Raw genomic sequence first — 72,089 nt, forward strand, 5'->3', positions numbered from 1 at the left:
TTGTTCCTTTATCTAATAAAGGCAGTAGAGACAAAACGGTGAATTATAGGGCGGGGAGCCTTACATCAGTGGTAGTAAAATGAATGGAGAAGATTAAGCTTTGGATCTACTCACATCTAAAAAACGCATAGATTTATTCAGGATAGGCAGCATGACTTTGTGCAAGTGAGGTCATGTCTTACAACTCGATCAAGCTTTTTTTGAGGTAACAATGATGATTGATGAGGGTAGAGCAGAGGATGTTGAATACATTGACTTTAGTAAAGTATTTTACAAGGTCCATCACAGTGGGTTGAATCAGATGATTAAGACACATAAGATCCGTCAAAACATGTTAGATTAGTTGAAACTTGGTTTGGCCATAGAAGACAAAGGATACCAGTGAAGGAGTGTTATTCTGACAGGAGGTCTGTGACCATGGTGACCAACAAGGATCAATGCTGGGATCTCTGTTGTTTGATGATTTACAAAATCTGTCTATCTATATCAATCTATATACCATTACTAAAATTCTCATTTTGTCCTCTTCTGGTCTGCGTTGTCTTTAAATTTGCGCAAAAACGGCACCCTATATCGCTATGATTTTTCGCCACCTTATTCGCTGTTCTCCTCTGCTCCAAGCGCAACAAATTTTGAACAAATTTCTGTGTGTGTGTGTGTGGACTGTCTACCAAGTTCACAGATGACAAAAATTGGCAGTGTTGTGAATAGTGAGGAAGGTTGTCAAAAGATATGGACCTCTTGGAAAATAAATAGGTGGAGTTTAATCCAGACAAGTGTAAGGTGTTGCACTTGGGAGGTCAAATGTAAGAGAAACTCGTGCCACTATATGAGAAAGCAAAGCTCTGCAATGAAGTAGCAAACTTTAATTAACCATGTAAGGAGACCCATTTTCAAGAACGATGCAGTCCTTTGTCTTCCATTTTTTAGTGTAGACATGTCCAAAATGAATTCTTCTTCTGTCATTAGGTCTAGCACCATTTCTAGTTTTTGTTACAATGCTAAGAACTATATTCTGCATTTGGTAACTTCCCCTTTGCTCCACCTGTTAGACGCGAGTCTGGTTTGATTGTATTCATGAAGAGCATTATCTGATTTGATCTGATGGCATGCAAAACAAAGCTTTTCACTGCCACATGACAATAATAAATCTATACCCTGTGATTTCTGCATTTGCTTATACCCATTAAACCCGACAGAAAATTAAGTCTGCAATTTGTGGCCAAAGTATTATTTTAATTTAAAAGTAAATCATGGCTGTCAATCAATGACTCCTGCCCAGAAAATGAACTGTGTTTCATCTAATTCCTTGGAATTATTGTTGGAAGTTTTCAAATATGTCATATTTAACTTTATTTTTTTTTTAATTTTCCTTCACACTCACTTCTCTCCCCCACTCCCATTTAATTCAACCCTGGTCTCATTTATCTTCCTGTACCAAATTTAAATATTGAACTTGCCAACTCCAATTCACCCTCCTTCTCAGTTCTTCCAAGTTGCCTCTTAAGCCATTAATTTTAATAGTTGGGGTGATATTATCATTCCTCTGTGAAACAAGTGCCCAGCTTGCGTAAGCTTGGGAATTGTGTTTTAAATACAGGTATAACTAGCAGAGTGCAGAAAACCTGTACCTCTGCACATATTCTGTCCCCAAACATTTAGAGCAGATAATGAGAGGAAAGGTATCTCTCTCCTCTTCTCTCTTGCAAATCCTGGGTTATGCCAGAGTAGGATTCCAGCTGCTGATCACATTGCAGTATCTTGTTCGGTAAACAATATTTTAGACAAGATTAGCCTGAGAATATCAGTTCTATTCCATTACCAGACTTTGAGGTCAATACTACAGCATATGTACAATGGGGGTATATTTGGTTTATATTGAGTAGAGAGTAATAATTAGTTGTCTATTTTATCATCCACTCCAGTGTCCACAATCCCCATGACATTTGTCTAAAATGACCAATTCGACACATCCTTGGATCCCATCGAAAAGTAGGACTTAATGGGCCACCTACCGAGCCATAAGGGAAACTGAAAACCTCGGTGACTGCCAATCACCCCCCCCCCCCCCCCCCCCCCCCCCCCCCCCCCGGACACTTATTATTATTTATTCAAATCATTTGCTATGTCGCTCTTCCAGGGAGATGCTAAATGCATTTCGTTGTCTCTGTACTGTACACTGACAATGACAATTAAAATTGAATCTGAATCTGTACAAATGGTATGCATGGTGTTTGCATTTTTCTCTCAACCTAGTACATACCTTCACTGCACCCCCATCCACTTTGCATTTTTAATCCATGGCTCACATCACTTCTCCAAGTTTGGCTGGAGAATTATTTCAAGGTACATGTGGATCAGTTGGAAAATTGCAAATCTTTAGTCCTTGAACACACACTTCTGTTGCCCTACATATTGATAGCAGCTGCTCACACATTCCACCCTCTCACATCATGAAAGTCAAACGGATCATCATGCTCGCACCATGTTAGAAAAATGCTACCACGAAACGTAAAACAATCATCAAATATTTTTAAAGGCTAAAACATGGAAGGCACAATTATCTTTTAAATTAATATGGTTGAACCTACTTTTCTCCTAGTTCTTCTATGTAGACGTCAACTGGTCCATTGTCAGGGCTGATTGCCTGAATGTGTGCATTGTAGTATTTACCATTATCCAAACAGACCTGAAGAAGGTATTGCAATGGATATTAAAATATATTCATTTTGTTGCATTTTTCATCATTTAAGTAAAGCATGCATTTGCAATAACAAGCAACTCAAAAAGTTTCAAGAAATAATTAACTCAATAAAGGGCTTCAACAATGTCAATGTGATGAGAAAAGACGATTTAGACAAATGAGGAACAAGTTTTTAAGTTCATGTCATAGGAGCTGAATTAGGCCATTCGGACCATCGAATCTATTCTGCCTTCACGGTTGATCTATCTTTCCCTCTCAACCCCATTCTCCTGCCTTCTCACCGTAACCTTTGACATCCTCACTAATCAGGAACCTGTCGGGGTCAAGTAAAGAGCGTTCACATCGCGGCCCTGTTTCCACCAATCTTTCCACCACCACGCACAAGAAGCACAAGAAGCAACAAGACAGACACCATTGTATGCAGATGCCGAGAAGTGTGTTCAACTCTGGCTGAACAACTTCTAATCTTGTGTGTGGACTCGATAAGAAGAAGAAGTACCTGTAAATCTCCTCCTTAAAAGTACCTAAAGTTATGGACTCCACAGCTGTCTGTGGCAATATATTCCACGGATTCACCACCCCATGGTTAAAGAAATTCCTTGTCCTTTTCTGCTGCTGCTGTTCCCTCTGGTCCTAGACTCTCCCACTCGTGGAGAGATCTTCTCCACGTCCACTCTACCCAGGCCTTTCATTATTCGGTAAGTTTCCATAAAATTCCCCCCACTACCTTCTAAACGTCAACAAGTACAGGCACAGAGCCATCAAACGCTCATCATACGTTAAACCAATCATCCCCGGGATTATTCTCATAAACCTCCTCTCGACTCTTTCCAATGCCAGCGTATCCCTCCACTGATATGCGGCCCAAAACTACTCACAATACTCCAAATGCAGTCTGACCAGAGCATTACAAAGCCTCGGCATTATATACTGACTTTTATATCCTAGTCCTCTCAAAATGAACGCTATAATTGCATTTGCCTTCCTTGCCACTGATTCAACTTGCAAATAATCTTTAATAAACAAATAAACATGAACGGAATGAAGACCAAATTCACAAGGCATGTTTATCCTGTGCAGAAGAATTTGGAGCTTTGCATTCCCTGCAGAGGGCAGCAGAGTCCAGTGTAAATTCTGGGGCATAATTGATTTAGAGAGATTGATACTTGATTTGGAAGAATCACTGTTTAAGAATGGGTTAGAGTCCAAACCAGACGGTGTCAATATACACCAGCCCCACAGCAATGGGAAGGGGCAGGGTTTAGTTATAAACACACTTTTGTGTTTTTATGAGTCACTGACTTCAATTAGATGAAAGGAAGAGCAGCACAATAGAAAAAAAACATATACCAAATAAAGACTAACTCAGCGGGTCAGGCAGCATCTCTGGAGGACATAGATAGCAAACGTCACTTATCCATGTTCTCCATAGATACCTTCCGACCCAATGAGTTACTCCATCATTTAGCGTCTTTTTTCCAAACCAACATCTGCAGTTCCTTGTGTCTATATAATAACCAACTATAATTTTCCCATGAATTAATAGGTCATCCTAGAGATCCAGTGATCCAATGGCAAATTATTTTCTCTGCTTTAGATACTAATTTTAAGCACACTTTGCTCATGCTCACTGCCTTCATACTTACAGTGGCTTGCAAAAGTATACATACCCCTTGAACTTTTCTACATTTTGTCACGTTACAACCACAAACGTAAATGTATTTTATTGGGATTTTATGTGATAGACCAACACAAAGTGGTGCATAATTGTGAAGTGGAAGGAAAATGACACATGGTTTTCAAATTTTTTTACAAATAAAAAACTGAAAATGTGGCGTGCAAAAGTATTCAGCCCCCATGAGTCAATACTTTGTAGAACCACCTATCGCTGCAATTACAGCTGCAAGTGTTTTGGGTATGTCTCTACCAGCTTTGCACATCTAGCGACTGAAAATTTTGCCCATTCTTCTTTGCAAAATAGCTCAAGGTCAGTCAGATTGGATGGAGGGTGTCTGTGAACAGCAATTTTCAAGTCTTGCCAGAGATTCTCAATTGGATTTAGGTCTGGACTTTAACTGGGCCATTCTAACACATGAATATGCTTTGATCTAAACCATTCCATTGTAGCTCTGGCTGTATGTTAAGGGTCGTTGTCCTGCTGGAAGGTGAACCTCCGCCCCAGTCTCAAGTCTTTTGCAGACTCTAACAGGTTTTCTTCCAAGATTGCCCTGTATTTGGCTCCATCCATCTTCCCATCAACTCTGACCAGCTTCCCTGTCCCTGCTGAAGAAAAGCATCCCCACAGCATGATGCTGCCACCACCATGTTTCACAGTGGGGATGGTGTGTTCAGTGTTAGTTTTCCGCCACACATAGCGTTTTGCATTTAGGCCAAAAACTTCCAATTTTGTTCTCATCTGACCAGAGCACCTTCCTCCACATGTTTGCTGTGTCCCCCACATGGCTTGTGGCAAACTACAAACGGGACTTCTTATGGCTTTTTTTAAACAATGGCTTTCTTCTTGCCACTCTTCCATAAAGGCCCAATTTGTGGAGTGCACGACTAATAGTTGTCCTGTGGACAGATTCTCCCACCTGAGCTGTGGATCTCTGCAGCTCCTCCAGAGTTACCATGGGCCTCTTGGCTGCTTCTCTGATCAATGCTCTCCTTGCCCGGCCTGTCAGTTTAGGTGGACGGCCATGTCTTGGTAGGTTTGCAGTTGTGCCATACTCTTTCCATTTTCGGATGATGGATTGAACAGTGCTCCGTGAGATGTTCAAAGCTTGGGATATTTTTTTTATAACCTAACCCTGCTTTAAACTTCTCCACAACTTTATCCCTGACCTGTCTGGTGTGTTCCTTGGGTTTCTTGATGCTGTTTGTTCACTAATGTTCTCTAACAAACCTCTGAGGCCTTCACAGAACAGCTGTATTTATACTGAGATTAGATTACACACAAGTGGACTCTATTTACTAATTAGGTGACTTCTGAAGGCAATTGGTTGCACTGGATTTTATTTAGGGGTATCAGAGTAAAGGGGGCTGAATACTTTTGCACGCCACACTTTTCAGTTTTTTATTTGTAAAAAAATTTGAAAACCATGTATCATTTTCCTTCCACTTCACAATTATGCGCCACTTTGTGTTGTTCTATCACATAAAATCTCAATAAAGTACACTTATGTTTGTGGTTGTAACGTGAAAAAATGTGGAAAAGTTCAAGAGGTATGAATACTTTTGCAAGCCACTGTATATCACTGGGAGAGATATGTTGGATTTGCCATTCCATTTCTTTTTTCAATGCTCAAGGAAATGATAGGTCTATTAATCTCTTAACTCTGCCAATTTAGTCACTCTGTGACCAAATCCTTCCCACATGTTTGTTTCATATATCCTGTATTTATTGGAGGTGGCATTTAGTTAAAAATTCCATGACCATTTAATAAGTAAGATTAGATAAGTTCCATTTGAAAATGTAAGGTGGTTACATTCCATTCTATTTCGACTTCCTGCAAGAACTCCATTCATACCACGGTAGGAAGACGAGGTTATAAGGAATCAAGCAGAGAAATCACACTCAACGTCATTTCAGTGTCAATTCAAAGCACAACCCAATCACCATGTTCACACAAATAGTCACCAACCACTAAAGCAATACGTTGCAAGTACTTGTTCTGGAGTTAAGATTCTTTTGAACATTTTAACAATGTCAATTGAGCCAGAAGGAGGGGAAAAGAGAGAAGGGAAGAGGCCGGATTGTCATGACAACCCCGCCCAGCCTTACAATTGGACATAAGTTCAGGGTTTTAGAGCATCATCTGCAGCCAATGAAAGCTTAAGTTGGCAGCTAAATATCTGTGCCTCGAGTCACTGTTTGGACGTGTAACCCAATGTTCATGGTCCTATAACAAGGAATATTTGGGGCTACTGATCTTTGGATCCTGGTCCTTTAATCCCCGTCATTCTCTTATTCCTCACTCCTCCAACTTCAAGACCAAACAGGAGGTGCTACACATTCTAAAGATTCGTCACCATGTCAAAAATCAGAGAGTGGATATTTTTGCATCAATGCCTACCTTGCATTTATCCCCAACAACGTACTGCATGCCAGCAGCAATAGAGTAATCCCTTTCCTGCTGCGCTGGAAAGTGGAGATTAAATATTAATATTTAACAGCAACATGGTGTGAAATAGCTTACTTGGAATCAAAGGTTGCAAACTTAAAACATTTACCTTGCTTTGATTTCTGCCAAACTTCGTACTCAATATTTCTGTAAACATTCGGGTTGAACGCTCGGAGGACCTCGCCAGGAAAGGGATTCTGAGCTGCATTTTCACTTTTCTCTCGTTGCTTCTGAAAATGTAAGTGATAAAACATGCGTCTGAAGCAACTTTACATTTTCCCAAAATAATCACTTTCATTTATTTGGGCAATAAAAAATCCTTTAGTTTTGCAGATCTATTTCATTGTTCTTAGAACTTGCAGCTGCTGGGGTTCCTCCAGCAGTTAGCCTTTTGGCTCATCATTCCAACATCTGCAGTATTGTGCGTCTCTTCACTCACTCTGCCAGCTTGGACGCGGTTGGCAAATTATTCTATCCTTTCCCACCCCCCTCTCATGTACAGCAAAATCTAATGCACAAATCAACTTTCTGCATATTTTTTCGAAGGAGCTTTAAAAAAAAAAAAAATTGGAGATGAAGTTTGTGGCAATGGAATAAGCGCAGGAGTAAGACTCATTGACGAGTGTGTTAAACAGGGCCAGTGTTGAAAAAACAAAGATTCATCAGATATTTTTAGCAAGCAAAACCTACATTAAAACTCAATTAAATCAACGATCGGATCATTCAGGTTAGCATCCGCCTCATTGGGTAGCGATTCTAACACTCCTTCGCACAAACCAGGCCCCTGGTTCTTGCCCACCTAAACGCAGATCAGTACATTTAGGACTTTTATGGTGCCGGACAGCAGATTTTCCAGATTATTGGATGTTATTCAAATTAATACTCCAATATACTCTTAATTCACTTTTGTATAGGAGCAAGGAGGTCCTACTGCAGTTGTACAGGGCCCTAGTGAGACCACACCTGGAGTATCATGTGCAGTTCTGGTCTCCGAATTTGAGGAAGGACATTCTTGCTATTGAGGGAGTGCAGCGTAGGTTCACCAGCTTAATTCCCAGGATGACGGGATTGACATATGATGACAGAATGTATCGACTGGGCTTATATGCACTGGAATTTAGAAGGATGAGAGGGCATCTTATAGAAACACATAAAATTCTTAAGGTATTAGACAGGCTTGATGCAGGAAAAATGTTCCCAATGTGGAGGAAGTCCAGAACCAGGGGTCACAGTTTAAGAATTAAGGGGGTAGGCCATTGAGGACTGAGATGAGGAAAAACTTTTTCACCCAGAGAGTTGTGAATCTATGGAATTCGTGGCCACAGAAGACAGTGTTGGCTAATTCACTGGATGTTTTCAAGAGAGTTAAATATAGCTCTGAGGGATAATGGAATCAAAGGGATATGGGGAGAAAGCAGGAACGGGGTACTGATTTTGGATGATCAGCCATGCCATATTGAATCGAAGGATCGAATGGCTTATTCCTGCACCTATTTTCTATGTTTCTATGTTTCTATGTTTTTTAGATGTTACTCAGTAGAATGATACTGAGGCTTAAAGGATGGGCATGAGAAATAGAGCCCTGGCAAGGTCAAAGGGAGTGAGGAGTCCAGAGTCCAGTCAATGAGAGGCTAAACTGTCCCGATTTTCCCATAGAAGAATGGTTTTTTTTAGCATATCTTTGTCTTGATTTCAATTTAAAATAATATTGTATCTTGGGTTATATTTCTTTAATTTATTGTATCACAGCTTAAATTTGCTCATTGTACTGAAGCAATGAAATCGCAAAACGCACCACAGTATATTATTAATAGTGTAAACAATGATCCAAAAATTGAGTTGTTTCTTTTTATTAGAAACATAGAAAAATTCTCTTTTAAGGGGCCTTCTCTTCTATTTCTACTTTCCACTTTCTCTCTTCCTTTTTTTATTTTTTATATACACACTTCACGTTTTTCTACTCTCTACCATCTATTTTTCCACTTTTTCCCCTTTCTATTGTTTTCTTTTTCTTGTTCTGCTTACTTCCTTCTTATAACATAAAACTAGAGGTTGTACATAGAATGGATTACGGTATTACATAGTTGGCACCTAAAATTAGGTTCCACTGCACTGTTTTGTGCTGTATTAACTTCTTATAAAATAAACAAAAAAAAAAAAAAAAGAAACATAGAAACATAGAAATTAGGTGCAGGAGTAGGCCATTCGGCCCTTCGAGCCTGCACCGCCATTCAATATGATCATGGCTGATCATCCAACTCAGTATCATTATTTGACCTCTAGCTTATAAAAGAAAAAGCCTAAACATATTGAACACCAATCACAATTTTGTCCTGTAGGTGAAGCTCCCAAAAGCATCAAGATGAGGCATGGGTGGAAAGAGGGCCATGATTTGTACACAGATGTGACATGTTATTGTCTTTTGCTAATGTCCCTTGAAGTAATTAAAATATCAACAAGTAGTTGAGATGGTCAGAGATTAGGATCAAATCTGTGGCTGTACAAAGGTTCACTGACCTTTTTTCACAAAAGACAAAGAACGACTGGTCAATTTAATCTAAATCTACTTACATAATTTTCAGAAAAGAATGCAACATCATTTGATCAATGTATCACAGTTACTCTGCCAAAAGTAATAGTGATTGTCAAATGTTGGTATTTTATATGCTCAGCGTTTTAGATATTTAGATAAATTAACTATTTTAATGTTATAACTTTTAAAAACTCTCGCAGAATGTTTATTTATTAATCACCGGTATATTTCCTTATCATGTGAAGCCATAATATATCTTAATTTCTGTTTCATTACATTAAGAAACTTAATAAAGATGACTTAACTGATGCCAAGTTCATGACAGAATTTGACCATTTCTACTTACCAGTAACGAGCACAAGAAAATTGGGGATTAAAAAAAGCATTGGGTTTCCGAACTGTCCAATATATAGTCGTGCCAGATTGGCCCAGGTCTCTCACAAATCAGAGCGCTTATGGTCTTGAATGCATATCTTATGTCAATTTTCAATACAATATGAAGGAAATGCTGTTTAGAAGCGCATGCTGTTTTCCAGACATTACATTTCAAAAACACACAAAGTTTACAGTAATTGCACGAGTACCTTTCTGACTTTATTACACGACTGGGACTTGAATCCACTCATGTCACACTCATCGGCAGCTTTGCCCCTGTTAAAACATTTGAAAACGAAATTTACAGGCATGCTAGAATTTAAATGTTCATCTAAAGCAACGAAAGGACATTGTCATGAGCTTAGAGAAAATCCACAAAATAAAAAACTGGATGAAAAATATTTGAGAATTGTAAAATAAAATTTGCAAGCATGCAGTTTCACTCTGAGCTTGATTTCTATTCTATTTTTACAGGAGGTTGGAGCATGCGATGAAAAAGTCACATTTGTTAACATCAGATTCCACTAAAAGCATCACGTTGTGGCCATAATACAAATCTAAGAATCCAATTAACTTCCTCGTTATCACTCTGTGAATCATGCTGCTCTTGCCCAGTTCGCAGTGAGTCATTGTGTTTTCTAACTAAAGCTCACTGTAGGTTGAAATAATGATCACCATGGTAATTGTTTTGCAAATGTGAACTAGTTATTTTTCCCAAACAGAAAATCTGCATTGAATGAGCTGTAATCTCTCCAACAGCATACGCTTCTCTTAAGATAAACGTAAGTAATTCAGTTTTATGAATTAACTTGAAAGATTACTCGGGCTAAATTATCCATGGCATGTGTGTTTTGTTATTGATAATAGGAAATTCCTGGAGACTTTGGTCACCAATTTCAACAGCCTATATATACAGCCAGCCTACTTCTATTCATTCTTCACGATTATTTAGTGTTGCATTTTCAGCTGACCTAATGAAATGCCACAGATCACAAGCAAGCACTCACTAGAGTTTAAGGGCGAGGGTGAGCTTTTCAGAAATAACAATATACATTGGTAGAAAGAAAGAATGCAAGATACAGTAAAATTCAATAACCCACTATCTGATTGTTCAGAAATCCCCAAATTCAGCTCACCTGGCAATGTTTCATAGAAACATAGAAATTAGGTGCAGGAGTAGGCCATTCGGCCCTTCGAGCCTGCACCGCCATTCAATATGATCATGGCTCATCATCCAACTCAGTATCCCGTACCTGCCTTCTCTCCATACCCCCTGATCCCCTTAGCCACAAGGGCCACATCTAACTCCCTCTTAAATATAGCTATTCCTATGCTCCCTTTAAAGATACCAGGGTCCCTTTTCCCACCTCCCGATTCCCAGAGTCCAATTAAATTTACTGCAAAATGTATTATGCTGCTGTAACATCTTGAAGAAATTGAAAGTGTTACTATGTTAACAATAATAATATCCAATGGTTGAATTTTCCATTCCAGCACAACCAAAGTTCTGAGAGTATCATATTATCAGAGATGGACTCCGAAATAAACAAGAACAAAGCAGCTTAATCCAAGAGTAGCTAATGCAGAGTTAACATTTTCCAATACTTCCATGATACAATCCTGAATACAGACCAGACTAACAGAATAACATTTCCTCATGGAGTGCTCTTTAAGAAGAAAATAGGCCCAAATAGCAAGGCAGAGAAACTTTAAAAATCAAATGACATGAAACTTCCCTTACAATACATACTATTTCCCTAGAAATTATTTATTGTAAATAAGTCAATCACAACCATCTGTTTCCACTGTCACCATAGGAAACCTGTTCCACATTAACCACTCTGCAAAACTAGAGAATCAATGGTAATTTGATAGGTTAAGGAACTACACTGTGCTCACGTGGGTATATTTTCGTGCAATTGGATGATGCCTTAAAGAAAATTAATAATAGCCTTCCTTCACAACAAGGTTTGGTACAGGCAATTGTACCGATCATATTTCTGAGTGACCAACTTTCATTCAGTCTTCAGGAATTGCATATCTATTTGCTTCCTACTGTGGAACCGTTCCTTTGAATCCCCTTGTTTAAAACCCCAGTAATCACCCCGTTTTTTATTTTTAATTTGACTACTTACCGATGCAATTCCATTTCGGCGCCAGAATCAGAATCTTCACTGGAGTGGACATGCTCATTTGTTTTGCCGTTTGCATCCAGTGCTGATATCACGGGCTCAACATCAGTTTTTAGTACATCCTGGTATAGCATTTCATAGAGAATGGCTGCAAATCAAAAGTTTAACGCATAATATATCATATACTTATACACACACCAAAAACACAAAGCAAAACACAGCAGTTCTGATTACACCCAGCAATCAATCACCCACCAGTTATTTGGGAATGACTGCAATGGCACTTAATTATTAATGTTACTGGAAATATGCCTGCTTAGAATGTCATAAAATCCAGGCCATCTTACCATGAGAAAGGGTCGGTGCAGGTTTCCACCGTCTCTCCTCTCTCCCCAGATTTTCATTTGATCTCCAATGTAACAGGCTGTACATTAATACAGTTCTTTTTCAAATATGCTTCAGAAGGTCCTCTCTCTCACTCAGCACGTCACCTTTCCCACCCATGACAAAGGACACATCCTTGACCTGGTCTGCTCCACAAATCAACCGGTACTCGACCTCCATCCATGCCTCTTCCCCCTCTCTGATCATAAGCTTATACGGTTCACCATCCCTTCTCCGACACCTCGCCCTCGCTTCCTCCGAGAAATCACCTTCCGTAATCTAAAATCCATCGATTCCCACCATCTCTCTGACCTGCTCTCCACCACTCTCCCCCTGGACTCAACCCATATCTCACCTGATGATCTCACAAACCATCTCAACTCCACCTTGTCCACCTTAACATTCTGGCCCCCCTCAAAACAAGAACCGTAACTGTCAACACATCTTCACCCTGGTACACACCTGCACTTCGTAAGCTGAAACAGACTGGTCGCCGACTTGAACGACTCACAAAGAAATCATCTCTCACAGTCCACCTTGAAGCTTACAAACTCCACCCCACTGACTACAAAGATGCTCTCATTGCTGCAAAATCTGCCTACCTCTCCTCCATATTCACCGACCCCTGCCTAAACCACAGAACCCTCTTCTCCACAGTGGGCAACCTCCTCAAGCCTCGAGCCAACACTCTCCCTACCTCTACTCCGGATCTCTGCAACTCATTCCTCCACTTTTTCGCTGATAAAATCAGCACCATCTATCAATCTTTATCCCCTGTACCCGACTCCCCAGCATCTACTCCACCACCTACCAAGGCCCCTCCTTTCAACATCTCCACTGACCTCCTTACCCCTCCTCCACACTGCTTCATCTCCCAGTTTGACCTGGTCACCCCTACTGAAATCTCCAAACTCATCAGCTCTTCCAAACCCACTACCTGCTCCCTCGACCCTCTCCCCACTCCCTGCTGAAGTCCTGCCTCCCCGTTCTCTGCCCCTACCTCACTAATCTCTTCAACTCCTCATTGTCCCAAGGAATTGTCCCCTCCGCTTTCAAAACTGCTGCTGTCACACCAATCTTAAAGAAACCTGGTCTTGATTCCTCCTCTCTCATTAACTACCGCCCAATCTCAAACCTCCCCTTTCTTTCAAAAATCCTGGAGCGTATCGTTGCGTCACAACTTCATTCCCACCTCCTTGCGTATAACCTATTCGAACCCCTCCAATCTGGCTTTCACCCCCTCCATAGCACAGAAACTGCTCTCCTCAAAGTCCTCGACGACCTCCTCACCTCTGCTGACACTGGTTCCCTCAAAATCCTCATCCTCCTCAACCTGAGCGCAGCCTTCGATACAGTGAACCATAACATCCTGCTTACCAGACTTGGGGACCTCGGCATTGAAGGCTCTGCACTCAGCTGGCTCTGTTCCTACCTTTCCAACAGATCCCACTTCACCTCTCTCCATAACCACACCTCTGCTACAGCCACAGTCACTCAAGGCGTTCCCCAAGGCTCCGTACTCGGCCCCCTCCTCTTCATCATCTACATCCTCCCCCTTGGTCAGATACTCCGCCACTTCAACCTGGACTTCCACTGTTACGCCGATGACAACCAAATCTACCTCGGCACCAAATCGTCCCACAACCCCTCCCTCTCCCATATCAACTCCTGTTTGTCAGCTATAAAAACCTGGATGCAACATAACTTCCTCAAACTCAACATCGATAAAACAGAGTTCCTCCTCATAGGCTCCAAATCCACACTCATCAAAATCAATAACCCCACTCTCACCATTGACGGCACCACTGTCTCCCCATCTCCCCAGGCCCGCAACCTTGGTGTGAACTTTGATTCCACCCTCTCCCTTGAGCCTCACATCCGCCATGTCATTAAAACCTCCTTCTTTCACCTCCGCAACATCGCCAAACTCGGACCCTCTCTCACACCTCCCGCTGCTGAAAGACTCAACCATGCCTTCATCTCCTCCCGACTGGACTATTGCAACTCATTTCTCCTTGGCATCAGCTCCACCTACATCAACCGACTCCAACTGGTCCAGAACGCAGCCGCCCGACTCATCACCCACACCACATCCTGGCATCACATCACTCCAGTCCTCAAACAACTTCACTGGCTTCCCATCTCCCACCGGATCACCTACAAAATCCTGGTCCTCACCTACAAAGTCCTTCACCATCTAGCCCCCCCATATCTCACTGACCTCCTCTCCCCCTACCAACCCTCACGGTCCCTCAGATCCACATCAGCCGGTCTCCTCTCCATCCACAAATCTAACCTCCGCAGTTTTGGGGACAGAGCCTTCTCCAGGGCAGCTCCCAGGCTCTGGAACTCCCTCACCCAACTGATCCGCAATTCCGTGTCCCTCACCATCTTCCAGTCCCGCCTCTAGACCCATCTCTTCACCTCTGCCTATCCTTAGCCCCACGTCCCCCTCCCTTTTCATCTGTGCTTGAATTGCCTCATATTGTGTTTTGAATTGAATTCTGTCTTTAATTTGTGTACTAATCATGTCCCTACTATTTATTTCATTCCGCTTACATGTTTTTCCTCTACTTGCTAAATTTTTGTAAGGTGTCCTTGAGACTCTTGAAAGGCGCCCATAAATAAAATGTATTATTATTATTATTATTATCCTTTTGCAGACCCCACTCTGGTTGAATAAATTAATAACGAATCACTACAGAATGTATGACCACGCCAATTCCCAACTCCTGGGAGGAGTGGTTTAACCCTTGTGTATTTATGCTGGCTATGCCAGGTCAAAAAAACAGATCGTATAGCTCTGTAAAGTTAGGCATTCCTGTAGGAAGTAAAGCTGCACGCATGCCCCAGTTTGCATTGACAGTGCCGAAGTGGAGAGGGTCGAAAACTTCAATTACCTAGGAGTCAATATCGCCAACTTCTCCTGGACCACCCATATTGAAGCAAGGACCAAGAAGGCATACCAACACCTCTAATTCCTTCGAAGGCTTAGGAAGTTCGGCATGTCCCTGTGCACTGTGGAATGCATTTTATCGGGATGCATCGCAGCTTGGTTTGGGAACAGCTCCACCCAGGACTGCAAGAAATGCAGCAAATTGTGGACGCAGCCCAGCCATCACACAAACCAACCTCCCTTCTGTTGACTCCATTTATACCTCACGCTGCCTCGGCAAGGCCAGCAGCTCAATCAAGAACGAGTCGCAGCCTGATCACTCCCTCTTCTCCTCTCAGGCAAAAATGCACACCAACAGATTCAGGGACAGTTTCTTCCCAGCTGTTATCAGGCAAACGAATCACCCTACCACAACCAGAGAGATGTGCAGAACTACTATCTAACTCTTTGGTGACCCTCGGACAATCCTTGATCAAGCTTTGCTGGCTTTACCTTGCACTAAACGGTATTCCCTTATCATGCATCTATACACTGTAAATGGATCGATTGTAATCATGTATTGTCTTTCTGCTGACTGGTTCGCATGTAACAATAGCTTTTCACTGTACCTCGTTATATGTGACAATAAACCAAACTGAAATATCATACTGGAAATAGGTTCCATTTCAACACCGATAACAAAACCAATTTAAAATTTTTAGATAAAGGTAACATTTTGGAAAAAATTATTTAAAGATAATATTTTGAAAAAATAAGTTGAAGTCATTTCTCAGTTTTTTGGTTTGCAATTACCACACAGATTTGAAAAATGATCACACATTACAAACTTCAGGACACTTTAATTGTGAGACTGAAGTTCAGTGAACACATTCTTTAGGGATGGCTTGGATAGGGTACTGTCGAGTTAATGTCTAGGTTATCAATCTGGATAACAACATTTGCTGCAAGAGGGAAAATAGTGGGCTGCAAAACCAAGTTTTTACAAATCGTTAGAAATATGCTGCACCACAATATTTATTTCTGCAGCCTTTTCTATTGATTGTTCCTTTCAATAATTAATATATAGCCCAAAAGAGATTATTGAAATTCGTGGGCTGTAACAGATCAAGAGATTATAATTACAACAAAACCAGAAACAAATTGCAAAGGGACATTAATAAGACGGGAAAAAAATTGATTCACTTTTATACAAAGCCCGTGGGGCACATGCAGATATATAACATGATATACAGAAGTGGTCAACCTTCCCTGCTCTAGTACCATGGACTCTAAGTTATCATTAACTTACTGATATGTTTATTTTTAAAGTTTCTGGTCCCTTCCATAATTCATCTGGCAGGAGTGGTATGTGTAAGAACTAAAGGGCATGTCCAACTTACGTGTCCTTGGCACGCAAATTACGCGACCTCGAGTTTGCGTTTAGGCGCACGGGCATCGAATGGCCGCGCGGGGCCGGTCCCACTTAGAAGCGCGGAGGAGTATATAGTTGTGCGCGACATCGCGCAGGGCTCTGAAATTTTTGTAATGAACGAAATCTTCGCGTGCCAACGGCCTGTCGCGGAACTGACGGCCAAAGTGGGACAGGACCAAGACGCAACGTCTCACCTCCAACAGCAGCAGAAGGAGGCAAACAATCGTCGAGCTCGGCCTGGGGCTCACGGCCGTTGCAGTCCGCATCCGCCCCCACTTCTACTCCCAGAGTGGGGCCAAAAAAATTGAAGATGAACACACAATGCAGAAGTAACTCAGCGGGACCGGCAGCATCTCTGGAGAGAAGCAATGGGTGACGTTTCGGGTCAAGACATTTTCAGGCTGAAGAAGAGTCTCGACACGAAACGTCACCCATTGCTTCTCTCCGGAGACGGTTCCGGCCCCGCTGAGTTACTCCAGCTTTGTGTCCAACTTCAAATGACGTCACGCGCTCCAGATGGCTGTGCGTACGCATGAAATCGCGCCCGACCTTAGCAGGACCTTCACGGCTCAACGCGACCACGAGGTCGCGTCATTTGCATGCCAAGGACACGTAAGTGAGACAGGCCCTTAAAACTATTTAATTTTTGCTTTCAAGATCAGAGAGTTTATTTTAGTTTAGTTCGAGATACAATGTGGAAACAGGCCCTTCGGCCCACCGAGTCTGCGCCTACCAACAATCACCCATACATTAGTTCTACCCTTTCACACAGTTTACAGAATTAACCTACAAACCTGCATGTCTTTGGAATGTAGGAGGAAACCGGAGCACCCAGAGAAAACACACACGGGCACAGGGAGAACGTGCAAACTCCATACAGACAGCACCCGTAATCAGGATTGAACCCAGGTCTCTGGCGCTGTAAATCAGCAACTCTACTACTGTGCCACTGTTCTTCCATTTTCTAATCTTTTGCGGAATTAATGACTGACAGCTTTAAATGGAGTCTAAATTATGGAAAATATCGAAAATATTCTCAAACTAAAAAAAAAGGTACTTACATTGGCAAAGAGCTGCAGCATCTACAAATTTCCGAGGATAGACACTGTCATAATGGTTTCCATTTGAAAAGCATAACGAGATCTATTTGGAAGTTAGGAAAATAAAATCAGATATGCTTCCTGTAATCACATTCTAACACCATAAGGTACATTTGAAAGTTGACCAGGTAAGTTAAAATGTAATAGGAGTTCAAGATCCTTTCCCCACGTCCATTTCACATCTTTTTGTAGCAGATGATGAAGTGGCTTTAGCGCAGTTGCTAAATCTGGAAGGAACCGCGCACAGAATGCACCATCCCAAGGAATGATCGTAGCTCTGAAACACTGTTGGGTTTTGGAGCATTCACTATTGCTTCAACGTTCGCCTTCACAGGGCTAAGTCCGTTGGCGTCTACTTTGAGTCCAAGGTAGACCACCTCTGACTGCGCAAATGCACATTTTCATTTTTTTGCAGTTTGACATTGTGGCAGTTCAGTCGAGTGAAAACTTGCTCAAGGAATTGCAGATGTTCTACCATGCCCTCTATGAATATCAGTAGGTCATCCTGGTTGCACACAGAGTGCGGAATGCCTTGTAATATTTTATCCATGACAGACTGGAAGATTTTTTGGGAGGATTTCACACCATAGGGCAGCTTTGTATACGAATACAGGCCCTTATGTGTGTTGATAGTCAAGTACTGCTGATTTTCCTTGCTGACATTGAGTTGGGCGTAGGCGTGAGCTAAATCCAGTTTAGTGAAGACTAAGTTCTGCGTACAGATCTTGCGAGGTTGGTAACGGTTCATCATCAACGGCTTGGTTGATTGTGACTTTGTAGTCACCGCATAGTCAAACAGTTTTGTTGGCCTTGGGTACGGCCACAATTGGCGTTGCCCAGTTACTCTGGTCTGTCTTCACAAGTACTCCATTCCACTCTAACCTGTCAAGTACTTCATCTACTTTTTGCCTTGGTGCATATGGTACAGGTCTTGGTCAACAATACACAGGTTTCACATCTTGCTCGAGTCGAATGTGCGCAGAGTACCCTGTTATTCCCGTGTAACTGTCGGCAAAAATTTCTGCATGTTTGCTTATGACGTTTTCATGACGTGATTTGGACAAATCAACGTTGAAAATGTTCTTCCAGTCTAACTCTATTCTACTCAGCCAATCCTTTCCAAGGAGGGTTGGTTTATTTCTGTAGCTGTCCACAATGATGGGCAGTGTTACTGACTGACCATTATGCTGAATTTTACAGTTCATTTGTTCGCATGTCTCCAAAACTTCGCTCAAGTAGGTTCTCAGCTTGACCTTACTCTCAAATAATGGTGGCTGTGAGAACTTTGTTTCATACAGGTCTCTGCTCATGACCGAACAATCTGCTGCCGTGTCAATACACATATCAATTAACTGTTCATTAATCAATAGTTTAGTTCGAATGTCCTTGCCTTGGCTGGTTATAGGCTTATCGATGTTGGTTGCATAAATAGTGTACAACCCAAGTTCATTTCCATCTGGGTTCATCTCCAAGTTGTGAACTGTTTTCTGTTGTTGTCTCTTGTTTCCCGCAGGTTGTTGGTTTCCTGTTTTAAGCTTGGCCTGACATGCTGAGGCGATATGGTCTTTCTTCTGGCAGTTATAGCATTAGGCCATTTTGAACTGACAAAATTGGGATGAGTGATTACCGTTGCAACAATAACAACTGGCTGAACTCGGTTCCCCACCATTCTTTGGTTTTGGTTTAGTGCCTCGTGGTTTGGCCGTAGACACTGCCTTGTGACTGTAAACGGCCACTGCAGTCTCTGGTGGACGAAACCCGCGAGCATTCTTTGATGCCATCTCCATTGTGGTAGCATCTTGCATGCTTTCTCAAATGTAAGATCCGGAATGTTCATGAGTTTGGACTGAATTTGTTCATCCACTAGACCACAAAACAAATTTGTCGCGTCCGAGGAAGGTTCCAAAGTTACATTGCAAAGTTAAGTTTATCAAGACAACAATGTACTCATTGATTGTCTCATTCTGCTTCTGGTTTCTAGTGGTGAATTTATAGCTTTCTGCAATTTCCAGAGGCTTTGGGTTGAAGTGCTCCTCCAACTTCATCATAATGTCATTGAAAGGCACGTCTTTTGCCTTTATGGGCACAAGGAGATTCACGAGTGTGCCGTACAGTTCAGGACTGATCTCCGTGAGCAGAATCGCTTTAATGCGTTCGCAAACACCCTTATTAGTTCCAGTCACTACCTCTCCTTCACTGCTAATCTCCATTATATTGTTTACTGTGAAAAACATGTTTGCTCTCTCCATATAGGAGCTGAACCACTCTCTACTCTTGTCGAAAGTGCTATCGTGTCGTTCTCTTGTTTTTTTTTAAAAGTCCGTTCAAAAACCCCAATTTTCTGCCTGTTCTGGTGTAGCAATTCACCTAAAACTTATCTGTAGAAAGGCTATACAGCTTGAAGAACTCAACAAAAAAGAACTCGGTCTAAAATCCTATACAATCTCAAGGACGCCATCTTGCCACTTAGACACAATATAGAGATGGCCTGGCAAAACCTCTACGATTTGTACAGCTGCTGTTTTAAACTACAGTCCCATGCACAGAAGGATCTGCGGCCTATCGTGTCCAGCTCACAAACAACTGCGACACAGCTCCGTATTTGCTGTTTAAAATGTTAAACAATACTGCATGTTGCAAAACAGCCCTGTGCTGTATTTAAAGGATGAGTTCACAAACTCTATCCCGTCCTTGTCGCCAATTTTGTTATATTCCGGACGGCAGAATGAAGAACAAGACTTACACACTGGTTGCCTGGATCACGAGAGAGAGATTTATTACCCAGCATTTCCTGCTTATATTGAACACCAACTCATTAACATACACATGAATATGTATGAATACATTACAGTTGGCAACATATAAAAGTGCCACAGTAGCCAGTGTGGGGGCCTTGACTTTTTACAATTTATATAAATGACTTGAATGATGGATTAGTAGCTAAATTTGCTGATGAAACCAAGATAAGGAATGTACATTTTGAAACAGGAGTGAGGTTACAAAGGGATCAAAGACAAATTTTGAATGGACAGATCTGGCAAATGTAGTAAACGACAAAGTGAGTATCAAATGTTAGACATGCTTAGCTTGTATTTATTTTAACTTAGAGGAGGAAGAGTTTCAACTTGATCGAAACATATCATACCATGATGGTTCTTAACAAGATGAATGTGGAAGGAGAACACTAGAGACTGTAGATGCTGGAATATTGAGCAAGATGCAAAGTGCTGGATAAACTCAGGTCAGACAGCATCTGTGGAGAGAATATACTGGCAAAATTGCCTGTCCAATCTCTCCCTTGTCTGGCCCATTGAATTCCTTCAGCGCTTTGTGGATGGGGTGAGAACATTTCCTATTGTGAGTGAAACTAGAACCAGGAGCCACAGTCCAAAAATCAGCTGTCTCCCACTTAATGCAGATGAGGCAATGTTTGTTTTCTTTTAGTCAGTCCCAAGTCTTTGGAACTCTCTTCCTCAAAGAGTGATGAAACAGGAGTCTTTGAATATGTTTAAGGCAGAGGTGTAGATACTTGATTAGAGGGTTAGTGGTTGGTTCACTTACTATTACACAAATCCAATTCAGCACTGATATATACACTGCAAGACACAGCAAGCTAGGACAATAATGACATAATTGAGATAATCTTGCTGCTGCACATTGAATCCCCACCCAAATCAGATTCAGCACCTTGATACTTCCAATGTTTTCCCCAAGGTATTGTTCAATCAGGACGAGCACAGTTTCATGGGCTGAGAGAGAACAGTCGATGATAAGCTGGAAGCAGTTTCCTTGCCTGTATGTCCTGTATGTCCTTCTTGAACTCCTTGCCTGTATGTCATCTGATGCGATGAGACATCCTGAGGTTTGCTGTCAGTATTGCGGGCAGGATATTTTCAGGAACAATGATGAAGGAATCTGATCTATCCAGTATAAATAGGTATGATTCTGTTTAAATACATTTAGAATTTTCCTTGGGCGATTGGAAAGAATAATCTGAACAGAAAGTGCTCACTCCACCTCGCCCACTGGGAAATTTCCTATTAAATTGGCATAAATCATAATACGGGTATTCTCATGCTTGGCCCAATGAAACTTTTAGATCCTCACCCCAGGCAATGTATAAAATCTTCACCCACCTATTAAATTTGTATTTGCACAACCATCTAAATAACATCAGAAGCTTTACTCTCCCTGGTCCAACCTCGATTCATGAATGCCAAACATTTAGAAAGAACAAATTTGCATTATTTGTTCATGACTCAAGATTTCCCATAGTGCTTTACAGCCAGTCAAGTAGATTGAAATGTCATCATTGTTATAATATTGGAAACACAGCAGTCAATCCACACAAAGCAAACTCCTTTGACTAATGACCAAAACTAATGACCAAAAAATCTGGTATAATGATGTTAACAGGAATAACTAATGAACAGGATGCCAAGAAGAACTTGCCTGCCCTTCTTTATATGAAAAAATGTGTAATGGGACCTGTGACCTTTAAGTTTAACAAAGAAGGGTAAACACCACAGCATTTTTAATGGCCCAATTCCAAAGTTTGGCAATTCAGGCAGACTACCCTCGATCACTTAACTGGCTATATAAGCCTATACATAATATGTACTCCTATCCATTTTAATGTAGTGGCTTTGTCATATCTTTTCTTAAGGTCACTTTAAATGATTTTATTATGTCTTCTGTTAGCTCACCGTGTCAGGAAATCCATTTTCAGTAACTCGGGCAGGAGGTCTATTTGGTTCCTGGTAAATTATAAAATCCCGCCTAAAAAGTCAAAAGAAATTAAAAAAATTAAAAGCTTGAACCATCCAATGACTAACAACGGTATTCTGTCTTTCTGTACAAATCGAAACATAATTGCTATCATTGCCTCAATTGTTTAGGGTATGACACTATAAACAACAAAGTCTCAAGAATCAAAATCTGCATCCATTTACATCATCTCAACCAGGCCATAATCATTCAGATTTTCATGTCCAAGAATCAAAAATTCGAAATCCTGCTGGTTGCGAACTCCTGCATGTGGGTCATCATTTAGCATGATGAGTATCGCCCAAGATGTCTTTTATATATGCTACTGCTAATGGTCATTTGAGAAAGAACCAAATGACACTCGGGGATCATCTATTAGTCAAAGAGTGATACAGTGTGGAAACAATCCCTTCAGCCCCACTTGCCCACACCAGCCAACATGTCCCAGCTACACTAGTCCCATCTGCCCCTGTTTGGTCCATATCCCTCCAACCCTGTCCTATCCATGTACCTGTCTAACTGTTTCTTAAATGTTGGGATAGTCCCCGTCTCAACTACCTCTTCTGCAGCTTGCTTCAGACACCCACCACCCATTTTGTGAAATTTCCTGAATTTGTAACATAACCTAATTAATACTAGCATGGCAGAAATTATTTTTTTCCCCTCAAGTTTCAGCATTTTTGAGAGTAATCATGAAAAAGAGGAGGAAATTGAGTGTGGCATGGAAATTCAGGAAAATAAATTGCCTCAATAGGTCATTGTTAAATAGGTTTTAGGACCAAACTCACAATTAGTTGTTTGGATCCAAGTCATCATTCAGACTAACTCAGAAGTGGTAATAAAGGTTTGCTCAAACAATTAAAACTACAGGTCAGTGACCCTAATATCACTGTGGTGGGCATCCCCAATATATACACCATTACTATTCTACACCCAAATCCTCAGCACAGTCATATTAGGAACAATAAAATAATGGTTGTGCTGTAAAAATGTTATTCCAGATAAAGTAATTAAATGTTTTCAACACAAATACATGGTGGCACTTGGACCACACATTACTCACTTTCGATCCAATTTAAAAACTCTTGCCAATTCCATTTCCCGAAACAGAAACCACTGGGGAATTGTGTAACATATAAGCAACCTTCCCCCAATTAAATAAGTAATAATTTGCACTTAGATAGTGTAGTGAAAAGATTCAAGGCATTTCATAGAATAGTAATCAGTTAAAATGTTGAATTTTGCTAAACTTTGAGGCAGATCACAGAACTAGTGCACTCAGTCTATGTAGCCAAGGCTGACCAGCAAGTGTAGATCTATCCTAATCCCTCTTGAGGAGCACTATACAGAGAGGTGAGGAGATAAGAAAGGGAAAGCACATTAAAATTTGTATCCAAAACAATAAAATACAGTCAAAGATGGGCCAAGGAAAGCATACAATTCTGCCCACAATGGAATCTTTTTTATTTAGTAAATATTTTTATTAGAAGCAATGTACAAGTAGTATAAACCATGTATAACGTAATACATTTTATGTCTAACTTCTTGTTTTAAATTTAATAATAGAAAAGTAACAGAAGCAAAAAAGAGAAAGAGAGAGAAAGTTAAAACAATTGTATAACTGGCACGTCGATTGCCTTATTCCTGTACAATTGCTTCTAATAAAATAAAAAAAATAAAAAGCAAAAACCTCGCTAACAATTTGGAAACAGACAATATTATGTGCCAATATGTTTAGCCTCCATCACCATCCTTTGGGCATGCTAGTGTACTTTGGTCACAACCGAGGCCAGCCTTCTAACACAATGAAAGTTCCATGCATCACACAGATAGCCATTTGAAAGAAGTCAGCGCTTATCGAAAATACAATGGAAGTTCTATCCATCATAAAGATCGCCATTTGATAGAATTCAACACATATCTAAAATCCGCCTCAACATCTCACTAATTTTAAGTTTATGTTTCATGATCTTGCAATGCCAAGTTTTATGCCTTTGTTTTAAATTTGTATTCCGTGACCTCCCATTTCACCTTCCTACAAAGTGTATGGAAGCCATAAGTACAAGTAGTACAAAGAGAATAATATCAAAATGCAGAACAAGTGCAAAAGCTTTATAGCATTACAGTAGATAGGCACAACATGCTGGAGTAACTCAGCAGATCAGGCAGCATCTCTGGAGAAAAAGAAGAGGTGATGTTTTGGTTCGAGATCTTTGCCCCTAATCATCGCCTATCAATTTCTCCAGAAATGCTGCCGGACCCGCTGAGTTACTCCAGCATTTTGTGTCTATCTTCGGCGTAAACCAGCATCCACACTTCCTTCCTACACATAGCATCACAGCAGTCTGATAACACTAGGGAAGAAACTGTTCTTGAATCTGAAGGCAAGTGCTTTCAAGCTTTTGCAACTTCTGTGCGATGATAGAGTTGGAGGGGGTGGGGGCCATAAAAGGCCTGTCCCACTTAGGCGATTTTTTGGGCGACTGCAGCAAAAATGTCAACATGTGGAAAAAGTTTTGGTGACAGTGGCGACTATTTTTGCTGACGTAGGTTGATGTAGGTGCTGTCGTAGGTTGTCGTCAGGTGTCTTAGGTGAATTCCATTCAAACTAGTCCCTGGCAGTCGCCTAAAGAGCCACCTAAGTGGGCCAGGCCTCATAAGACTGGGGAGAAGAAAAGATCCTTGGTTATGTTAGCTACTTTCCTTATGCAGTGTGAAGTGTACAGGAGATGGCGGGGGAAAGCTGATCTCTGTGATGAACTGTGCGACATCCACAACTGTCCGCAATGTCTTAGTCTTGGGCAGAGCTGTTGCCAAACCAAGCTTTAGTGCATTATGAACGTATGCTTACCACGAGGCAACAGCAAAGGTTGTTAAGAGACATTGGAGACATGCATAATTTCCTTAATCTAAAGAAGCAGAAGCGTGATATGCTTCTAATAAAATAAAAAATTTTAAAAAGCAAAAACCTCACTAACAATTTATAAACAGACACTATTATGTGCCAATACATTTAGCCTCCATCACCATCATTTGGGCATACTAGTGTACTTTGGTCACAACCGAGACCAGCCTCCACGACAAGTTGTTGGTGATATTCACGCCAAGGAACCTAAAGCTTTTGACCTTCTCCAATTCCGTACCATTGATGTTGATTGTGGCACGTACTCCACCTTGCTTCCTGAAGTAATTTCACAGTGAATGGCAAGCCCCTGGGTAGTGTTGTAGAGCACAGGGATCTAGGAGTGCAGGTACATAGTTTCTTGTACGTGGCATCGCAGGTAGATAAGATGGTCAAGAAGGCTTTCGATACATTGGCCTTCATCAGTCAGAATACTGAGTATAGAAGTTGGGATGTTACGTTATAGTTTTACAAGATGTTGGCATAGCCGCATTATGTTCAGTATTGTCTTCAGTTTTGGTCACCCTGCTATAGGAAGAATGGTGTTAAGCTGGAAAGAGTGCACAGAAGATTGACAAGGATGTTGTCAGCACTTAAGGGGCTGAGCTATAGGGAGCGGTTGGCCAGGCGGATGAGAGGTGATCTTACAGAGGGATATAAGATCATGAGGGCAATAGATAGGGTGAATGCACAGTCTTTTATCCAGAGTAGGATAAATCAAGCACCAGAGGACATAGGTTTAAGGTTTGAGAGGGGAAACATTTAATAGGAACCGAGGGGCAACTTTTTCACACAGGTGGTGGGTTTATGGCACGAGCTTCCAGAAGAGGGAGCTGAGGCAGGTACCATCTCATTATTCAAAAGATATTTGGACAGGTACATGGATAGGAAAGGTGGGCATATGGGCCCAACGCAGGCAGCTGGTTTTGGAGGGGCATCTTGTTCAACATGGGCAAGCTGGGCCGAAGGGCCTGTTTGCGTTCTGCAAGCCTCTAATATAAAGCTCCTTCACTGTCCTGCCATTGAGGGAGAGGTTATTGTCTTGACACCACGCTTTATGCTCTCTATCTCCTTCCGGTACCCCGCCTCCTCATTGTTTGAGATTCAGCCCATGACAATGGTGTCACCTGCAAACTTGTAAATGAAGTTAGAGCCGGATTTGGCCATACAGTCGTGAGAGTGGGCCTGCTTGCGTGCGTGCAATTTAAATTCAGCTAATTAAATATTTTTTAAGAAGAATGTTGTCTAAGTCATGTTGAACATCTTATTGCTAGATTACCATACAAAACCATCTTAATTCAGGGAAGGAAATTGTTCCCTTTATCCAGTCTACCTGTGCACAACTCTAAAATGGCCTTTTAAAACATTTCAGTCGAATCAAAACTGTAATGCTGGAGCACAATAACATCAGGCAAACAGTCCATCGAGTATTGATCAAGGCACCAAATCAGTGCATAACAAAGTAGTTCCTAACAATGTTTGCATTGTTATTCTCACAAACCCCTGGGTCATTGGTTTAAGTTGGAGAGCTGTCCCACATGCTGGAAGAAGCCATATTCATCTTACAACCAACGCTGCAGGCTGTTCCATCCCTGTGCACGACCTGTCTCACTGGCAGGACAGGTAAACCAAAGATATACAGACAGCAGGAAGAACCTCTGGCAGGCATCACATTAACCAGATACCATGAAACTATAAGGCATCATCACAAAATGGGTAAGGAAATATCAAACCAATTACCAACTACTGGCTGTCCGAACATGTTCCTGCATGATAACAACACTTGGAAGCATGACTGAGAAAATAAAAAGTAGAATATGATGTGAGCCGCAACACTAAGTGTTGGTCATAGTGAATGAACTGGCCTCATTCAGAAGAACAAAGCCTGCAAAGCACATCTGCAGCAAGTATCAAATAAGTCAACAGAAAGGATAACCTATTTAATTTCATCGAATGTACAGTTGCAGATTGTCCATGAAATACCGGGAGAGGTAACTTCAAGAGCTCGCCCCCTCCCCACAAACTGAAGTGACATCCTCACATTTTGTGTTGCGCCATCAATGGGTTGGTTATAATCAGAACACATTTGTTAGTGCGAACGAAGGCCATTACCACAGAACTGCATTCTACCACAGGCAATGGAAAAATCCAAGCAATTCTCCAATTTACAGATTGAATCAAAGCTCTGTTAGTCATGAATTGTGAGAGGCAATTCACAGCTATCGAAAGAAGCCAGTTTCAAGAACTTCCCCATCTCATTGTTGATGGAGCCTAGTGCTGGATTTTCAAGGCAAGGCCAAAAACATTTGCAAATATCGTTCACCTAGTAAGCCTCACAGATGCTTGAGTTTCAACCAAATGCATTGAGTGGAAAATCCATTTTAGTTTCCCTGAGGACTGCACCATAATGGAAGACTGTCTTCTGCCAATTCAATTACTCCAGGTGACATAATGAATCGGTGAAGAGCAGTGGAAAAGGCAATGGCTGCAGCCAAACAATATCACAGCAATGATTGAAAATTATCCATTCTTCCAGTCAATATAGTTTAAAATATTAATTTACTCAACAATACAAAAAATTGCTAGGAATATCACATCCATGAAAAGCAGAACAGTCTGGCTAATTGACAAAGGGACTAGAATAGTTGAGGAATTTGATTCAATACCACCTTTCCAAATTATACGAGTGTATGTGGTGGAATGGGGACATGGGCAACTGTAGCCAGGATGCATACATCCTGCGAAACAATTCAGATTCAGATTCAATTTTAATTATCATTGTCAGTGTACAGTACAGAGACAACGAAATGCATTGAGAAATGCAATGAAAAGGTTGGAGTGGGGAAAAAAAGTAATGACAGATCATTTGACAAAACTGCCAGGAATTATGTTCAACCGCTAATAATGACATCATTCATTTTGACCAAACTACTGCAAACTCTGTTTTCTAAATATTCTGAATAACATAGTATGATGATGCTCATAAATTGGGGATTCATAAATTCAACCAGGACTTCTGGTATTTAGCACAAGAAAAGGCAAGTTATTACTATTGATGGGTATCCAAATCATCTTGAAATACAAAGAAGGCAACTGGGGTCTGAATGCCCCTTGTACCTGAAGAACAAGATACATCTAGTAACACTAATATCCATGGTAGCCTTACTTGTACATGAGTGAAAGCGCACTGATTTCTACTTGTCCAACCCATTCCTGCATTCAAAGAGAAAAAAAAACATTTAGAATGTGGTTATTCAAAAATTAGTATGTTTAAATAATTAATTATTAAAAACAATAGAAAATATAATTCCAATTTGATCGAGGGCACCCCAAAGTAGAACTATTTTTCTTATTCCCAAAATAACCCCACATAGCAGGGTCACTGAAGAGCAAACACTCTGCCAGGGGAGTGCGGTTTCAAAGGAGTTTGAGGGTCTGTCACAGCAGTGACCAGTCAAAAAGCCATCAGGTTCGGCCAGCCAAGGGGTCAGAATCCACCTTCCGAGGCAGAAAGGTCTGAAGGTTGGTTGTAAATCACTAGGTTACAAAAGATTAGAAGTACAATCCAGCTCACTAATCTTCAACCATTCTACCTAGAATGGTTGAAAATATGTCACTCACTTGCCTACTTCTCTTTTTTATACACATTTATATTTGAATCATCTTCAAAAATATATTTGTGCACACATTTTGGGATTCATGCAAGATAGTCTATTTCTCTCAAACTTCTAAAAGACTGGGAGTTTTTGCCCGAGTGTCTCTTCTGCAACTTTCTTCCATCCTATCAAACTTCTTCATTTGTGTCTTCAAATAACTTTTCAAAGTACATTAATGGAGTGGTGCTTTTGAGATTTAATGTCAAAGCCCTGTATAAATAATCACTTCTATTATGTGGACCTCACATCCGCACAGTCCACAATGAACCTGCCTTATATTGACAGTGACAAGGAGATCCAAGGATGGAATTTTAAAAAATGCACTGATTGGCTGTTCTCTGTAGCAAAGTAATTGAGCAACACTATCACAGGAACTCAAGGTGCTGAGACACTGCATCGTCTGGAAAAAGACATCATGACTTCACCCTGTCGAGACACATGTTATTCTGCAGAGACAAATTGCCTTTTCCCACAAAAAACACAAGACCAACTTTAATGTGTTGGACTACAATATTTAACTGCGAAATACAAATTCTCACAAACGTGCAGTTTCTTGCGATGAAAATTGTACATTCCAGGTGTTATTTAGTAAAGTAACATTTGGACAATGGAGTTAAATTATTTTGGGTTAAATGTTAAAGGTGTCTATTGAATCTTTACCGATTAGATGTCAACAACACAGAGTTTTTCCCCCAATCGTGAAAATTATGGTATTTGCAATCTAACTAGGCAGGTAAGAAAAGCAATAGATGGGATAAAATTCTACCTTAACAACCCCTTACCGTCCCCTCCACATAAAGCACAGACGTGCATGGGCGGAAATCCGGGGGGGGGGGGGGGGTGACACAGGGGCGACATGTCCCTCCCCAATGCTTTGAGAGGTGGGGGGACATGTCCCCCCATGTTTTGTAACCCGGACACTTTCTAAGGGCTGAATCGGCCCGTTCACGGGGTCTTTCAGCGCCCAGCGCTGCTTAAAATCAAACTGCTGCATCGAGGCTCCCGATGGTCGAAGAAAGGCCCCGCGAACGGGCCGATTCAAGCCCCACGATTCGGGGCGGACGAAGCTGAAGTTCGGAGTCGGCCACCAACCAGGTCCGCACCCGATGTTACCGTCCACAGGGCCCAACGCTGAAGCCTCACGTGTGTGCGCATGCGCGAGGGCAGCCGCCAAGAAATATGTGTGCGTGTCCCCATGATTTGATAGCGATTTCCATGCCTGTAGATGTGCCTAGATATTCTTGTGCATCGAATCACAAAAGATTAACAGGAGGTGCAGCGAATGGTTAAGAAGGAAAATGGCACATTTGTTTTATTACAAGAGAGTTAGATTTTAGAGACATTGCAGTATTGTTATAATTTCATAGTGTACTTGTCAGGCCATACCTGGAGTACTTAAATAAGGGGACAAGAGTTCTGGATTGCTTATTTAGGAACAGGTATACTGACATTGGCGATAGTCCAAAATGGATTCAGCCAACTGCAGGGATGAGAGAGTTGAGCTATCATGAGCAGCCAAATAAATTAGATCTATATTATTTGGAGTTTAGAAGGAGTGGTAATCTTATTGAAACATACATGATGGTATAAATGTTGAGATATTTCCACCAGTGGAAGAATGTTGAATAAGGTAACACAATTAAAAGATTAGGTAGCTGGCATTTAAAACTAAGATACATAAAAAACTCAAGGGGTGTGACGAATCTCTGGAATTCACTACTCCACTGGGGTTTGGAGCCAAGACAATTTAAAGAGAAAGTCAATAAATGTTTGAAAGATAAAAGAATCACGAGGACTTGGAACTGGCACAAAAGAGACGAAGCCTGGGACAGAATAATTATGATCATAAAGATCATTGGTCTAAAGAAGGGCCTCGACCCAAAATGTCACCCATTCCTTCTCTCCAGAGATGCTGCTTGTCCCACTAAGATACTCCAGCATTTTGTATCTATCTATGATCATATTAAACAACTGGGAATTTGCAAGGTGCTGAGAGGCCTACTGCTCCTACATTTTTATGTTCTTGCGTTCAAAGGAGAGCAATATCAGGCCAGGGCGGCACAGCGGTAGAGTTGCAGCCTTACAGTGCTTGCAGCGCCAGAAACTGGGTTCGATCCCGACTACGGGTGCAGTCTGTACGGAGTTTGCATGTTCTCTCTGTGACCGCGTGGGTTCTCTCCGAGATCTTCGGTTTCCTCCCACTTTCCATAGACGTACGGGTTTGTAGGTTAATTGGCTTGGTATAAGTGTAAATTGACCTTAGTGTGTGGAGGATAATGTCAATGTATGGGGGATCGCTGGTCGGTGCAGACTCGGTGGGCGAAAGGGCCTGTTTCAATGCTGCATCTTTAAACTAAACTAAGCCAAGTGTAAACGAGCATTGTTCAAGATGACCAAGCTAGGTTCAATAAATTCAAATGTTTCTAGATTTTTTAAAGATATTCCTTATACATTTTTTGAATACATTTTCAATTTCATACCTGTGGCTTCTCAAGTTGCTTCAAATATTCATCAAATGATCCTTCAATGAACTGAAATAATCACAGAAAAACATCTTACAAATGATGCAGTATATAGAAACATAGGAACACGAGTAGATTATTAAGTCCTTTAAATTTTTCTATTACTGAATTAGATATTGACTGACCTGCATCAGCGTCATATTAACTTACTCAATGATTTAAAAAAAAAAAAAAAAATCTATCTCACTTGTCAAATTTTTAATTTCCTGAATTTTATGTAAAAAGAGAACTCCAGATTTCTACCATGCAGGTGCGAATCATTTTTCCCCCCAATTCACATTTCTGCATCGAATCAATTGTGGTGTTTCACAATGAGTATTGATAAAGGACCAGGCATCTGTGCAAAGGAGAGATGGTCCCTTTAAAGTAAATCGTCCGTTTGCCTATTAAAGGGCCTGTCCCACTTTCACAATCTAATTCACAACCTTTTTTACTCGTGGAAATTTTTAATCGTTGAAAAAACGCCCTGACCTACTTGATACCACGAGTACCTACGACTAGCATCATGGCCTGCTATGACCTACCTACGACCTCATGACGACCATGCTGCAAGTAAGAGTCAAGGGCAAACTCGGCAGAGGTCGTGAATTAGCTCGTGAAAGTGGGACAGGCCCTTTAAGGACAAAATGAAATATACCCGAAATCTACCTTAAACTAAATGATTTTTGTTTTAATCCACATAAAGAAAACATACCGCTTCAAATTGTTCTTGGTTCCTCCTCAGGTAAGAAACACAAGCTCCTCGCACTTCAAGATGTTCAGATTGCGTATGGAAGACCTGTAAAGAAAGAGAAGCTGAGATAATTTACTGACCAGCATTGCTGTAATTATTTATAATTAATTAATGTCCTGCCACATTGTTCACAAACGCTGCTCTGATGTTAGCCCAACTTTTCACAAAGGTTCTGTGATTTCTACATGTAAGAAAGAAATGCAGATGCTGGTTTAAATCGAAGGTAGACATAAAATGCTGGAGTAACTCAGCGGGACAGGCAGCATCTCTGGAGAGAAGGAATGGGTGACGTTTCGGGACTGAAGAAGGGTCTCAACCCGAAATGTCACCCATTCCTTCTCTCCAGAGATGCTGCCTGGCCGCTGAGTTACACCAGCATTTTGTGTCTACCTCTGTGATTTCTATTGCGATTTTTATTACTGAGGCTAATTCAAAGTCCTCAACTAATGAACAAACTTTTAAAGTATTGCAAATGTTATAATTATGATTTACATACATTATTATTTCACAAACAACAATATGGTAATAAACAGATAATCTGCTTTTGTGGTTGTGGATCGGAGAATACAGATTGGCCAGACGCATGAGGTAAGTGAGGCCAATCACATATTGGGCAGTTTACTACCCAGCGGTATGAACATTGAATTCTCTAAATGTAATTCACTTCGACCTACACTCCCATTTTCTCCCCACAGTCCTTTAACCAGTTCCTCAGCTCTCCACATTGTATTCCTCAAGTTCATTCCTGCCCTAGTCAACAATGGGCCTGCCAGGGCACCATCCTGCCCGACGTCATTTTGCCCTGATTGGGGTCCTGGTCTTTTCTTACCTCCAACTCTTCACACCCCCCCCCCCCCCCCCCCCCAACCAATCCTGTTTCACCAGTGATGCTGCCCGACCCACTGAGTTATTCCAGCACTTTGTGCCTGTCTTTACATACATTCCCTGCTCCTCTTTGAAATAATGTAATTGGGATTTTAAGTCCATCTGAGAATGTAGCCAAAAAAATTCAGTTTAACTTCTCAGTCAAACAATTGAAGTGTCACTGAATTTGAGCAAGGAGAGTAAAAGATGCAAGTACACACAAATTCAGGTCCAGGATAGGCAGGGTTTATGTCTGTTTACGAGATCTATCCGTGCCTGTTGTGGCTCCAACATCTATATTACTAAAAGTAAGATCTTGACCGCTTTTGACTCACTGCGGTGTGATTTCCGAGAGAACGCCGCCACTTACGGCCACCTCGCTCAGAGCCCCTCTCTGCACTTGAATTTGGTGGCCTTGCACCCTGCTTGAAATGGTAGGAAAATGGATTTGAATTTGGTGGCCCTGCACCCTGCTTGAAATGGAATTTCAAGGAATAGCCGCGAGTCAACTGCCAGCCCGCCAGCCGTGAATGAGCTGCCAGCACATCAGGCTTGAGGGACTGAGCTGCCACCCTAAGAATCCATTTGGCCCACAATGTCCATACTAGCCCTCTGGAGACCAGTAGTCCCTGCAGCCAACAACACCCAGCCCTCCAGATAGCCCCCCCCCCCCCCCCACTGACCACCAATAGAATATTGCGTCGGGGGACCCGCCCTCCCGTGTGAACATGGGTCCCAACGGGATCCACTTAGTCTAGTATTATTCTAAGTTTCTATGTCTATGGACTCAGTTGCCAAAGGACCTGTTTCAATGCTGTATCTCTAAACTGAAACTAAATAATGAAAGATATGACTCGGTAATTGTGAGTAGAAGTCAAGGAATTACTCAATACACAGTAAATCTGGCAGAAAAGCTTTCTGGTCAATCTGTCTGGACAATGAAAGGGTTAATAATACGTTTAGTTTAGAGACACAGCGCGCCCACAGAGTCCACGCCTATCAACAGTCACCCCATACACTGGCACATTATAGTTATGTCTAGCATAGATCATCAGTATTCCCTGTTTGTCTGTTGGTCTCAATATTCCAAAAATAATTCAGCTGCACATGTATACAAAGGCAAGTAGAAGGTTAACTGCTGAACTTAGCAAAGTTATGAAGACAGATCAATTTTGTTTAAGGACGTAATTCATTTTTTAAAATATTAGCTTTGCTATGTTAATTCTTTTTTATTAGCAGGTTAGAAATTTAGTTTCAGTTTCGTTTTCTGGGAAAAACAAATGCACATATGGGGCAGCAGAGATCAGAGATCTTGAAACTGCAACTACATTACATCACAGCTATGGGCGTGTTTTGATTATCTATTCAAGAAAACATAGCTTTTGATCAGAGGTGTGTGCAGGAATTTACATTTGACCCCTTTTAATACAAAGTATCCAGATTGGTCATTTGTAAGGACATCAGCTAATCATTTTCTACTCAAAATATTGCTAACAATATTCCACTTTAATAATATTTTTCAGACATGATGTTCCTCCAAGGCCACTTTGCCCACTGGGTACAGACTTGAAATTCTATCTGGCGAACTGGTGGTCCCAACAACTACATTGCAGCCTTCCTCAAATAAAATAATGAAATAACAAAATATTCTATTTCAATTTTTTAGATTCCAATCTAAAAAATATAATTTTGCTTCCATATCTTTCTTAAGATCTCACCCCAACTTTGATCCGAATTAAACATATTGCTCTGGTAGTTTAAACAGCAGTCCCCCCCCCACCCCCCCCCCTCCAAAAATAAGAAAATATGCTTTCATGCACAAAATTCACTTGGCTTAACATATCGTTAAATTTGCCTACAATATTTATATGATGTCAATATGGCTTCAGTTTCTCGATTCCCGACATTCCATCAGCCATCGGTTTGCGACATGATTCAATATCAAACCCCTCGGTGTGCAATGGTGGTACGACACTAGCCCATGGGCTTTCCCCACTGAACCTTTGCAACAAACTCACCAAGCTTCACAATTAAATCCTTCAACTTTAATATGCCTGTCTGTGACATTACATTTTGGCAACTTCTTGCACATGAAGGTTAGCATGCGCTTGTTTTACTTTTGTATCACCAAGTGTGTCTGGGAACAGCCAGTGAGTGGAACACAAGGTCCTAAATTCATAAGTCATTGGGAGCAGAATTAGGCCATTCAGCCCATCAAGTCTACTCTGAAATTCAATCATGGCTGACCTCTCTTCCCCTCTCAACCCCATGCTCCCGCCTTCTCCAGGTAACCTTTGACACCCATACTAATCGAGAATCTGTCAATCTCTGCTTTAAAAATACCCAAAGTCTTGGCCTCCACAGCCATCTGTGGCAATGAATTCCAGTTCACTAAAGAAATTCCTCATCTCCTTCCTAAAGGTATGTCCTTTTACACTGGGGGTGTGCCCTTTGGTCCAAGGCGCTCCCACTGTGAGCATCCCTTGTGTAAAAAAAAATGCTCGTGTAGAACTTTGACAAAGATGACCTTATTGTTTTCCTCAGACACTCTGGAGCCATGATGCTCATGGTCTTTGCAGCTTTTGCAAAAGATGTCAAGCAGGCTTTACAAAAGCAGAAATCCTCCATTTTGTCAAGTACCCAAAATGCCCAATATTAACACAACTGAAATGAAACACTTTCTCACACTCTCAAGTTTCTATTTCAACTAGAAACGCACCCCAAGCACGACAAAACTATATTCCCAACACATTCCGCTGGTCAAATCAGATTATAAAAAGAGAACACAGAATCAGTCGGATCAGCTGCCAAGGGACTTGACTCAGTTTTGCTACAAGACAGTAGCAAATGGTCATCTACATCGAAACCTGCAGAACTGAGGGTGTCACACTTATCCATGTATATCGAAGTGTTGGTCCAACTGAACCTGCTGCATTAGTTCGTCACCCCTCTCATGGCCATAACCTTCCCAATGGATTTAGCAAAAGGCAAACAACAGAGGCAAAATGGCTGCTGGTTCCAACTCTAAATTGAATCAGGAAGCTTTCCATTTGCCACTCACCAGTTTACACTGTTCTAATGATATATGGACTTATATACAATTAAGATTCCTCCCATAGACCTCATTTTGGACAGCTCTTTTAAGACATAAATATTCAATATTTTTTCAGACCTTTTTCTGCTCCAGCTTAACCAGGCAAGCATCCATCCTGCATGCAGGCAATCATATCCCCGCTGATAGAGAGAAACCAAGGAATTGGAACATTGAGCAAAACACAAAATTCTGGAGTAACTCCATGAGTCAGGCAGCATTCCTGCAAGATATGGATAGGCGACTTTGATTCAAGTTCATTACCAGATACTTAGCAGTCTTGCCTCATTTGATGACAGCCTGAGACATGCTTTTGTAATCCTCATTTAACAGCTTTCTCCTAGGATGTGGGAAGTCAGGGGCACTGCTGGCGACACTGACCACTACACCTGTGGGAACTGTGTCCAGATGCAGCTCCTCGGGGACTGAGTTAGGGAACTGGAGCAGCAGCTGGATGATCTGCAGTCCATCTAGGACGACGAAAGCCTCTTAGACAGGACCTACAGTCAGATCGTCACTCCAAGAGTACAGGAGGTGCGATGGGTAAAGAGTGAAAGAAAGGGGATGAAGTGAGTGCAGGAGACTTCAGTGGAAGTACCTCTTGTGAACAGGTGCACCCTCTTGGGAGCTGTCAGGGCAGACGACGCTTCCAGTCCGAGCGGCGGACAGCCTGTGACTCGAATCGTAGTGCTGAGACTCGACCGGCGAGACGGACGTCAGGCAGAGCCATAGTGGTGGGTGACTCTATTGTCTGAGGTGGAGACAGGTGATTCTGTGGTGACAGATGAAACTCGAGGATGCTGTGTTGGCAGGGTTCAAGATGTCTCAGCCCGACTTCAGTACATCCTCGAGAGGGAAGGGGAGCAGCCAGAAGTAGTTGTGCATGTAGACTCAAATGACAGGGTTCTGCAATGTGTCTATAGAGAACTAAGCAGGAGGCTAAAAAGCAAGACTACTAGGATGGTTATAGAAACATAGAAATTAGGTGCAGGAGTAGGCCATTCGCCCTTCGAGCCTGCACCGCCATTCAATATGATCATGGCTGATCATCCAACTCAGTATCCCGTACCTGCCTTCTCTCCATACCCTCTGATCCCCTTAGCCACAAGGGCCACATCTAACTCCCTCTTAAATATAGCCAATGAACTGGCCTCGACTACCCTCTGTGGCAGTGAGTTCCAGAGATTCACCACTCTCTGTGTGAAAAAAGTTCTTCTCATCTCGGTTTTAAAGGATTTCCCCCTTATCCTTAAGCTGTCCTGGATTTCCCAACATCGGGAGCAATCTTCCTGCATCTAGCCTGTCCAACCCCTTAAGAATTTTGTAAGTTTCTATAAGATCCCCTCTCAATCTCCTAAATTCTAGAGAGTATAAACCAAGTCTATCCAGTCTTTCTTCATAAGACACTCCTGACATCTCAGGAATCAGTCTGGTGAACCTTCTCTGCACTCCCTCTATGGCAATAATGTCCTTCCTCAAATTTGGAGACCAAAACTGTACGCAAAGGCGTTATCTTTGGGTTGCTTCCAGTGCCTCATGCTAGTGAAGGCAGGAACAGGGAGATTGGGGATCTGAATGTGTGGCTGAGGGGTTGGTGCAGGGGGCAAGGATTTAGATTTATAGATCACTGGAATGTCTTCTGGGGCAGGGGTGACCTGTACAAAAGGGACGGGTTGCACCTTAATTGGAAGGGGAGCAGGTTTACTAGCGTTGCATGTGTTGGGCTTAAACTAAACAGGGGGGGGGGGGGGGGGGGGGGGGGGGGGGGGTGGAGTCAACAGCGTGGAACCGTATGCGTGCAGCTAACGGGAAAGTGTAGAAAAGGTCATGTTTACACTAACAGGGCAGGGGGATGGGACCCAATGCAAGGAGACAGAGGGCCATAAAAGGACAGAAGCAAAAAGTAGAAGGGAGATAAGAAAAACAAACCTGAAAGCTTTGTGTCTTAATGCGAGGACAATTCGTAATAAGGTGGATGAATTGAATGCACAATTGGTAGTTAAGGAATATGATATAGTTAGAATTATGGAGACATGGCTCCAGGCTGACCAAGGCTGGGAGCTAAACATGCAGGGGTATTCAATATTCAGGAAAGATAGACAGAAAGGAAGAGGAGCTGTAGTGGCATTGCTGGTTAAAGAGGAGATTAATACAATAACAAGGAGAGACATTAGCTTGGATGCTGTAGAATCGGTACTGGTAGAATTGTGAAATAGCCAAGGGCAGAAAAGCTTGTTGGAGTTGTACACAGACCACCGAGCAGCAGTAGGGAGGTTGGGGGTAGCATCAAGCAGGAAATTAGGGACGCGTGTAGCAAAGGTACAGCAGTTATCATGGGTGACTTTAATCTACATATAGGTTGGGCCAACCAAATTGGTAAAAGTGCTGAGGAGGAGGATTTCCTGGAATGTATACGGGATGGGTTTTTAAACCAATATGTAGAGGAACCGACTAGAGGGCAGGCTATCCTAGAGTGGATATTGTGTAATGAGGAAGGATTAGTTAATGATCTTGTTGTGTAAGGCCCCTTGGGCAACAGTGACCATAATATGGTGGAATTCCAAATTAGGATGGAGAGTGACATGGTTAATTCAGAGACTAGGGGCCTGAATAAAGGAGACTTTAAAAGTATAATACGGCACTTGGCTAAGATAGACTGGCTAATCTATCTATCTTCTATACTATTACTAATGACCACTTCCAGCCTGCATTGTAATTAAATTTGCGCAAAAACGATCCCCCATAGCGCTACGAGTTTTCGCCACCTTACTCACCATTCTTCTCTGCTACAAGTCAAATACGTTTTGTGTGAAATAGTACAAAAGTTAAGAAGGTTTAAAGATCGTAAAAACCGCCCCTCCGGAACCCGCTGTCAATAACGCGGCGAGGAGAATAAAAAGCTGAAGGGGCGGAGTGTTGAGCAGCCCGTGGGGAGTGTGCAGCCTGCGGACTGCTTCTGCGGCGACCAGCACAACCAGCTGCTAGGTTGAACCGGAAGCCTCTGTGAAGCCAGAGTGGGACGGGGATCTGCTGCGTGAGGCTGAAAGCTGAAGGTGCGGGGTGAGCACAGTGCGAGCTGCGTCTGCTGCCCGCACTGTGGCGTGTTGGCCTTCATTGCGAGAGGATTTGGGTTTAAGAGCAAGGAGGTCCTACTGCAGTTGTACAGGGCCCTGGTGAGACCGTACCTGGAGTATTATGTGCAATTTTGGCCCCTTAATTTGTGGAAGAACGTTATTGCGGCACTGACATATGATGAAAGAATGGGTCGACTGGGCTTGTATTCACTGTATTCACCAATTTAGAAGGATGAGAGGATATCTTATAGAAACATTCTTAGTGGATTGGACAGGTTAGATGCAGGAAAAATGTTCCTGATGTTGGGGGAGTCCAGAACCAGGGGGTCACAGTTTAAGAATAAGGGGTAGGCCATTTAGGAATGAGATGAGGAAAAACGTTTTCACCCAGAGAGTTGTAAATCTGTGGAATTCTCTGTCACAGGCAGTGGAGGCCAATTCACTGGATGTTTTCAAGAGAGAGTTCGATTTAGCTCTTAGGGCTAATGGAATCAAGGGATATGGGGGGGGAGGGGGCAAAACGGGATACTGATTTTGGATAATCAGACATGATCATATTAAATGACGGGTGCTGACTCGAAGGACCGAATGGCCTACTCCTGCATCTATTCCTATGCTTCTAAGATCTGTCACCAATTTTAGAAAGCTTCAATATCCTTCCTGTTTGTGGATGAGGCCACGGGATCCACGATCCCTACCTCGTGGATTCCAACATATCGCCTACCACGAAAAACATAGAACTGTACACACCCACTAGTTCCGAGTCATTATTTTAATTCACTTTCTGTACAAGAATTCACGCTGTTCTCCAAGCATTGCTTACCTGCTCCTATTTTGCAAGCCATTGTATAGCTAACTAAGTATATTATTGATTCCACAATTAACTGAAATCCCAGATATCCCTAATCCTAGTACTTGCTGCAAGCTGTAGCACAAAAGTGTGCAGGAAAAATATATATAACAGTGACTACGCTCTGTAAACATGACAAAGCACCACGATGTGTGTTCAGGTCGTGAAGTTGCTAAATCAATACAATATATTTATCGTGACCCTCTTGTTTATTTGAACGCCAGCATTTCAAAGTTAGCTAATATACTTCCACAATGAGAAAAAAAAAGTTTTTTAAGAAAAGGCATTAAGATATATATATATAAAACGTGCAATGTTTGCAGAAAAAAAACAAGTAATGTTTCCTGGAGAAACTCAGCGGGTGCAGCAGCATCTATGGAGCGAAGGAAAAAGGCAACGTTTCGGGCCGAAACGTTGCCTTTTTCCTTCGCTCCATAGATGCTGCTGCACCCGCTGAGTTTCTCCAGCTTTCTTGTGTACCTTCGATTTTCCAGCATCTGCAGTTCCTTCTTAAACACAAGTAATATTATCTTCCGGATCTATTCGCAGCCTAGTGGAAATGTAAGTAATGTCTAGCGATTGACAATGAATGTTGTTGTTTTTCTTATCAAGCTCAGTCCATACCTGTTCAGCAACAGCTCTAAAAAGGCAAGAGCCATCCTTGGCAATTCTCTTTCGATAAAGACCCTGGTTCTTCAAGAATGCATCCAGTAGGACTTCGCCGGGACTGGATGGGTTACTGCGCTCCACGGCCTCGCCGTCTTCGCCTTGACCAGCAGCGCCGACTCTATCCATTTCAAGTGGCAGCCTTGGCGTTTTGAAGGCAAACTCATGGGTTGCATTTGACCGGGCGCTTCCTCTAACGAAGCTGGAACGTGTGTATGTGTCCCCCCCGCGCGCTCCAGGGCAAACTTCCAGCGCACAAGATCGATTGTCCTGGCAGAACGCCCTCGGTCACTGCCCTCATCTGTGCGGCGCGGTGGATTCAGGACAATGTAGTCTTATCGGACACTCTGGTGCACAGTCGTCAGCTGCAGATGGACTACAGGAGCCAGCGGGCATTGCACAGGAGCTCCGCGGATGAAGGGGAGGACTAGACCTGGATTATGATGAGGAAGGAGATTGCAATAGGTACACAATATTGCTGGAGAAACTCAGCGGCTGCAGCAGCATCTATGGAGCGAAGGAAATAGGCGACTTCAGGCTGAAACCCTTCTTCAGACTGATGGGGGGGGGGGGAGAAGGAAGGGGAAAGGGAGGAGGAGGAGCCCGAGGGTGGGGGGATGGGAGGAGACAGCTCGAGGGTTAAGGAAGGGGAGGAGACAGCAAGGGCTAGCAAAATTGGGAGAATTCAACATTCATGCCATCAGGACGCAAGCAACCCAGGCGGAATATGAGGTGCTGTTCCTCCAATTTCCGGTGCTGCTCACTCTGGCAATGGAGGAGACCCAGGACAGAGAGGTCGGATTGGGAATGGGAGGGGGAGTTGAAGTGCTGAGCCGCCGGGAGTTCAGGTAGGTTATTGCGGACTGGGCGGAGGTGTTCGGCGAAACGATCGCCCAACCTCCGCTTAGTCTCCCCGATGTAGATCAGCTGACGTCTAGAGCAGCGGATGCAGTAGATGAGGTTGGAGGAGATACAGGTGAACCTTTGCCGCACCTGGAACGACTGCTTGGGTCCTTGAATGGAGTCGAGGGGGGAGGTGAAGGGACTGGTGTTGCATTTCTTGCGGTTGCAACGGAAAGTGCCCGGGGAGGGGGTGGTACGGGAGGGAAGGGAAGAATTGACAAGGGAGTTGCGGAGGGAACGGTCTTTGCGGAAGGCAGACATGGGGGGAGATGGGAAGATGTGGCGAGTGGTGGGGTCACGTTGGAGGTGGCGGAAATGGCGGAGGATTATGTGTTGTATTTGCCGGCTGGTGGGGTGAAAGGTGAGGACCAGGGGGACTCTGCCCTTGTTGCGAGTGCGGGGATGGGGAGAGAGAGCAGTGTTGCGTGGTATGGATGAGACCCTGGTGCGAGCCTCATCTATGGTGGCGGAGGGGAATCCCCGTTCCCTGAAGAACGAGGACATTTCCGATGCCCTGGTATGGAATGTCTCATCCTGGGAACAGATGCGGCGTAGGCGGAGGAATTGGGAGTAGGGGATGGAGTCTTTACAGGGGGCAGGGTGGGAAGACGTGTAGTCCAGATAGCCATGTGAGTCAGTTGGTTTGTAGTGTATGTCGGTCAGAAGTCTGTCCCCTGCGATGGAGATGGTGAGGTCAAGGAATGGTAGGGAAGTGTCGGAAATGGTCCAGGTGTATTGGAGTGCCGGATGGAAGTTGGTGGTGAAGTGGATGAAGTCAGTCAGTTGTGTGTAGGTGCAGGAGGTGGCTCCAAAGCAGTCATCAATGTAATGGAGGTTAAGGTCGGAGATGGGGCCCTGGTATGTACTGAACAAGGATTGTTCAACATACCCGACAAAGAGGCAGGCATAGCTGGGGCCCATGCGTGTGCCCATAGCTACGCCTTGTGTTTGGAGGAAATGGGAGGAGTCAAAAGTAAAATTGTTGAGGGTGAGGACCAACTCCGCTAGGCGGAGGAGAGTGTCAGTGGCTGGGTATAGGTTGCTCCTCTGGTCGAGGAAGAACCGGAGGGCTTGAGGCCATCCTGGTGGAGGATGGAGGTGTAGAGTGACTGGACATCCATGGTGAAGATGAGGGGGTGAGGACCTAGAGTGTGGAATGCGTGGAGGCGGCGGAGAGTGTCAGAGGTGTCTAGAACATAGGTGGGAAGGGATTTGACCAAGGGGGATAGTATGGAGTCAAGGTATGTGGAGATGAGTTCGGTGGGGCACGAACAGGCAGAGACAATGGGTCTGCCGGGAGAGCCGGGTTTGTGGATTTTGGGGAGAAGGTAAAAACGGTCCGTGCAGGGCTGGGGAACGATGAGGTTGGAAGCTTGGTCGGGCAGGGCGTGGGAATTGATGAAGTCGACGATGGTGCTGGAGATGGTGGCCTGGTGCTCATCAGTGGGGTCATGATCCAAGGGTAAGTAGGAGGAGGTGTCCGAGAGTTGGCGCGTGGCCTCAGCTTGGTAGAGATCGACGCGCCAAACTACCACGGCACCTCCCTTGTCGGCTTGTTTGATGACCCAATCTGGGTTTTTGCGGAGTGATTCAATGGCAGTGCGTTCAGAGGGGGAGAGATTGGAGTGAGACAGGGGAGTGGAGAAGTTGAGGCTCTTGTTTCCCCTTCCAGATGGGCTGCCCTTCCCGATTATAATAAACCCAGCAAGTTCTTAGCAGAGCAGGCTGCATCTCTGTAGAGCGAAAGAACAAAAATGAAAAGACATTATTTTATCTATCATCGAACTATTTAAAGACTAGTATGCAGAGACTAAAGGTGGCATATAACGATGCCATGAGAACACTGCTAAGGCAACGTAGATGGTGTAGTGCCAGTAATATGTTTGAGTCAGTACTTTAGAAGCTATCCTAAGACACCACATGTATAAATTCATTTGCAGGATAAATGACTCTAAAAATGTGCTTATTGTGGCCTTGACAAACATAAGGGTTAGCACTACACACTACGAATCCCAGTTGTGGAGACACTGGTATCGTTGTCTCGTTGTAGGACATTGATCATCTTTTAATCTGGATTTTTAACTTATGTATTGTGTTTTTTTTGTTTTTTTTAATATAAATTATGATGTTTCTATAAGTAATATACCAAGATTTTATATGTACTTTATGATATTTAATATGCAATGTATTTTTAATGTAATGTTGCTCCTTGTCTGGGCCTCGAGTCCGTAATAAAGTTTATTATTACTATCATTATTCGGCCTCCAGCTAACTCCGCCATTCAATAAGGTCAATGTCATCCACTTCAATCTCCTTGATTCCTCTCTCATCCAAAAATCTATCAATATCAGTTATTAATGACATCGATTATTGGCTCTCTAAAGCCGTCTGAGGTAGAACATCCTACCAAATGTTGGAAAATGTGAACCGTAGTTCTACATTTGTCAGTCCGGGAAAACATACCACCAAACATAAAGACAAGGTACACAAAAATGCTGGAGAAACTCAGCGGGTGCGGCAGCATCTATGGAGCGAAGGAAATAGGCAAAGTTTCGGGCCGAAACCCCAAACAAGGTGCTGGACGAGCTCAGCGGGTCAGATAGTATCAACAGGAGTAGGGTGACTAAGATGGTGAGGGGGTGAGAAGTACCCTGCTCCTCTACCCCTCTGTATGCTTATCTCCTTCCTGAAGTACCATACGTCCCATTATCTCCTTCCACCCATATCCCACCCTCCATTTCACCTCTCTTCTTCCTTTATCAGTAGCCCCTTTGTCACCTTTTCACTTCCAGCCTTTCTCATTTCATCCGCCTACCAATTATTGTGTTGGTGTGTGTCTTGGTTCTTTTCTTGTATGGCTGCAGAAACCAAATTTCATTTGAACCTCATGTGAGGTTCAAATGACAAATAAAAGGTATTGTATTGTATTACCTACCCCCACCCCCTTAGGTGTAATAACCTTTCACTTGCCAAGCCTTTCCCCACCCCAGTCTCTCTTTCCAGATTTCTCACCCTATTTGAAGAAAGGTCGTCTTCCACTGACCCAAAACGTCATCTGTCCATTTCTCATGGATGCTTTTCCAGCACTCTGCTTTATGCTCAAGATTCCTGCATCTGCAGTTTCTTGTGTATAAATATCTCCCACATCTTTGCTGCTGGGCACGCAAAGGATTTTCAGTGTTTCAATAAATGAATCAAAATTCTAAAGAATAGAGATGGCTTTATCTTTACTAGAATGACAGATCTGCCAGCCCAGTCTTAGCTGCATTTCTTGTATGGTAAATCTATACTTTTTATAGTATGATCTTCACCTTGGTGCCATGCCTTCCTCTGTAGCCTTGCTGCGTAGCTGGGATACACCCAGCCCCCCCCCCCCCCCCCCCTCAAAGGGGTAAGCCGCGGAGCTCTGCTTGTTTGTGAGGGCCAGAGAGGGGGTGAAGAGAGAGCGACAGGTCTCCAGAGCTGGTCAACTGCGAATGTTATATTCAAGATGGCGGTGGTGGACACAGGGAGACAAAGTGAAAAGAGTGCAGTCTCACCTACGAGGTCGGCTGCGAGAGGCACCCTCGGGTCACGAACACTAAACAGTGGCCAGGTGAGGCGGTTGCGATGAAGCAGTGGCCAGGGACGACGGTTCACGGGTCGATGTATCCGGATCAAGGAGTTGGTGGAGACTGGATCGAGCAACAATCCAAGGACCATGCACGGAGATCGGACGCGGCCTGCAGAAGCATGGAGCAGTGGAGGAACCTACAACTTTGCTTGACCAGATCGATCATGCAACACTGCCAGGACAGCGAGCTTTTGTGGCCAGGCCGAGAACTCTATGTTTGCATCAACCTTCAGACTTGAATCTTGAAAAATGGCGTCAACACGCCATTTAAAAATGGTGTCTTCAAGATAGTGAGACCAAACCTGGAGTGTGAGACCAAACCTGGAGTATTGCGTACAGTTTTGGTCTCCAAATCTGAGGAAGGACATTATTGCCATAGAGGGAGTGCAGAGACGGTTCACCAGACTGATTACTGGGATGTCAGGACTGTCTTATGAAGAAAGACTGGATAGACTTGGTTTATACTCTCTAGAATTTAGGAGATTGAGAGGGGATCTTATAGAAACTTACAAAATTCTTAAGGGGTTGGACAGGCTAGATGCAGGAAGATTGCTCCCGATGTTGGGGAAGTCCAGGACAAGGGGTCACAGCTTAAGGATAAGGGGGAAATCCTTTAAAACCGAGATGAGAAGAACCTTTTTCACGCAGAGAGTGGTGAATCTCTGGAACTCTCTGCCACAGAGGGTAGTTGAGGCCACTTCATTGGCTATATTTAAGAGGGAGTTAGATGTGGCCCTTGTGGCTAAGGGGATCAGGGGGTATGGAGAGAAGGCAGGTACAGGATACTGAGTTGGATGAACAGCCATGATCATATTGAATGGCGGTGCAGGCTCGAAGGGCCGAATGGCCTACTCCTGCACCTAATTTCTATGTCTCTATGTTTCTATGAGTTAGATTTAGCTCTTAGGGCTAAGGGAATCAAGGGGTATGGGGAAAAAGCCATAACTGGATATTGATTTTGAATGGATCAGCCATGATCATATTGAATGGCAGTGCTGGCTCGAAGGGCCGAATGGCCTACTCCTGCACCTATTTTCTATGTTTCTAATACGTCAACTCTTGTATACTATCTCAGTATACTATTCTTATACACTTGTGCTTAACTAAGATTATACTTATGTACAGTTCTACTTTTACTGAATTATATGGAATAAAGGAGTTTCGGGATATGTGACAATAAAGTATCATTGGATTGGATCGTAACTGGAAAAAGTTAGAAAACAAGTATGTTTTAAATTGCAATGAAGGGAAAGGAGTGGATCCGACAGGGTATCTGTGATAGGACGGAGGTCAAGAGAGACAAAACGACAAATGGTGATGGTGCTCCCCGGATAACAGAGTGGGTTCCATCTCCCTGGAGCCACAGTGGACATAATCATGCATGATAACTCCAGGAGAAATGCAGGGGGCAGAGCATCAACTCCAAAATGTGGCCTTTGTCGACCTCACAAATTGGAGGATCTGTGAAAAATTCTCCTCAAATTTGGCTATAGTTTAAATTTAGCACGACCATATTTCATAATTCCCCAAGACTTCATAATTCAACACGTGATCCTAACAAACGGGTCCACAACATCCAATATTATTGCAGATGAGTTTTAAGAAAGACTGCAAGATTATTTTTTTTTCAATCTTTCTTGCTGCATTGGTAAACTTCATATCACCTTTGACAAACTTCTTACTGGAGAGGAGATAATTTACAGGAGTAATAGGAACCTGCTCTACCTCCATTTAGTCTTCTCCAGAACCACAGTCACTAACCGCAGTGTTAAGCCAATGCTTGCGAATGCATGCATCAGGATAAAAAATTCAAACGTTTTCTCAAAGATCCTTGAAAATAGCAACATTCCCGTTGTTTCTTGAGAATCTTTGACCTATGACTGCTCAAAGTGGAGAAAAACCAATTGAGATGATATTAGTACTACATAAAATCTTGGTGTAAACAACAGAGGGAGCAAGTTATCCACCTGCCCAGGCTGCTAAGCTCAACTTGTCCAACTTGTTGCAAACCCTTCCTCATCAGTCACCTCAGAACGGAAGTGGAAGGAAGTGTTCCTTGGTTCTGAGGGACGGCCTAAGAAGATAGTACCTTTGAGAGGTGAGGTCCTGTAAATTGGTGCAGAGCTGGAAATTATATAAGTAAAATATATTAGATGAGTACTCCCTCTATACTCATGGCTGCTTAGCCGGTCACAGTGCGAACTCCATCATCAAGTTCGCTGATGACACCACTGTTGTGGGGCGTATCACTGATGGGGATGAGAGAGTATAGAAGAGAGATTGAGCGACTGTCCATATGGTGCCAGCACAATAACCTGGCCCTCAACACCAGCAAAACCAAGGAACTGATTGTGGACTTTGGAAGGAGTAGGATGGGAACCCACAGCCCCGTTTATATCAACGGGTCGATGGTTGAAAGGGTCAAGAGCTTCAAATTCTTGGGCGTGCACATCTCTGAAGATCTTTCCTAGTCCGAGAACACTAATGCAATTATCAAGAAAGCTCATCAGCGCCTCTACTTCCTGAGAAGACTACGGAGAGTCGGTTTGTCAAGGAGGACTCTCTCTAACTTCTACAAGTGCACAGTAGAGAGCATGCTGACCGGTTGCATCGTGGCTTGGTTCGGCAACTTGAGCGCCCTGGAGAGGAAAAGACTACAAAAAGTAGTAAACACTGCCCAGTCCATCATCGGCTCTGACCTTCCTTCCATCGAGGGGATTTATCGCAGGCGCTGCCTCCAAAAGGCTGGAAGTATCATCAAAGACCCACACCATCCTGGGCACACACTCGTCTCCCTGCTTCCTTCAGATAGAAGGTACAGGAGCCTTAAGACTGCAACAATCAGATTCAGGAATAGCTACTACCCCACAGCCATCAGGCTATTAAACCTGGCTCGGACAAAACTTTGATGATTAATATCCAATCATCTGTTATTTGCACCTTATCATTTTATTTATTCATGTGTGTATATATTTATATTATGTTATATGGACACAATGATCTGTTTTGTAGTAAATGCCTACTATGTCCTGTGTGCTGAAGCAAAGCAAGAATTTCATTTACCTATAAGGGACACATGACAATAAACTCACTTGAACTTGAACTTGAGAACAGAGAAGAAAGGAAACAGTTAGAATTGCAATTACTAGATTGATATAAAGGAGAACATTCTAAATACTCAACAGGTCAGACAACATGTAGGGAGATATTTAACAAATTGAGTTAATGAAGGTTTGATAACGTTTTAGCAGAAGTAGCCAGTTCTCTTCGACATGGAACGGCTGATTATCAGAAATTGTTGAATTTATTGTGAGGTTCTGGGGGCTGTGATACACCATGTGGGAACATGACTTGACATCCCTGAGCCAAAGTTCATTGTAATGAAGAGGTCAAAGACAGAGAAGTTATAGTGGGAGTGGGATAGAGAAATAAAATGGGAAATAACTGGAAGTTCAGGGTGACATTTCGGGGCAGAATGGAGGTGTTGTGCAAAACTGTTACTAGAAAGTGAGCACTAAATTGGAAGAGCTACAAGTGAATTGCTGCTTCTTCTGCAAGGAGACTTTGAACATTTGGATGACAAAGGGCTTCGTTCCAACATGCTACATGCTACATGCTAAGGAAGACACAAATCGAGAACCAGAGGACGTAGGTTTAAGGTGAGGGGGAAAATTTGATAGGAATCTGAGGGATAACGTTTTGACACAAAGGGTGGTAGGTGAACCTTCTATTTCTGTCTCCTTTATGTACTCATTTGACTTTTCCTTAAATGTCTCAATGTAATTTATCTCTTCTACTATTTCTGATAACATGTTCCATATTGTTAACATGCTTTAGGGAAATACATTTTGTCTGAATACCTTTGTTATTGTTGACCATCTTGAATTTATATTCTCTGGCTTTAGTTTCCCCACAAAAGGTGCAAAGGAATTTAGATTTCACTATTTTGCAGGGGCATATAAATAACTTTAGAAGGATGAGGGAGAACCTCATAGAAACTTACCCAATAGTGAAAGGCCTGGATATAGTGGACGTGGAGAGGATGTTTCCACTAATGAGAGAGTCTAGGACCAGATGTCATAGCCTCAGAATAAAAGGACATTCCTTTAAGAAGATGAGGGGGGGATTTCTTTAGTCAGAAAGTGGTGAATCTGTGGAATTCATTGCCACGGAAGGCTGTGGAAGCCAAGGCAATTAATATTTTTATGGGAGAGATAGATATATTCTTGATTAGTACGGGTGTCAGGGGTTATGGGGAGAAGGCAAGAGAATGGGGTAAGAGGGGAAGATAGATCAGCCATAATTGAATGGCGGAGTAGAATTGATGGGACGGATGGATGGGCCGAACATGATTTATGAAGCAAAATAAATACTTGCATTTAAATCACATGTATCGAAAGACATAGCAATATCCTCATCAATTAACTAAAGTCTATGCATCATGGAGTCTATGGAGTCATCTGAATAAATAGTTCTATCTATTATACTTGGTGAATTCAATGATTGCTGCAAAAAATAACAGTTGTTGAAAACAAGCCTTCGTTAGCTGCCATAGTTTAATAAAAGCCCTGTCCCACGGTATGAGTTCATTCCAAGAGCTCTCCTGAGTTTGCCCTGATTCAAACTCGGAGATTTACGGTAATGGCCACTTGTCGGTACTCTAGGCTCTCGTGGACATTTTTCAACATGTTGAAAAATTTTTCAACATGTTGAAAAATCTTCACGGGTCCTCCCGTGCTTACCTGCTGTTGGCGAGTCTTCCCGAGTACCTGCCGTTACTGCTAAGAGACGTCCCCGAGCTCCGACGTACCCGCTACGTTCATTCTCCGTGCTTACCACGAGTTTGATTTTTTTTTAAACTCAGGAGAGCTCTTGGAATGAACTCGTACCATAGGACAGGGCTTTAAGCATTGCACTATTTAGCACACAAGCATTTTTATGTACTATACTATAACCTTGCCAAAAGCATCAATAGATATCAGCCATGTAGCACTAGAATAAGAAAGTTCCAGGTCATTTCTTTCAGTAACAGAAAATCTGTTTTGCTCTGTGATCTTTGTGTGTTTCAAACATGTTCAGTAGAACATACAGATATGCTACACCACAATTCTGCAATAAAATTCTTCATTCAGTTTCAAAGCATTTCCGTTCCCTTTGGTTTCCAGTACTTTTGCTTTCAGTGGGGCTTTGAGTATTGCTATGGTTCTTTACTTTGTCAACTTAGTGCAACCTCAAGTGCAGGAAAATAAAATGGCATTATATTTTTTAATAATTCAAAGATTCTCTGGAGCTGCAGTTAAAATGATTCCGTTGCTTTTTCCCATATGTTGACATTTCAGATTTTATTTCAATAATTTTCAATATTTCAATCATCTATTGTTCAGGTTTTGCAGAATACTCATGAAACAAAATGAAACTTTGAACAACACTGCTATGTTTGTTGCCGAGGAAAAATCAATGTTTATTCTTTGAAATGAATTGCTGGAAGAATAAATATATAGTTTTGTACGTCAAAAAGTACCAAAGGGTAGATTGTGAATTCAACAGTCTGTGTCCTAACATCTTTTGCCTTTGCTGACACTTGTGGTGTTATTCTGCTGAATATTATTTGAAGTTTCTCTGATTAAAGAAAACTCTTTTTTATTTTTTTTATTTTTAATAAATAAAATAAATAATATAAAAATTTAAAAAAAAAAAAAAGAAAACTCTTCCACGACCTTCAAAGTTAAGCAGAAAAAAATCCCAATGTCCATTTTGAAGAGTCCTGTAGATGACTCTCTTGACTACAGTATTCAATATCACTATCAATTGATGATCTCTTCTTTCTGAATCATGATATTATTTTTTTATATTTTAAAAATATATCCCAAGATATGTCTTGAAACTTCAGTAGAGTTCATAGTGTCAGGTTTAATTATATTTAGATATCTGGTAGAGCATGCATATGTTTTTATTAAACAAAAGATTGGAACCCTTGTACAACACGGTTTTCAATTTTTGCCTGATAACACTGTTGTGTTAACATGTCAAGACATGTTCATTTTATTTAGTGCGTTCTCTAAAATATGAAATGTTTTACAGTTGTTGGAGATACTGTAGCTTGCAGATTTTGATGCCCTCTAAAATTTCACTGTGCTAATGGAAATAAAATGCACTTTCAACTTGCTTCCTACTAGCAAAACTACTGGTCTCAATTTCAATGTGCACTGAAATATCTTTCAGTGTGCACTAAAATATCTTTCAGTGTGCACTGAAATATCTTTCAGTGGCTAATTAATTGCCCATACTTAAGGTATCGGAGAGGTTCAGCAACATTGTGTTAACTTATTCTGCAAGCTTTTTGGGTGTGGCCCTCAGGCATTTGCAGCAGGCAGAATGCCCAAAACCAAGGCATTCATTAATACCCTACAGAAAAACCCACCTAACATAACCCATTATGGCCCCCTAGTATTTCTAATGCATCCAGCATACATACTGAATTAAAAAATGTCATCACTTTTGTGGCACATTTCAACGCTTTCACATGGCCCATTTCAGACTCTTCCCTTACATTTTTTAATCTCCATCTCCATCTCCGGGGTCCAGCGAGCCACAAGCATCCTTTACCTGCTCATCAACTCACACAGCGCAAAGGAGGGGCAAGGCAACACCTGGCAGGTAATGGGTTGATACAGGTGAGGAAGGTATTTTGATGGGCAAATGGTTGGACAAAGGCGTGAGATGAAAAGACAGAAGGCATGAGACTAAATTATTGAAAAGTTGTAAATTGTGAAGCTACAGGATGGAATGTAGATGGAAGGAGAGGGGAGAAATAGGTGTGAGTCTGGGTGGGGCACTGGGGTAGGGGGGGTGGGGGTGAAGAGAGGGTAAATAGGGGAGGAAGGGAGAGGGCGAGGCTTATGTAGTTAGTTAAAATTGGACAGTTCAATGTTCATACCATTGGGTTGTAAATTACCCAAGCAGAATATGAGGAGTTATTCCTCCAGTTTGCATGTGGCAATGGAAGAGGCCTGGGACAGAAATGGCAGCATGGGAATGGGAAATGTTAAAATAGTTAGCAACTGGGAGATGCAGCAGGCCAAGTGTCCGTTTGACAAAATGGTGGCCGAGTCTATACTTGGTCTCACCAATGTACATGAAGCCCTATCTGGAACACCGGATGCTGTAGATGGCGTTAGAGGAGGTTTGCGTGAACTTCTGCCTCATCTGGAAGGATTGCTGTGGTCCCTGGATGGAGGTGAGGGAAGAGGTATAGGGCTATTCTGAACCATGGCTTCCCCTCTACCATTGCCACTGAGTGCATCTCACATATTTCCCATGTGTTTGCCCTCACTCTTTCTTCTGGAAGTTCCTCTGATCCTCAGCTTTCACTCTCCAATCGTCTGCATTCAAAAATCATCCTTTACAATGTTCCCCAGTTTTGGCCCTCCCATTGCCAGACAACCCAATCCACTCTTTCAACCCCACCTACCACTTCCTGCCTTATAGCACCCGTACTAATCAAGAATCTATCTATCTCTACCTTAAAAATATCCATTGACTTGGCCTCCATAATTCATTGCCACAGAAGACTGTGGAGGCCAAGTCAATGGAGGTAGAGTTTAGACAGTCGAGATTACCAATGGAGGTAAGGTAGAGATTGTCTGAATCTCGATTAGTACGGGTGTCAGGGATTATGGAGAGAAGTGCACGAAAATGAGGTTGAGGGGGAATGATAGATCAGCCATGATTGAATGGTGGAGTAGACTTGATGGGCCAAATGGCCTAATTCTTCTCCTATAACTTATGAACATGAACCACAGCCCTGCACCATTCACTAGCTCTCACCCTATCCAAGAGATTACCTTTGTCTTACCCATCCCTCCTCCTCTTTCTTTACTGCTGAAAACTAACTTGTTTTCACTCTCCCCCAGTTTCAGTAAGAAGGTCTTGGACCAAAAACATTATCTGTCAGACCTGTCGAATGTTTCCAGCATCACCTGTTTTTTTTTTAATTAAAGGACTTAATGGAGCAGATAAAGAGAAACAACTTCATCGGAAGGGACTCATGAGTGAATCACTTTGAATTTATAGGCTAGTTATTCAGGAGCTGCACAATGGCACAGCGGTAGAGTTGCTACATTACATCATCAGAGGCCCAGGTTCCATCCTGACTCCAGGTGCTGTCTGTACGGAGTTTGTATGTTCTCCCTGTGACTGCGTAGGCTTTCTCCGGGTGCTCCGGTTTCCTCCCACACTCCAAAGTTGTACAGGTTTGTAGGCTAATGGTTTCGGTGAAATTGTAAATTGTCCCTAGTGTGTAGGATAATGCTAGTGTATTGGGTGATCACTGGTCAGTGTGTATTTGACGGGCCGAAGGGCCTGTTTCCACGTTGTATCTCTAAAGTCTCGAGATTGAAGTCATGAAGCAACTTTATGTACAAAAGTTGGAACCCAACCTATTGATCCATGCTCACTAATTCAAATTGATTTTTTAAGAGAATGATTGGTTCATTATTTCAGTAAGGTAAGAATACCAATTTATATGAAGCAAAGGTAATAAAAGTTACTTGGGAATAATTAGCTATGGAAACTTTCAAAGGACATCAGAAGGTAACAAAAAGGGCAATACGGGGTGGAAAGAATATAAAGGATAGTAAAAGCTTCTTTAGGTATGTTAAGGGAAAAAAGATTAATGCTGGCATTAATTATTAAAGAAGTATTAATGGTGCATTTGGATAGCAGGAGAAGGATTGGAGGAACTGCACCTCATATTCCGCTTGGGGAGTCTGCAGCCTGCGGGCATGAACATTGAATTCTCCCAATTTTGTTAGCCCTTGCTGTCTCCTCCCCTTCCTCAGCCCTCAGGCTGTCTCCTCCCATCCCCCAGCCCTCGGTCTCCTCCTCCTCCTTTTTCCTTCCTTCTCCCCGCCACACCCTATCAGTCTGAAGAAGGGTTTCGGCCCGAAACGTTGCCTATTTCCTTCGCTCCATAGATGGCTGCTGCACCCGCTGCGCTCCTTTCACACTGACTGGTCAACTTGTCCTTTTATTTATTTTGTAATTTCTCATTGTAGGATGTTGTACTGTAAAGACAGATGTGGCAGACTTTATACTGAGAAACTTATACATAGTCATTAGCAGCATGCTAAGTTTGAACAGGACTGATCTGTAATAAAAAAGAGATTCAGCATGTTACTTAATACTCAAAACAAACTCGTAAAGATGCACTGTAGAATGTATCCTGGCCAGTTACATCATGGCCTGGTACAACAGTTCCAACACACAGCAATGCAAGAGTCTACAGAGAGTGGTGGAGTCAGTCCAGTCCCTCATGGGTACAGCCCTCCCCAACATCAGAAACCTCTGTATGAGGTGCTGCCTCAAGAAGGCTGCATCTTTCATCAGATTCCCACCATATCCTCTTCATATTGCTTCTGTCAGACAGGAGGTGCAGAAGCCTTAAGTTCCACACTACCAAGTTCAGGAACATCTATTTCCATACGACTATCAGGTTCTTGAACGGACCTGCACAATTGTAATCCTACCTCAGCAACAGACCACCTCTTGCGCAAATCTATTTCTTTTCACTGTATACTTTATGTATAATTCATGTTTTGTGTGCTCCAAGTTTATGTGGCTGTAATGCTGCTGCAAGCAAGATTTTCATTGTATCTCTCATTGTACAAGTGGACATGACAATAAAATCAATTTGATTTAATTTGGTGCTTCTTCAGATTTTAATATTTCAGTGACATGCACAGCATTCACATCAGTACTGAATGACAAGGCAACCTAGAAATGCTCAAAGACATCATCTTTTTTGGAAAAGAATGCCATTGCACAGGTGCATCCCAAAGAAGAAAAGTTTGATTCTGGAGTGAAGGCTGTTGAAGACGATCTGCCACTCGTGCCTGGGGTGGGCAGTCGGGTAATGCTTCACCAGACTTTCTGCTGTATCCCATGCTTGTCTGACATTGCAGAAAATCCAAGAGTGATGATTCCAGCTATGGACCCGTGTTTCATATGCAATTTCAAGGCTTTTTTGGCTTTGATGCTCAGTCAGACAGCTGATCGGATCAACAGAAGATCAAGGTAAGCAGTTGATGCGGGAATTATAGAGATTTGTACAACATCATGAAGGACATCAATAAGACAAAACTGTGGGATATTATGGAATTTGAGGAGGAGGTGAATGTGTCAGGAGCCAACTTGTCACCCAAGCAGGACTGAATGAAGTTGACTGATATTGTGTGGTGGAGCTACTGCAGTCTCATGGGGATAGCTCAATGCAGATGAAATTCCAAGTTGGGGTGACACCATGTTCATGCAGAGGCCAATGGGACCTAATAAGAGAGATTCCAGTTGAAAGAAACCTTTATCTCCAGAGATGCTGTCAGACCCACTGAGTTACTCCAGCTATTTGTGTCTATCTCTAGTTGAAAGAAACCTGTTAGAGAAGTTTTTATAAATAAACTTTAGCCTATCTCTCCCAGTTGTTACGTTCCAAATACCATTCTACATTAGTTTGTCAGGATTAAACAAAAATATGATGCAAAATAGATACAGGTGCACAACCTTTTATCCGGTGTTTAGGAAACCGAAAAACTCCGAAAACCGGCCATTTTTCCCCAGGATGTCGTCTGCACACCAAAGCTCGCGTTTGGCGCCAAACTTGACCTGAAACGACCCACGGTCAACTTAGGTCTATACTACTGTCACGGCTGCCTCCTCCCCGGAGACCGGGGAGACACTTAAACATCTGTAAATCATTGCTTAAATGTTAAGTCTGTTAGTTTGGAGGGCTTTTATGTGAAGGGGAGGGGGAGGGGGGGGTGAAGGGGTAAACTTTAATTCTTAGTCCCCTACCTGGTCGGAGAGGCGGGGAGCGGTCAATGCCTTACCGGGTCGCCGTGCAGTAAGCTCCGCAGCGCTGTGGCCACCAACTCCCAGCTGAGACTGCGGGCGTCCGGCCGCGGGCGGCGCCGGTTGTAGCTCCGACCCCGGCAACTCTACCCCTTGCTACGAGGCGCTCCAAATCCACCGCGGCCGGACGCCCACAGCCCCAGCTCCGCGAATGTTGGTAGTCGGCGGCATCGCAGCGCTGGGATACCAGCGGGGAGCGGGCAATGCCTTACCGGGTCGCCGTGCGGTAAGCTCCGGAGCGCTGTGGCCGCCGACTCCCAACATTCGCGGAGCTGGGACTGCGGGCATCCGGCCGCGGGCAGCGCTGGATTTGGAGCGCCTCGCAGCCAGGGGTAGAGTTGCCGGGTTCGGAGCTCCAACCGGCGCCGCCCGCGGCCGGACGGAGTCCCCAGCTCCACGATGTTGGGAGTCGCCGACCAGGTAGGGGACTAAGAATTAAAGTTTCCCCCTTCACACCCCACCACCACCCCATAAAATCCCTCCAAACTAACTGACTAACATGTATGTAATGATTTACAATGATTCCCCGGTCTCTGGGGAGGAGGCAGCCGCTCCAGACTTTTCAAGCCGCCCGCGCTACCTATCTAATCTACGCTAAAAATCTTCCATTCGGAAATCCGAAAATGTCCGAAATCCGACAAGTGGCTGGTCCCAAGGCTTTCGGATAAAAGGTTGTGCACCTGTACAGAAATTCTGAAATTTCTGGTGGTTTTAGGTGTCTGAAAAAAAAAAATCAGAGTGTAGCTTGTTGGAAATGTTGTATCTGTAACTAACTCACCTGCTTTAGGAGAATAAATAACTTGGAGTAAGTAAATCACAGTACAAATTGTACTTCAACACTTGCCAGAATCCATTATGTTGTGTTTTCTTGTGCAAGGAAGATGTGCAATTCCACCACAACAGTCCTGAAAAATATTTGTATTTATATATCCCATTAGGTGTTGATACATAATTTAAGCAATGAATTATTATTTACAGTGGTTTGCAAAAGCCATTGTTGTATCAGCAGGTACAACAACAACACTCCATTGGCAATGCTTCCCAAACAATTGGGAGATGGACCAGCAGTCAGTCTACTTAATTTTTGGTGGAAGTGTTAAAGGAAGAACTGTAGTTGGTGCTAAGAAAGAACATCCTGCTCCTCATTTTTTTTATTAAAAAGACTGGCTGTTCTTGAGCTATCCTCATAGGGGAAAGGAACTGACTTTTCCATTGGTAGTAATTTCATACAGACGGGCAGAGAATAAGGTGAATAATCCTTGAATGATAAGTATTTGACCAAATATAAGTATGGTAATACGTACAAGAAATTAAAATCTGCTGTTCAAATCATCAAAATTAACATACAAAACTGATATGTACTTATTTGGGCTCAAATTTAATAGAAATTTAATAAACTCTAGGACCATGTTAACACTGCATTAAGATCAGAAGAAAACAATTCTTTTGTTGGATATTATTTTGTTGCAACTGTGTTCCAGATCTCAAGGAAAAATAGAGATGCTATTTTGCTATTGGTTTCTTTGTGGGGTTTTTGGCATCAACCTGATCCTCAAACTGTGAAGTGCCTTGGGGCACTTGGTTATATTAAAAATGCTGTTTAAATATACAGCATTCACCATATATCTAAGAAATACATAACAATGTTATTGAATAAGTCGTTCATTTGAATGGCATCATTCATATTTAGCAGAGCCCAATAAAAATACAAAAAAGATTTTAAAAAGTGCACAGAGGAAATTCACATGAATAATAACTTGTACTCCATAGCACTTCAGTGCAGAGTTACCTCACGAATGCCACTCACAGACATATAGAGCAAAGTCGGAGCCAAATGAAATAAATAAATATGAAAGATCTGGCATATAGGTCTTTGTACAAGATCGTATTAGAGCAGCAGAACTTTAGATATGCTGAACTTTATATAGAGTGAAGAGAGAGAAGGTAACCAGAGAGATACCAAAGATTATGAAGATATAAATATGGGCATTAGCCATTGATACAGAAAGATAAGAGAAGGGCTGAGTGATTTTATCGAGATATAATTTCTCCAATGGGCGATAAGGTTACAAACTATCTGCCAATAAATGGCATGTAACAGCAAAGTTATGCAGATGGTGTTTACGTTCTTCCCAATGTTATTGTCCCAATAAGTTGCGGCCCGTCCAGAGCTGGATATTAGATTGGATTCACTGCAGAGAGGAATGGAGGGGATGAGATTGTGATCCTGAGGCATAGATGGAATGAGAATGTGATACATTTATCTGGAGGCTTACAGCGTGTGTGTATGGATAATGCTGTCAATGGGGTTGTTGAAGAGGATGAGCTCAAGAATGGACCTTTGATGGATCGAGTGGAGAAAATGTGTTGCGGGATTGGGAAAGGAAGCTCTTAATGAAGTATCGAGTTCAGATAGAATAGGAAGAGTGGAGCCAATACATTGCAGTTGGATGGTAAGAAAACATGACGAACATTTTGGAGAGATCAAGATGGACAAGGAAAGAAAATACACAGATGAAAGGTCACTGCTCTTTAAGTATAAAACCAGGCACTTTTTTTGTTTAACATGTTGTGATTTGCTCCCTAAACAACATTTTCAGGAAGTGAGTTCCCAAACCTAACCACTCTTTGGATGAAAATAATTTTCTTTACCTCTCCTCTAATATGCTCATACAATACAATGTACAATACAATACGGTTTTATTCGTCACATTGCACATAAAGTGCAAGTGAAATGAATTTGCCAGCAGCAGTACAATGATAAAGAACACACAATACACAATAAAAATTTAACACAAACATCCACCACAGCTTTTATCACTGTGGTGGAAAGGCACAGAAATTGGCCAGTCCTTCTCCATTTTCCCCCGTGGTCGGGACCTCAACCCTCCGCAGCCGCCGCTGCGGGCGTCCAGATGGTAAAAGGAGAAGGTAAAAAGTCCAGGTAAGTCCAGAATCGGCTCTTCCCCACTGGAGACCGCGGCTTCAGGTTGGTGTAGGCCGCAGGCCGGCGGTCGTAGATTTAAAGTTCCCGCCGCAGCCAGAAGCGCCGCAGACTGCAGGGCCGGCAGCCGAAACTCCCTTCCAGGCAAGGGCCCACGGTAGAAGTCAGCTACACCACGTCATAATTCAAATTGCATGCTAAGTCCTCATAGCTCTGAATTCCTTGATCTTACAAAAAAAATACACCTTCTCTTTAAAAATCTCCAGTGATCCACTTTTGCACAACTCTCTGTAGAAGACAATTCTAGGAATTCACCACCTTCTGGGAGAAGAGATTCTTGTGCTCCTAGTTTTTAATAAATGCCCCCTTGTCTTGCACAAATCTCAGCATGTTTAAAATATTGCCAGGCTTTATACTGAAAGAGCTATGACCTTTCGGGCTGTGTATTTTCCTTCCTTGTCTTGTGAATGCCCCTCTTATCCTCTCATTGGGGATTCTCCAACAAGTGGGGCCAAATAAATCTCTAACTTTTCACGCCCTCTTAAGATATTATACATTTCAATAAAATCATCCTTCGTTCTCTTAAAAACTCTGAATAATCCAGGTCAAAATTGCTTTTGCTGTTTGTGATAGGACATTCCTCTCATCCCAGGATTTAGAATATATAACAGTACAGCACTAGAACAGGCCCTAGAGCCCACAATGTCTGTGCCAAACATGATGCCAAGTTAAACTAATCTAATCTGCCTGCATGTATGCTTGTATAGTTCCTACTATCTTTAATTCAACAGGTTCACTGGAAAATGTATTATTCTACTGTGTAACATATTAAAACATCAACTAGAAGCATGTTTGGGGACAAATAGGGTGACATGCAATAGTCTGGAACATGGCAATTCCAGCACCTTGATCGCGGATATCGTTTATCAGAGTTGCAGTCTTTTTCCTCTCTCTGCTACAGTTTTGACACAAGGTCTTTGGTTAACACAAGGTCATGAACCTCTGTTTTTTCCATCCACGCATGCTGGCCAATGTGCTGAGTGTGTCTGTTTTTGTATCAAGCTCCTGCGGCAATGGCAAGATAACATTTCCCTTGGCGCGGCTTGCGAGACAAAATGCAGAGGTCAGGGTAGCCCGGCATGTTTCACTTCCACCTGAGATGTTTAACGACCCCCTTCACAACATCGGTGCTGGGACATTGGAGAATTGATGGAGGAACATTAACCTCCAAAGGATGAGAAAGTGTCCTGAACTCAATACGATTTAGCCGATAGACTGCCTTCAATGTTAATCCATCCTTTACGGAACTGGGTGACCAAATCTGCACAAAATACTCAAGGCGCAAACTCACAAACACCCTGTAGAATTGTGACAATACTTCTCTATTTTTAAAATCCAATCCCTAGCAATGAAGGCCAGTCTTCTTAATTTACTTACTCACCAACATGCTAAATTTTGGTGTTTCAGCCCCAAGAAGACGGACATCCTTAAGTACTAGGTAACTGATGGGCTAGGTTCAAATATCATGGAAGAATTGTGGCAACCTATTTCATGAAAGATAAGGTATTGGAAAAAGTTAACGGAACTTAAGACCATAAGACATAGGAGCAGTATTAGGCCATTCAGCCAATCAGGTCTACTCTGTCATTCAATCATGGCTGATCTATTTTTCCCTGTCAACCCCATTCTCCTGCCTTTCACGCCCTTCCTGATTAAGAACCTGTAAATCTCCGCCTTGAAAATACCCAGTGACTTGGCACCCACTGCCATCTACGGCAATGAATTCCACAGATCCACCACCCTCTCGCTAAAGAAATTCCTTCTAATCTCCACTGAAGATACGTCCTTGTTTTCTGAGGCTGTGATCTCTGGTGCTAGACTCTTCCATTACCAGAAACATCCTTCTCATGTCCACTCTATCTAGGCCTTTCATTATCCGGTAGGTTTCAATTATATCCTTTCAACCTTCTAAACTCCAGCGAGTTCAGGCCCAGAGACTTCAAACACTCCTCATACATTAACACAATCATCCCCAGGATCATTCTCATAAACCTTGTCTGGACCATCCCCAGAACCAGCACATCCTTCCACAGATATGGCCCCTGATATGGCCCCTTTATTCACATTCTGCCAGTCAGCCAATCCCCTATACATGCCAGTATCTTGCCTTTAATACCATGGGCTTGTTCAGCAGCCTCACGTGTGGCACCTTATCAAAAGGCCTGAAAATCCAAGTAAGCCACATCCACCAACTCTCCTTTGTCTATCCTGCTTATTACTTCCTCAAAAAAACTCCAAACAGATTTGCCAGGTAAGATCTCTTCTTAACAAGCCTCATACATTAACCCAATCATCCCCTGGGATCATTCTCATAAACCTTGTCTGGACCATCCCCAGAGCCAGCACATCCTTCCACAGATGTGGCCCCTGACATGCTCCCTTTATTCCCATTCTGGCTTATTTTATCATGTGCTTCCAAGTCATTCTTAATAATAATTTTACCAACCACTGATGTCTGATTAACTGACGTATAATTTCCTTTCTTTTATCTCGCTCCCTTCTGTAACAGTGGAGTCACATGTGTGATTTTCCAGTCCTTTGGAATCATTCCTGAGATTCTTGAAAGATCACTACTAATGCCTCAACAATCTCACCAGCTACGTATTTCAGAACCCTGGCCTGTAATCCATCTGGTCCAGACGGCTTATTTACCTTCAGATCTTTCTGTTTCCCAAGCACCTTCTCAGTTTAAAGTGACTGCATTCACTTCTGTCCCCTGACTCTCTTGAATTTCTGTCACGTTGCTGGTGTCTTCCACGGTGATGACTGAGACAAAAAACAGTCTGATTATTTGCCAGTTCTCTATGCCCCATTACTACTTCTCCAGCTTCATTTTCCAGCAGTCCAATGTCCACTCTTGCATCCCTTTATATATCTGTAAAAACCTTTGGTGTCCTCTTTTATATTATTGGCGAGCCTACCTTCATATTTCATCTATTCGCCCCTTATAGCTTTTTTAGTTACCTTCTTAGTTTTTAAAAGCTTCCCAATCCCCTAACACCCTGCTAATCTTTGCCATGTTATATTGTTTCTCCTTTGCTTTTATGCAGGTAAGGCAGGTAAATTGGGAATGAAGGTTGATAAATCCCCAGGGCTGATAGTCTGCCTCCCATGGTACTTAAGGAAGTGGCTCTAGAAATTGTGGACGTATTGGTGATAATTTTCCAATGTTCTATAGATTCAGGATCAGTTCCTGTGGATTGGAGGGTGGCTAATGTTATCTCACTTTTTAAGAAGGGAGGGAGAGAGAAAACAGGGAATTATAGACCAGTTAGCCTGACATCGGTGGTGGGGAAGATGCTGGAGTCAATCATAAAAGATGAACTAGCGGCACATTTGGATACCAGTAACAGGATTGGTCCGAGTCAGCACGGATTTACAAAGGATTTACAAATGCTTGACTAATCTTCTGGAATTTTTTGAGGATGTAACTAGGAAAATGGACAAGGGAGAACCAGTGGATGTAGTGTACCTGGACCTTCAGAAAGCATTTGATAAGGTCCCACATAGGGGATTAGTGGGCAAAATTGGGGCACATGGTTTTGGGGGTAGAGTGCTGACATGGATAGAAAATTGGTTGGCAGACAGGAAACAAAGAGTAGGGATTAATGGGTCCCTTTCAGAATGGCAGGCAGTGACTAGTAGGGTACCGCAAGGTTCGGTGCTGGGACCGCAGCTGTTTACAATATACATCAATGATTTAGATGAAGGGATTCAAAGTAATATTAGCAAATTTGCAGATGACACAAAGCTGGGTGGCAGTGTGAACTGTGAGGAGGATGCTATGAGAATGCAGGGTGACTTGGACAGGTTGGGTGGTGAGTGGGCAGATGAAGTTTAATGCGGATAAATGTGAGGTTATCCACTGGCAGCAAAAACAGGAAGGCAGATTACTATCTAAATGGTGTCAAGTTGGGAAAAGGGGAAGTACAATGGGATCTGGGGGTCCTTGTTCATCAGTCAATGAAAGTAAGCATGCAGGTGCAGCAGGCAGTGAAGAAAGTGAATGGCATGTTGGCCTTCATAACAAGAGGAGTTGAGTATAGGAACAAAGAGGTCCTTCTGCAGTTGTACAGTGCCCTAGTGAGATCACACCTGGAATATTGTGTGCAGTTTTGGTCCCCAAATTTGAGGAAGGACATTCTTGCTATTCAGGGAGTGCAGTGCAGGTTTACAAGGTTAATTTCCGGGATGGCGGGACTGTCAAATGCCGAGAGAATGGAGCGGCTGGGCTTGTATACTCTGGAATTTTTAAGGATGAGAGGAGATCTTATTGAAACATATAAGAATATTAAGGGTTTGGACACACTAGAGGCAGGAAACATGTTCCAGATGTTGGAGGAGTCCAGAACCAGGGGCCAGAGTTTAAGAATATGGTGTCAGGCATTTAGAACGGAGATGAGGAAACACTTCACACAGGGAGTTGTGAGTCTGTGGAACTCTCTGCCTCAGAGGGTGATGGAGGCCAGTTCTCTGGATACTTTCAAGAGAGAGCTAAATAGGGCTCTTAAAGATAGCGGTCTGGGGATATGGGGAGAAGGCAGGAACGGGGTACTGATTGGAGATGATCAGCCATGATCATCTTGAATGGCGGTGCTGGCTCGAAGGGCTGAATGGCCTACTCCTGCACCCATTGACTATTGTCTATAATTGCTAAGACCTAATGGCCTACACTCAAGCGTTCTAAGGGAACTGGCTACAGAGATAGTGGAGCCATTGATTGAAGGTTCTCACTGAGTTCGAAGAGGGTAGCCACTGATTAGAAAATCTCAAATGTGATTCTCGTGCTCAAGTTGGGAGGTAGACAAAAAATGAGAGACTATATTTAGCTAAACATCTGTTGTTGGCAAGTGGCTGGAGTCGATAATTAAAGAAGAAATAGCTAGTCATTTGGGAAAGTTTAATGTAATCAAATAATCAGCATAGTTTTATGGAAGAGAAATCATGTTGGACACATTTTCTACAGTTCTTTGATGATGTAAGTAAGTAAGTAAGTAAGTACGTACATTTTATTTATATAGCATGTTTAAATCAACTCGCGTTGAAACCAAAGTGCTTTACATAAAAAAAATTATTAAGTTTCCGTACATCCATAGAAAAATTAAAAGTAAGAAAAATGGGACAACACATTATAGAATTCAACATTAACGTCCCCCCACGGCAGAATCAAAATGTTCCACTGTGGGAAAAAGCATCAGAAAGTTCAGTCCCCATCCTCTGTGATCACCCGAGGTCGCGGCTTATTTGTGGCCTCCGCAGCCAGTCCGATGTTTTCAGGCCCTCTTACTGGGAAGATGGAACCCCGGAGTCGGGTGCACACTCCTCAGCGGCTTGGAATATCTGGAGCGGCCGCTTCCTCCCCGGAGACCGCGGTACCCATAGTCCTCAGGCCGCGCTGGTTGGAGCTCCGACTCTGCTGATCTCGATCCCAGGCTCCGTGGAGTTTTAAATCCAGCGCCGCCCACGGCTGGACGCTCCGCAGCCACAGCTCCTCGGATGTTGGAGTCGGCGGTCACAGCACTCCGGAGCTTACCACAGGGCGACCCGGGTAAGGCATCGCCCGCTCCGCGATGGTGTCCCAGCGCTGTGCCGCCGCCGAAGCTGAGGTTCTGGCCAGTCCCGACAGGAAACGCCGCTCCAGTCCGATGGTAGGCCGCGAGGAAGGGGCATAGAAGCAGCTCAGAGGGAAGCCGCCTCTCCGACCAGGTAGGGACTAGGAAATAAAGTTTCCCCCTTCCCCTCCCCACACCCACCACATAAAAGAAGACCTCCAACAAACATTTTGTTTTTAATAGGACTAAAAATAAAAATAAAAAAGGTTGAAGGGACGGACTGCAGGCAGAATCTATGGGTGAAGCTGTGGATGTAGTGGATTTGGATTTCCAGAGCACATTTGACTAGGTGCATGTTACAAGAGTTGGTGCACAAAATAAGAGCTGACGATATCGGGAGAAAAGTGGCAGCATGGATTGAACACTGGCTATCATGTTGAAGACAGACAGTCGGAATAAATGGGACTTTTTTCAGGCTGGACAAATGTATCTGATGGAATGCCCCAACAATCAGGCTTGGCCCTCAATTATCTACTGTTCACAGTAATGTCCTTGAGGAGGAAGCAGAGGATAAGACATCCAGGTTTTCCTAAAGACATGAACAGAAGTAAGAATGAATTCTGCGATGAGGATATTTGGACTCTGCAACAGGCTATGGATAGATTGTGGGTGAAAAACATAACAAATGTCTTTAGGATTTATGTGGACTTCAACAATTGGATCCATTACCTCCCACATCAAATTGCTGTCCAACCCAGAAGAATTGAATTGAATTTCCTTTATTGTCATTCAGACCTTTCAGTCTGAACTAAATTTTGTGCCTGCAGTCATACATACAATAATACAATAATAAACAACAGAACAGACAGTAAACACAAATTAACATCCACCACAGTGAGTCCACCAAGCACCACCTCACTGTGATGGAGACAAAAATCTTAGAGCTGCAGTCTCTTCCCTCCTCTTCTCCCTCTGCGCTGAGGCGATACCCCACTGGGTGATGGTATAATCAGTCCAGCGGCTCACCGAGCTCCGTGAACGGGCCAGTTCAGACACCGCGGCCCGGGGTGGTCGAAGCTGCCGCCCTCCAGTCCAGCGGACGCAGCTGTTGACGACGTCGTTCACTGGCCCGCAGCCGAACCCCGGACTCAGGTCACCGCCGCCAGAACGCTGTCTCAGCCACTGGAGCACCGTTCCAGCCCCGAGCCGGGTCGCCCTCACGTGAGTGTCTCAGCCCCGCACCAGGCCGCCCTCACGGGAGCGGCGTTACCCTCGAGCTGGGCCGCCCCCGACGGGAGCGCCGTTACCCTCGAGCTGGGCTGCCCCGACGGGAGCGCCATTACCCTCGGGCTGGGCTGCCCTCACGGGAGCTCCATTTCCCTCGGGCTGGGCCGCCCTGATGGGAGCGCCGTTTCCCGCGGGCTGGGCCGCCCTGACGGGAGCGCCGTTGCCCTCGGGCTGGGCCGCCCACACGGGAGCGTCTCAGCCCCGCGCCAAGCCGCCCTCACGGGAGCGTCACAGACCCTCACGGGAGCGCCGTTTCAGCCCCGAGCCGGACCGCCCTCACGGGAGCGAGCCCAGGGCGAGTCCTGACAGGCTCTGCCTCTGGAGCCTCGAGGTCGCCAGCTCCGCCATTAGGCCTCAGCGCAGACGGAGGCAGAGAAGGGGGATACGACAAAAAAGTCGCATTCCCCCGAAGGAAGAGACAGCAAGCACTGTTTCAACCCCACCCCTCCCCCACACATAAACACAACCTAAAAACCAAAAACTTAACTACACAAAACGAAAAAAACAACACAAAAAAGTAAAAACAAACGGACTGCAGGCGAGCCACAGCCATTGAACAGTGCCGCCACTTCCAGAAATATCCTTAACCCTGGCATTGGGCAAACTTCACAGCAGTCGAAGACCCCTATCCTTGCCGCAAAGAATAGAGTAGTTCCCCCTAAATTATGCAATCCTCCATGACAATTACATTTCTGTTTTCTATCCCTCACTTGAAGAATCCCTTGTGCCACGGTGCTATGCACAGTTTGTATATTTTCTCTGCCATCCCCACTGATACAAACACTTCATCTTTGTTAGACAAGAGTAAAGAGAGAGGGATAGGGGCCTTTCCAGAGCTACCTTCTCGATCCTCTACCTGCTCCTTTTGCATTCAACACCCTCTTGTCCCTAACCACTGATCAAACCTGAGACAATCCAACTAGCGTGACTGCCTCTCAGAAAACAGGGTGCAGGTAACTCTCCCACCTCCTGACCTGTCATATCTGTGATCCGGATTCCAGTTCATCATCTCTGAACTGCTCACACAACCAACTACCACTATCACCATGAACCAGAATGGGATCCGTTGCAACGGGAGCACATTACCTGCCCAGCCATCTCTGTTTTATTTAGCTATATTCACGCTGATTCTGCAACCAGATTTTGTTGGCCTTCCCTGGCAAAAACACTTTCTCACCTGGGATGCCAAAGAGCAGATATTCTCCCACAATATGTCCTCTTTAGTTACTTCAGTATTTCAAGTGGCTTTGTATGATAAGCAGAATATGAAATGCTGGAGGAGCTCTGTAGGTCGGGCAACAGCTGTGGAATGAAAAAGGGCAGTCAATGTTTTGGGTCAGGAAATCTTTACCTGGACTGTGTTAGCCTTGTTTCACAATATTTCATTTTATGGTTACAAGACGTTATATGCACATTCTTTGCAGCCTTCTCAACTAGGCCAGCTATCTCCAATAACTTTATGGATGTGTGGCCTCATCTCTCCATTCAATTTAGTTGATATGCCTGAAAAATCTTCCTATTAAAATTAATCATCGCTCTTCTCAGCAATTAGTTTCACTCCCCCATTAACCACCCCCTTCCCCACTACTGCCCTTCCCCCCTCGATCATATCTCTGCCCTTGCACTGGATTGTGACTTCTGAAGTCTATTAATGTTCTTTGCTTGATTCATTTATGAATGTTTGGTATTTGCATTCTCTGAAATCATGTTCCATGTTCCCAATTTCAGATTATTATCAAAAGGAAGTGAGGTCAATTGCATGACCCTGATACACTTTAACCCTACTTCATCAAAGAACTCTCTATTTCAAATCTAAATTATCTTTTACATATCTAAGCTGGCTTTCATTCATTAGCCCATATTTTGCCAAATTACTTTTGGCCCAGATGCATGACTTTGAAAATTATCCCACCGCAGAATTTGGGTTGACTGGTCTTTTGTATCACTCAAGTTTATCTCCTTCTCCTTTTTGAAGTATAGCATTCACTGTCTTTCAGTTCCACAGTTATGCCCCTGTCCCACTTAGGAAACCTGAACAGAAACCTCTGGAGACTTTGAGCCCCACCCAAGGTTTCCGTGCGGTTCCCGGAGGTTGCAGGTGGTTGCCGGAGGTTGCAGGTAGTGGAAGCAGGTAGGAAGACTGACAAAAACCTCCGGGAACCTCCGTGAACCGCACGGAAACTTTGGGTGGGGCGGAAAGTCTCCAGAGGTTTCCGTTCAGGTTTCCTAAGGTGGGGTATAGCCTCAGCGCAGAGGGAGAAGAGGAGGGAAGAGACTGCAGCCCTAAGATTTTTGCCTCCATCACAGTGAGGAGGTGCTTGGTGGACTCACTGTGGTGAATGTTAATTTGTGTTTACTGTCTGTTCTGTTGTCTATTATTGTATTATTGTATGTTTGACTGCAAGCACGAAATTTCGTTCAGACTGAAAGGTCTGAATGACAATACAGGAAATTCAATTCAAGTGGGACAGGGACATAACACTCTCAGCTCCCAGGAGGACCAGGTGATGATAACCAAAGCATTAATTATTTCTACTCTTACTTTCCTCTGCACTCATTTGGACTGGGTGACATTTCTGCTTTCAAACATGCCTTAGTATATCTTCAACATCTATTATAACAAGATATATCAATATTATCCTCTTCCATGAGATAAAATACCCATTCAGCAGCCGAACATTTTGCCTTCACAAGAAGATTTCCTGATTAGCTTCATATTTCTTTTGAATAACCTGGGGTATGTGTACCGTTCCTAGTTATCTATTTAGAAGAGACTTCTGGTTTTCCCTTTCTACTAGGTTTTTCTTAATCCACTTTTTTGCCTCCCTTCCTTTTTCAGCTCTTTCCTGTTTCTCATATTCATCTTGAATGTCTATCGAATTATGCACATGATACTTATCATGACGATTTTATCTTTCAAATTAATCTTTATATCTTTAGAAATCCACAAAGCTCTAACTATGGATTTCCGTCCTCATGGAAATCTGCCTGGTCCACCCAAACTACTTTCTCCGTGAAGTCTCTGATAGCTAATTTACTTCGCACAAGCTGTGCTTGTCTTTGATTCTGATTTTAGGCTGGATCCCTTTTCTACTTGCTGGGAATAACTGTTGTCCAAATAAATATTTTCCAGCACTACTCTAAACTTGAGCATAATGTGTCCCCAATGCACTGTTACTTAAACATGCTCAATTTACTCCCCACATCATTCCCAGAACTGGACCCAGCACTACACACTGCTTTATTAGACTTAGACAAAACAATGATCAAGAAATACCTCTGCATACATCGCAGGAAATCCTCCCTCATTTTCCCAGTCAATAAGATGGTATTTAAAATTGTCCAAAGCAGTTTATGACAGTGACCCTGAATTTCTGGTCACCTGTCATTTAAATTCTCTGTCCCACTCTCATTCTGACCAGATGTGTTTAAGAAGGAACTCCAGATGTGTTTAAGGAACTGCAGATGCTGGAAAATCGAAGGTGCACAAAAATGCTGGAGAAACTCAGCGGGTGCAGCAGCATCTATGGAGTGAAGGAAATAGGCGACGTTTCAGGCCGAAACCCTTCTTAAGACTGCAGATGCATGTTTACACCGAAGATAGACACAAAAATACTGGAGTAACTCAGTCGAACAGGCAGCATCTCTGGAGATGTTGCCTGTTCAATAATTTCAATTAACCAACCTATCCTGTTTGTGTCAGAACTTGTCAGTCCAATTGCAAGATAATCCATCTGTGATATTAACTCAACTTTCCTGCATATCAGCAAAAGGAAGGACAGATGGGAATGTGAGGTTATGGTCTCAAAGGAAGAGGATTCAGGGGGTGGTTAATGCACATAGTGATACTGATGGGTTGAAGTGTATTTCAATGCAAGGAGTATTAAGATTAAAGCAGATCCTCGACTTCCTGACCAACAGACCCCAATCGGTGAGGATAGGGGACAAATCATCCTCTACGATAATCCTCAACTGGTGTTCCGCAAGGATGCTTTCTCAGCCCGCTTCATTACTCCTTGTACACTCACGACTGTGCGGCCATGTTTATTTCAATTTACAAATTTGCAGACGACACCACCATTGTGGGCCAGATATCAAATAATGATGAGACGGAGTACAGGAAGGAGATTGAGAACCTCGTGACCTGGTGTTGAGACAACAACCTTTCTCAATGTCAGCGAGACAAAGGAGATAGTGATTGACTTCAGGAAGCGGAGCGGTGCACACAAGAGCGGAACTCACTATCAAAACATGGAGGGGACGGGGGACACATTTTTTTGGCGGACGCACGCGCATGCACACACTCGCCAACACGCGCGCGAGACTTCAGAGGCTCAATCCAGCGCTAAATGCAGCTCAACCAAGGATATAGAGCAGAGCTCTACAATCTTTGGCTCAACTGTGCCTATCTCACAGGGTTAACCAACAGATCTGTCTGGACTGACGGGATACCAGCGCTGCTTCTCCGCACTGACCATATTTCCCGCAAGCCCAGGCAGGTTAACCTGGCGGGGATGTCACCCACCTCTCAAAACATGGGGGGGACGTGTCTTCCGCCCCTGGGTGCACATACCCCAGTTTGCATTTACGGTGCTGAAATAGAGATGGTTGAAAACTTCAAATACCTAGGAGTAAATATCACCAACAACTTCTCCTGGACCACCCATATTGAAGCAACGACTAAGCAACGACACCAACGCCTCTACATCCATAGAAGGCTTAGGAAGTTCGACGTGTCCCCAACAACTCTCACCGATTACCACGGATGCACCGTGGAAAGCATTTTATTGGAATGCATCACAGCATGGTTTGGGAACAGCTCCATCCAAGACCGCAAGAAATTGATATAAATGATAGCGGAGAAATTTTATAGCAGAGACTTTTTTTTCCGTATTTCAAAATCCACGGCCCGATCTGGCACCGGGGACAGCTGCAGCCCGATCCGGCAACGGGGAAATCCGGTCCGCGAGTGCCGCATCTGTCTCCGCGCTTCACCTGGGAGAGGGCCAGGGCTGCCCTCGTCAAAGATGGCGGTGCTACTGGCAGGATCCCAGTGGTAAATGAACAGGACTGGACCTTGGAGAGGAGGGAGAGGGAGGTGGAGAGAGAGGGGGGAGGGGGGGGAGTGGAGGGGGAGGGAGTGGAGGGGGGAGGGGGAGGGGGAGGGGGAGAGGGAGGAGGAGAGAGGAAGGGAGGAGAGGTGGAGGAGAGAGGGGAGGAGAGGGGGAGAGCTGGAGGAGAGAGAGCTGGGGAGAGGGGATGGGTGGAGAGGGGAGGAGAGAGGGGGAGAGGGGAGAGGGGGGGGACTTGTTACAGTGTTAAAATAAAGAACTGTTTCATTTGAAAATCGAAAGCATTCAAGTCTATGTCATAGACACTACAATGTTACCCAAAATGGAGTAATCAATAATTATACAGTATTATAAAGTATATAATTTATACATTTGTAAAAATCTCATTTCAAATTCTGTAGCTGGCTTATTGAGTTTTTATTGAAATAAATTTTGATTCTCCATGTCAAATTAAAAGGATGCAAAGGGTGTGAAGTGCAAGAGAACTGCAAGGTGGTTTAAAGTTGAATGGCTTAAATAGTAAAAACTGCTACACCAAAAGCTCATGAGGTCACGTATTTGCACAAGAATTCAATGCGCACACACATTTGTAACAGCATAAAAAATTGCACAATACGAGATTTCTACGCACACGAACTACTAAAAATCAGAGGCAATATTGGTCGGGACCCTTCTTCACTTATCCATGTTCTCCAGGGATGCTGCCTGACCCATTGAGTTACTCCAGCATTTTGTGCCTTCCCTTGGTAAACCAGCATCTGTAATTCCTTGTTTCTACATGGAACTATGATGTTCATGAGTCAAGAGAGTTTTGCTGTCATATTCCCAAAACAGAACAATGAATATTTTACTTGCAGCAGCACAACAGATATGTAAACATAGTAGACACAAAATGCTGGAGTAACTCAGCAGGACAGGCAGCATCTCTGGAGAGAAGGAATAGGTGACGTTTTGGGTTGAGACCCTTCT

At 43.1% G+C, this 72,089-nt stretch overlaps 1 protein-coding gene across 1 annotated transcript; it reads right to left on the reverse strand.

Moving 5' to 3' along the window:
• Positions 1-2,119: 2,119 nt before the first annotated feature.
• On the reverse strand, positions 2,120-41,118 carry LOC129703634 (OTU domain-containing protein 4-like). Its single transcript, XM_055646245.1, has 11 exons — positions 40,743-41,118; positions 32,201-32,284; positions 31,465-31,515; positions 28,495-28,541; positions 22,366-22,438; positions 17,621-17,702; positions 11,872-12,016; positions 9,946-10,012; positions 6,938-7,058; positions 6,781-6,845; positions 2,120-2,689 (listed from the first exon to the last, which is right to left on the reverse strand). The coding sequence occupies exons 1-11, from the start codon at positions 40,911-40,913 to the stop codon at positions 2,588-2,590; spliced, it is 1,008 nt and encodes a 335-aa protein (XP_055502220.1). The 5' UTR covers positions 40,914-41,118; the 3' UTR covers positions 2,120-2,587.
• Between the last annotated feature and the right edge of the window lie 30,971 nt (positions 41,119-72,089).

The sequence above is a fragment of the Leucoraja erinacea genome, chromosome 1 (assembly GCF_028641065.1).
Source record: "Leucoraja erinacea ecotype New England chromosome 1, Leri_hhj_1, whole genome shotgun sequence".
In the NCBI taxonomy this organism is placed as follows: domain Eukaryota; kingdom Metazoa; phylum Chordata; class Chondrichthyes; order Rajiformes; family Rajidae; genus Leucoraja; species Leucoraja erinaceus.

What these genes read in the sequence shown, in the direction of transcription:
- LOC129703634 (XM_055646245.1), bottom strand. Translation starts at nt 40,913, where the DNA reads ATGGATAGAGTCGGCGCTGCTGGTCAAGGCGAAGACGGCGAGGCCGTG. An exon ending in TTAGAGCTGTTGCTGAACAG is followed by an intron (nt 32,285 to 40,742) that starts GTATGGACTGAG and finishes CTTTCTTTACAG; the next exon opens with GTCTTCCATACGCAATCTGA. An exon ending in GCCGAAATGGAATTGCATCG is followed by an intron (nt 10,013 to 11,871) that starts GTAAGTAGTCAA and finishes ATGTTTTAACAG; the next exon opens with GGGCAAAGCTGCCGATGAGT.